At 34.3% G+C, this 72,089-nt stretch overlaps 3 protein-coding genes and 1 pseudogene across 8 annotated transcripts; 3 read left to right on the forward strand and 1 right to left on the reverse strand.

Annotated features, from left to right (window-relative positions):
• Window positions 1–11,084: 11,084 nt before the first annotated feature.
• Window positions 11,085–11,702, reverse strand: LOC120265097 (uncharacterized mitochondrial protein AtMg00810-like). Its single transcript, XM_039273010.1, has one exon. It carries the CDS (start codon window positions 11,700–11,702, stop codon window positions 11,085–11,087), a length of 618 nt encoding a protein of 205 aa, XP_039128944.1.
• Window positions 11,703–32,559: 20,857 nt separating this feature from the next.
• Window positions 32,560–34,068, forward strand: LOC120265607 (annotated as a pseudogene).
• A 2,132-nt stretch (window positions 34,069–36,200) lies between these two features.
• On the forward strand, window positions 36,201–40,062 carry LOC120265814 (probable beta-1,3-galactosyltransferase 12). Of its 5 annotated transcripts, none has more exons than XM_039273791.1 (5): window positions 36,201–36,662; window positions 37,045–37,163; window positions 38,873–38,931; window positions 39,042–39,091; window positions 39,557–39,650. In XM_039273791.1, exons 1-4 carry the CDS (start codon window positions 36,223–36,225, stop codon window positions 39,084–39,086), a joined length of 663 nt encoding a protein of 220 aa, XP_039129725.1. In that variant the 5' UTR covers window positions 36,201–36,222; the 3' UTR covers window positions 39,087–39,091; window positions 39,557–39,650. The 5 variants fall into 5 exon arrangements, 3 of the variants coding, with proteins under 3 accessions (XP_039129725.1, XP_039129724.1, XP_039129723.1); XR_005537755.1 differs by lacking the exon at window positions 39,042–39,091 and adding an exon at window positions 37,918–38,036 and having other exon boundaries at window positions 36,202–36,662; window positions 39,557–39,636; XR_005537756.1 differs by lacking the exon at window positions 39,557–39,650 and adding an exon at window positions 37,918–38,036 and having other exon boundaries at window positions 36,202–36,662; window positions 39,042–39,073.
• A 5,856-nt stretch (window positions 40,063–45,918) lies between these two features.
• Window positions 45,919–49,519, forward strand: LOC120264587 (probable aspartic proteinase GIP2). 2 transcript variants are annotated; one of them, XM_039272409.1, is made up of 2 exons: window positions 45,919–47,523; window positions 49,003–49,519. In XM_039272409.1, the coding sequence occupies exon 1, from the start codon at window positions 45,949–45,951 to the stop codon at window positions 47,047–47,049; it is 1,101 nt and encodes a 366-aa protein (XP_039128343.1). In that variant the 5' UTR covers window positions 45,919–45,948; the 3' UTR covers window positions 47,050–47,523; window positions 49,003–49,519. The 2 variants fall into 2 exon arrangements, with proteins under 2 accessions (XP_039128343.1, XP_039128342.1); XM_039272408.1 differs by having other exon boundaries at window positions 48,834–49,054.
• Window positions 49,520–72,089: the final 22,570 nt, after the last annotated feature.

Consider the following 72,089-nt stretch of genomic DNA (forward strand, 5'->3'; position numbering starts at 1 on the left):
TTATTATCGAAGGGTTGAGTGGTTAGCTTGTTGCTTAAGTTTGGATGACCTTAGTTTGGATGAGGTCATGGGAAGGATTTCTGGTAAGTTTGATTTCATTCAATTTGGTTGTCATAAAAAATATTGGGGAAAAGCTGGCCAACCCAGTGGATTAACACGTCGGTTGTCATCAAACATCCATAGTGAATAGTATATCTATGAACATGCCCGAAGATGATGTTATCTTTGATATATATATAGAGAGGGAGAGAGTATACTTCATCTAAGGTTTTCTTTTAAATTGTGCAATAATTAAAAAAAAAAACCAATCCCTTTTTTCCTAGAATATAAAATTAAAAATTAAGGTATATATTATCATTTGAATTTTTTGTGTTTATGAAGTAGGTAATTAGGTACCAAGGACAAAAGAAATAAAAATTAGAGCTAATCAGAGCAAAAAGAGCAACAAAGCACATTTTCAGAGAAGAGTATAGCCCAAGCACAGGCGTGTTTAGGGTGTGCAAATCACTGTCAAGGAGAAATTGAAGAACACAGCTACAACACGATTGTCTTGAGTAGAGCATGACCATGCCTAAAGAGCATGGGCATGCTCCTTGGTCGATGCTTGTTACTAGAGTGTCAAAAATCATGAAGATTACAATCTCAAGTACTGTCGACAATCAACACAGGTGTGCGCTATCATTTTACCTACAATATAAGGCCTGACAGCTTTAGTTTTGAAGGGGACTTCTGGTAAAAGATTTATTAGAGGCTAAGATTTGGAGTGAAGATCCAAGAAAGCTAATCTGGGACGAGTTGACACCACTCCTTCAACATTTAGGCACAAATTCGACAACAATATCAACTCTAATACGGGGAGGTTCCATCATCCACTAGAGAGAAGTATTGAGGAAGTTCTTCATGTGTTTTCATTCATGTCTCTAGTTTTAGATTTCATTACAGATTCTTATAATATGAGAGAGTAAATCTTTATTGGTGCCTTGGAACATTGAATATTGAGATGTTTTGTAGTTAATTTCCCTTTCTTAATCTTATTGCCTATTTGAGTTATTTTTTTTAGTCTTCCATATTGCTTCATGGGTGTGTTTGCTAATGCAAAATACCCAAATATATTTTTGATTTGCATGATTCGGATTGAAATCAATCATGTGTAGATAATATATAAAAGATAAAGGTAGAATGCACTCTTAAAGATATGGTGCATGGTGTCGAATCCCCCAAATTATGGTTGAACCTAATAGAGAGGTTCACTAAGCATTTTAATGCAATCATATGTCAATTGGTGTTGTCGTGAGTATTAGGGTTTAATCGCATTAAGAAATGGGTCAGATTAATTTAGAAGTGCCCACAGTCAAAGAATAGCAATGTTTAGCTAATATATCAAATTAATTCAAGGTAGTCTTTCGGGGATTTGTTCCCAAGGTATAGGAGTATTAATACACTTATTCGACGTGTATTAGAGTATTAATTCAGAAGATAATGTTAAACATGATAAAAATTGTATTTTTAGGTAACAGGCAGTACTTAAGTAGGAGAAAGAACCAAAAGAAGCAATTTGGAGGCATAATGATGAAGATAGAGTTCTCTCGACATCAACAACTGAAGAACAAATCAGACAAAATACATTACGGTCACCTTGCAGTCAAACTTATGGTCATAAGACTCTTCTCAAGAACTTTGTGCCATGCTTATGCCCGTAAGGAGGAGCATAAAGATCAAACAAAGAGACGTGCGGGCAGGAGTATGCCCATAAGTCAAACCGTAAGGGCCAGCCAGAGGAGCTTACAGGGAGTAATACATGCCCTTAAGGGAGTCACAACTGCAAAGCAGAGAAGATTACGGTCCAGCACTTATGACCATAAGCTGGACATTAACATCAAGATATAAAACCTTACAGCAAGACTTACGCCCGTAAGTTAGCCCGTAAGACACGTGACTCATCATCTCCAACTTATTAAGGTGTTGTTCTTACGCTCGTAAAGTGCCCGTAAGTGACTAGGTATAAAAAATTATGACAAGGGTTTTAGAGATATCTTGGGACAACCAAGCTTCGAGAAATGAGGAGGAAACTTCTCTAGTTTTTCTAGAGCAATCCATTGCAGAGAGGAGACTCACCCACCTTCAAGGAACACCATTGAAGCTAAGAGGGAGAATCCATCAGCAATCTTAAGGGGCAAGATTAGAAAATGGGTTTTTATGGTTTTGATTATGTTTATTGTCTCTTGTGAATTAGTTTATTGTTCTCCTTTGATAGAGAACTAATTTGTAGGTGTTTAAGCTTAGATGAACTCTGAGGTTTATGATTTGATTGGCTTTGGTTGTGGATCTTTAATTCTTTTACATTGATTATTAATTACAATCCTTCATTATTGAATTCAATTGTGTGCATCTATTTTCTTGATTCTATTGAGGCGAGAGCCCTAAATTCATTTTTGATGTACTTATGTGACGAGTAATGAGGCCCACTGATGAGAACATGACTAACAAACCTCTTTTCAAGTTCCAGTTCATTGGGTTACTTGTTTGCCAAATAAGCAATTCAAAGAGGCTGGGCTAATTAGAGAAGTTTTGGTCCAAGCAAATGTGGAGGCCCATTGAAGGTGATGACGGTGTGTCACATGGCGGAAAATCTATTATTCAAATTTCACTTTGTGAAGGAAATCTTCAAGGATGAGACATAAAAAGCACAAATCAAAATTATAAGTTACTTACCAGTTTAGCTTTACTAGAGAATCAACTTTAGCAAAAATAATTCTTATTTAATTTCTTATTTAGTTTGGCTTAATTGGGGATTGTAAGGCTTACATACCAAGAAATTAGTATTTTCCCCTATTTAGTTTGAATAATTTAGAAATTTTGGCATTAGTTTAGAGATTTTGTTATTTTCTAAAATTTATTGACTCCTCTATTTAAGAAGCCTTTTTGGCTAAAATAATCATATTACCATTTACAACAAAATTGAGGGATTCTTTTAGAATTATTTTTGGGCTCTTTGAAAACTTTTTGAGCTTATCATAGTTTCTGTGGAGCTCAACCATCAACTTATCGAACAACCTTCTACAACTATTCGTGGTGTCTTCACATACCAAGGTTCTTGCTTGATATAAACAACGGGTCGAGGTTCCTTCCTAAGCTAGCCCTAGCAAACAATCAGTGTCAATTATGTTATGGGTGTCGTTACGAGTTGGCGGGGTTCATATCACCCACTTAGAAGAGGAAAGCCGCGATTGAAAGGTTATGTATATGCCTAAAGATAACGTAGTTTGATGTCGAGAGTTCTTCTCCCATAATTCTTCCAAGTGATTTAACAAACAATTGCATTCATATTGCAATTGTAGATCAGTAGTTTCAGAGAGCAATCTAGATTCTATTCTGTATGGGATTAGGGGCAATTACTTCGAGAAGAGAATCATCTATACTTTGAATGCTTATTTAATTTTGTTAAGAGTTCATAGAGTGCATTAAGGTCATAGGATTATCTGTATCAACACCGTATGAGACCAGTTACTATTTACCTTGAGACAGAGAGTAGTATAATTTAGGAACTCTTTCAGTTCAATTTGGATTGCTTGAATAATGAAACCATTGTCCATGGCCTAAAAAACCCTAGAGGAAATCTATGCCTGGACACTCCCTTTTATGCTTGGTTAGCCGTATTTTCTTTCACGCTTCAGATTCTTGCTTTTAGTTTACTTCAACATCTCACTAATTGGATTAGGTTAATTTTTGAATTGGAACCAGTACTAGTAGTCTCTAGTTCCTTTATGGGCCGTTACCATGCTTCTTAGCACACTTTATTACTCGATCGTCATGTATACTTACTTTATGTAAGTGACCATGATTTGTCCTTATCAATCCTAGATTCCCCATTTTAGTCAATTTGATTCATTATTTTCTTAGTTTAGGGTTGTAGCAATCAACACTCGATTTTGTTGACTAGATAATAAAGGAGCAACTAATACTATGAGTGTTTGTCCTAGTTGGACTGACTACCCTATCTTAGGGTAAACTTTGCTATTTGTATGACCTATATACTTGCAACATAGTATGCATAATCAAGATGTTCACCACACTTAAATATGATGAACCTTGGATGAATTTTGCACTTTGATTTTAATTAATTCAATTTAATCTTTAAATTTATTGAGATTTAATTATGTGTTTTCTATCGCTCTTAAAATTAGTGCTACCAGTATGTTAATTCATGTTTGATTTCATGAATTAGAGATTGAAAGTTATTTCTATAAAGTGATCTAGAGTTGCATGCAATCACAGAGATAAAATGACATAAACTTCTGAATTAGAGTCAAATTTAATAGAGGAATGCAATAAATAGATTAATATAATTTTAAATGTTTTAATTAGAAAGATATTTAAATTAATCAATATAAGGTTAGTTGCTAATAATTTTGAGAAAATATTAGCATAATTTAAAAGTTCCCATGGTCCAATGACCTTTAGGCAAAATTGATGTGTCATGTCTTATCTACATGAGAAGTCTTAAAAGGATACGCTATCAGGGTCCAAAAATGAGGGCATTATTTAGTTCAATTCATTATTTTTTATTTTTTATTTTTGTGCAATCATATTTATAATCCCTAATTATAATTGGTTAGTTAAATAATAAAAATAGGTTTATACTAATAATCATAGTCCTAATGAAATTAACACTTAGGGCAACTTTAATGGATTTCTATGGGAGTTTATTGAGTGGATTGGAGGGTTTAATGCCCACCAAATGCTCAATGAGTGGGTCCCATCTTTTTTTATTTTTTAAATTTAAAAATGATGGGACCCACTCATTCAAATAATTATTTTTAAAATTTATTTTTTTTTATTTTTATTTTTATCATCACAAATTAATTATTTTTTCAAAATAATAGAATAATTTATTATTATTATTCATATATTTTAATTATTTATTTTGTAATATAATTTTTTAAAATATATTATTTACTTATTTTATCAATAATATTTAAGATTTATTAAATAATTATAGTATTAGAGGTAGTTTAATGGATTAATTGTGGGTCTCATTGTCACACCCCGACCCGTAGGCCCAACGTGCAACATACCGCCACAACAATCCAAGGGATGGCAACACGGCCTCAACCTTGGATCATCATAAGCTTAACTTGTTTCCTGTACACAATTTACTATAACAACGAGGGAAGTACAACAACACACAAGATCATACAAGAAGATGCAAAGACATGACATCAAAGCAAACACTGAGTATGGTTTCTCATACAACATTCTAGACAACACCAAATACAATGGTTTCTAAAGAAAATAGTTAAAGGCATACAAGACAACAAATGTGCTAATGGATCCTTGATGAGTGTACAATGTTCATGTATTTCATATCATTTTATATACTCATTCAGCATATATTAGAACCATATTGTGTAATTCGATTCTAAATCTAGTATGTTTTACATTGTCAGGCTTAAGGAAGTATTTCAAGATGAGAGAGAGCCAAAAGAAGCATTTCAGACTTTAAACAAAGGAGTTGGAGCTCTCTTGGTATCATTTGAATAAAGACAAGGCAAAATGGGCGGCTTATGGACAACTTACGAACAAATCTTATAGCTGTATGTAGGTTCCAAAGAACCTTGTGGACATGTTTATGCCTGTAAGGGAAAATTCAGAGCCAAATTAGAGTATCTTACGGGAAAGGCCTACACCCATAAAAATGCCCTTAAGGACCATCCAGAGGAGTTTAAGACCATAGCATACACCTGTAAGGGCAGTCGCAAGAAACAACACAGTGAAGTTTATGGTTCAACACTTATGGTAGTAAGCTAGACCATAACAAAAATAGAATACCTTATGAACATGACTTACAATCGTAAGTGGTCTGGGCTCGCGAGTATCTTCTCCAGCTCCCTTACAACCACATCCTTACACCTATAAGCAACCTGTATATAGTCGTGTATAAATAAAACTGATGAGGATGTTTAGGGTATTCAATTCTTTTCTTTTAGGCGATTCTTGTTGTTAACGTTAGGAAAGAAAGGAAACAAATCTCCAGCACTCAAGGGGACTTTTGAAGGGAGATTTGGATCCACATTCAAGGGGATTGGAGGTCGTAGCTGTCAAGTTCACCTTGGCGGCATGGGTGGAAGCTTTCCTAAGGCTTCTTCGGTGATCCTCCATTGGCGCGATTGAGAAGGAGGTTTGCATATTTTTCATGTCTCCTCCTATTATTTCTATCTTGAATGCTTGCCCTCCTTTAATAGACATGTAATTTGTAGATGTTTGGACATAGTTGAACTCTAAGGTTTATTTCATTAACATTGGTTGTTAGATCTTTGATGCTTTAGTTGTTTTCTTAATTACAATTATCTCTATTTGAGTCTAATTACATGTTTTAACCGAATGTTTGTACTATGGCCAGAGCCCTTAGTTTTCATATGTCTAATGTGCTTTGTGACGAGAAGAAATTCCCACCTAGCATAGACATGCCGCAATTCAAGAGAATAGTGAGTACATATCTAGTTAGGGTACTTTAGAGACTTCGTCTCTCGTAATCCTTCCAAGTGAGTTAATGATAATCTCCGTATTCTTTGCATTCATGTGGAGTGGATTTTAAGAGAAATCGCATCTCTACTCTGTATTTGAATTAGGGATAATCTCTCTCTATGAGGAGATTATCTACTTAAGAGATTGTTATTAGCTCACAGTACGGTTTCATAGAGTGTTAATATGATTGTGTGGATGTCTGTATCAGTTCTGTACCTATTCAATTACTCTTCACCTGAGAAGTTGGGGTTTAGTAATTTTGAAAACTTTTTGGTTCAAATAGGATTGCATACTTAAACAACCTTTGATCTATACTTCATAACCTTAGATGGATGCTATACTAGGACATCATTTCTTTTCTTGGTTTTTCTCTAGTTTCATTTCCTTATTTCTTGCTTTTGTTCTCTTGTTTTCATGCACACATTCTTTTGTCACTTAGGCTATTTTCCGAATTAGGTCTATGACTAGTATTCAGTTTCTTCCCTGTGGACCGACACACTGCTTTATACACACTATTAGGGGTGGACATGGGCTGGGCTGGGTTGAGTCTGGGCTGGGCCATGTTCATGCCAAATTATTTTGGTCCAAACCTGGCGCATTTGATTTTCATTAGGCCCAAGCCCAGCCTAGCCCGACCCAAAAAATAAATAAGTTTTTATAAAAAATATAAATAACTAAATAAAACCACTATTACAACCCCTCAAATTTTGTTAAACAATTAAATAAAAAAGATAAAATTAGATGAAAAGGAATGTACATATCCTACACATACAAATATTAAAAAACCAATAGTAAAGCCTAGAAAGTTACCAAGTATTTTCAAACATATATTTTTTATTATATATATATATATATATATTATTTATTTATTCAGGCCGGGCCGGGTCAGGTTGGGCTAAAATTCATCTAACCCAAGCCCAGCCCGAAATTCAGTCCGGCCTACATATTTGAGCCCAACCAGACTCTTTGGGCCAACTTTTTAAGCCCATATCTTATATTTTTTGGGCTAGGCTCAGGCCATCCCATGGGTCACCCGGGCCATGTACGTCCCTACACACTATTACTATGCGATCAACACATACACTTGTATCCCTATCAAGTTTTTGGCGCCGTTGCCGAGGAAGGATTAATGATATTAGGAACACTTGAATTTCCATCACTTTATAACAAACCAAGGTCATCAATGATCGCAAAGAGTAATATACACCAATGATGGTATTTTATAACGTAAGTTGGCCAAAGAAAGATTTCATCTCAAATAAGCATTATTTTCCCAACAAATCATAAAATTAATGTTATGTGAAAGACATGGATAGCATACTAGAATCATTTTTGTCCATTATTTAAAAAGCTGAGAATTTGCATAACACAAGTTTTAATAACTCTAACATGTAAAATGATTCATTAAAATGATAATCAAAAGCTCTGCAAGATACCACATTTCAGAGTTTCTGTGCATGAAAACATCAAAATTTTAGAAGTATGAAATCAACATCTCAACCATTAAGTGGTGGTCTAAAATCCTCTCTAAACACTAGATGTGACCCCGGCTAAGTTCACAGCTGTCAAGATCCTCATACCCTTGACATTGACCCATCGGGAATCCATGTGGTGAATCAGAGTTCCAAATGTATATACAATCAAGGTTCTACACGGCACCTAAACTTGACAATTAACTCGGGTCTTCACACCACCTCAATAAGCTAGTCATGAAAACCGCCCACTACAGCAAGGAAGGGTTCTGCTCGATCACCATCAAAACCAAAGTACTGTCTGAAGGCCCAATATATGTAAATCATCATAATGTGCCGAAATCTCAACAAGCTTTCAGAATTTTTCACATAAACAACCCCACTCCGAGAGTGAATAATTTGGACAAATCAACTCAAGTAAATACAAGCTTCATCATGAAACAATACTTTTTCTCAAAGACAAACATCATTTGCATTCAACCTTCGAATATACATTTCAAGAGCAAGGTTTCAAACACAAGTAATGCATACTTGCAAACATTTTAATAAACTCATTTAAGATCAAAGTGATGATTTCAAGAGTCATAAATAATGTTCAAGAAACTTTTAACAAGATAAGGTATAATTTAAAGTAAATGAAAACCAAATATAATAAATTCATACATGATATTATAGTCCATGAAATCAACAATCCCATTCACAAACTTAGTGAGTCACCCAACTCTGGTCTTAATCCTTCACCAGTCCTTTACCCTTGGCCGATGCCTCGCCTCTTAGAATAAACCAAGTTAATAATGGATCAAACCAAATAACACTCAACACAAGGATGAGGAAAACTCCTCAAGATGGAAATCATGCATCTAGAGTTTACTAAGCACCTCCTCTCAAGGATTTTACAAAGGTTCTACCTCTCTAAACACTCAAGGCCAAAGAGAATGGCAAAGAAACAGTAGATGGGTTCGGTGATACAGTAACCTTAGTTTGAGAGATGAAAAGATCTCTCTTAATCTTCACCAAAGTTGAAAGAATGCAACCTTTCAAGTTCTCTACATTCAACATCCATCTAATTCCTAAGATCCCTACCCTTCTCACCCCAAAGAACTCATCAACATAACGGGAGATAAGAAAGGCAAAGAAACTTACCTTTAAGCTTCTAAAGGAACAAGAGGAGAAGAAGATGATATGATCCTCACCTTGGCTTCCTCTTTATCTAGAGGCAAGAGATGGGGGTGTTTGGGGAGAAAAGAATGAGGAGAGGTGTGGAGGGGAGGGATCAAGAGGACAAGAAAGTGAAAGAAAAGCCTAGGCTCGGAGGTCCATGAAAGCATCCATGCGCCCTGCATGGTATGCTCATGCGGGCTCAAAACACCCGGATAGCAGCCATATGACTCCTCTTTGGGTCATAGCATGTTGAAACATTTTTGAAAACACCTACACATGAGATATACACAAGAGGATAGGTCAAAAACAAGGTAGAAAAGTAGGAAAAAGGTTAGAATATCACATCTATTTTATAGTATAACTATTATGAGAGATAGTTTAATGGATAAAAGTTTAATGAATTGATGAGATGGTATAGGCATCAAACATTAAGATAGTCTAAAGGATGCACACTGATTGGAATTGAACATCCAACCTATGTGACCTTACCTAGATATAACTTGTTTGGCTTGCAAACCCACACTCTATAATCGGATATCCATTATTACCATTGTATCTGGTGGAACTTGAACTTGGGGATCTTAAATTCCCACACCACACCTTTTACAGTGAGACCAATACTATTATACTATGAATTGGCCATCAACCATATTTTCTTTTGACATCCAGAAGTCATTATAAAGTTTCATACATCCATTTTAAATAAAATACCAAAATCATCAAAAGTTTTAAAATAAATATTCTAGTCATCATAAGTTCTATTAAGATGGATAGCAATTTCAATAGTAGAGGCTTCAAGCTTGAAGTTGTTTTTTTTTTTAATTTTGTAAAAAAAAATTAATTTAAAAAATTACGCATTCTACACATTTATTACCCAAATGTGTAGATGTGCACATGCACCTTTGCTTTTTAAATTGGTGGGTGCTTGAATGATTTTTTTTTTTTAAGAAAATACCACCCATCTTCATTCCCTACTTGTCAACCGATCAACTCCAAACACCATCCTACACTGCACTTTTTCACTCTAATCTTTGCATGCTGCTGCTTTTTTGGTGAACCAACAGTGCACTAGTGGTGACGACAGTAACGATCGCCGCTTTGATATCTGGAACTCAATCCAATCACCGAAAGCAGTGTAATACTAGAGTGGCTCGTATTTTCTAATTAATATTTGTAGGAACCAATCTTCAGTGTTCTTCTGATTATTATCAATGTGAGAGACAAAGTAATATTTTGTGCTATAAAAACTCATAGCATTTTCTGGTTTTCTTCTTCCTTTATATACATTAACTATTAGTAGTTACATGGCTAATAACATGCCCTACATTCGTGCTATGTCTTTCTTTGACCATGACCAACAGAACGTGGCTTTGACTAACTTATTCAAACCGACTTAGATGCACACAAACTCATGCACACACAAACTCATGCATGCACAAACTCATGCACACACAAACTCATGCATGCACACAAAACCCAAGCATAAAAAAATTAAAAAAACACATGAACTTAACTATAGTAATGTACCATGATTAAATCTAACAAATCATCCCGTTAATCATGGTGCCTTCACTTCACATTAATCACACCCAGCTTCTGTCGTATCTCAATGAACTTAATGTGCCCGAGCGCCTTCGTTAGGATGTCTGTAATTTGTCCATTAGTGCTGACATACGCCATAACTATCTTGTCGTTCTCGACACATTCACGAATGAAATGAAACCTTGTATCGATGTGTTTGCTTCGGTCATGATGTACTGGGTTCTTGAACAGTTTGATCGCTGACTTGTTGTCTACCAGCAGCTTGATCTTACTAGGTACCATACCCTTTAGATCTCCCAGCATTTGGCTGAGCCACACCCCTTGACATGTCGCCATCGCCGCTGCAATGTATTCGGCCTCACACAATGAAAGTGCAACTATCTTCTACTTCTGTGATGCCCATGTGATGAGGCTTGTACCAAGAAAAAATACCATTCCAGTGGTGCTCTTGCAGTCGTCTAAGTCACCAGCCAAGTCACTGTCACTAAACGCGACTAGCTCAGGCTCCGGCTTGGCGTGCTTCTTGTAACAACACCCAAAGTTGACCATGCCACTCACGTATCTCAGGATGTGTTTAATGGCCGCCATGTGCTGCATCGTAGGTGTTTCCATGTACCGACTAACAATACCTACGACATAGACGATATCCGGTTTGGTATTCACCAAGTATCGTATACTCCCGATTATGCTGCGATTCTTAGTAGCATCTACTATGGAGCTACAATCCTTTCTTCTTAGCTTCAATCTATTCTCCATCGGGGTTAAACATGGATTGCAACCAACCATGCTAGAAACCTCCAATATTTTTTGTGCATAGTTGCTTTGGCACACTGTGATCGTATCATCATTTTGCTTAACCTCGATTCCCAAGTAATAACTTAAGAGACGGAGATCACTCATGTCAAACAACTTCTGCATTTGATCCTTGAATTCAATGTTATCGTCGATGCGTGAACCATTGATGATCAGATCATCAGTGTATACCCCTATGGGCAGTAACATGTTACCCTTTGTTCTCTTGTACACTACGTGCTATAAGGGACTTCTCTCAAAACCGAGTGAGGTAAATGACATGTTGAGCTTGGAATTCCATGTGCGTGGTGCCTGCCGCAGACTATACAGGGCCTTTCACAGCCTGAGTACCATGTGTTCATGCTTGCTTTAAACATAACTGGGAGGTTGCTGCACGTACACCTCCTCAGCCAGCTCGACATTCAAAAAATTAGACTCAACGTCCATATGGTGAACTTGCCAACCACCATGAGCAGTTAGTGCAATCAGTAGCCGCACGGTATCCATACACGCCACCGATGCGAATACCTCATCAAAATCCACCCCCTGTCGTTGGGAATAGCCCTTCGCAACCAAACCAGCTTTGTGTTTGATGATGTTACTTGCAGGGTCCTTTTTCACCTTGAACACCCATTTGAGCCAGGTGGCTCTGTGTCTGGTAGGGAGGTTGACAAGCATCCAAGTATCATTGGCATGGATGGACTACATCTTGTTGTCCATGGCTCATTTCTAGCACTCCTCCCTCAGTGCTTGGTCAACACTAGCAGGTTCCTCAACTGCAAGAAGACAAAAAATACTGGGCTTGTTGTCATCTTCATACGTCACCGGCTGAGTTGTATTGTAGATATTGGACACCATCCGGTACCACAGTGATGCATCTTCTGAATCTCATGATTCACAGGGAGGTTGTGTCACATACTCGATGCCACATGATGTAACAATACCTGGTGCCGGAGTTGTTTGGGGGTCAACCTATTGTGCTCCTGTCAGCACTGTATCAGTTCTCGGAGTCTCATGGATATCGTTAATCAGAGCACTACCCACATCATCAGTGATGTATTCAATGATGAAGAAATCCTTGCCTCTGGGAACAGGGTCAGATGAGATCAACGCCAAGTCCTATTTCTTCTCCTCCTGAAACATAACATCTCGAGTTATGTGTAACTTCTTTGCCTCCAAGTCGTTGACACGATAAGCCTTGCATCCCTCTTCGTAGCCTAGGAACACCATCTGAGTTGATATGTTCGATAACTTTGTCACACCAGGACCGATCTTCTTTACGTACGCGACGCAGCCAAACACTCAGAAGTAATGCACATGTGGTTTTCTTCTGTACCATGCCTCGTAAGGTGTTTTACCATCGAGACTCCGTGTCGGCGCTCGGTTGAGAATGTGCACTGTGGTCTTCATCGCCTCGCCCCAGAATATAGCAGGCATACACATGCTCTTTAGTAAGCTTCGAGCCATTTCCACCACCGCCTGATTTTGTCTCTCAACAACCCCATTTTGCTGCTATGAGTATGATGTGGTGGGGTATCGTTTAATCCCCAGTTCATCGCAGTAATTGCGGAACTCGCCACCTCGGTCTGTGCGGAATGCCTTCAGTTTGACGCCCATTTCGTTCTCTACAATAGCCTTGATCCTTTTGAAATGCTTAAATGTCTCATTCTTGGACTTGAGCACCTCAATCCACATAAATCTACTGTGATCATCAATGATCAAGAGAAAGAAACATTTACCTCCTGGCGTTGCCGGTGTGATTAGGCCACACAGATCCCCGTGTACAAGCTCCAGTCCTCGCTCTACGCGATACGTCATAGCATGAGGGAATGGCTTGCGATGTTGCTTACCAAGCATATACACACTGCAAAGCTGCTCGACACGATCAATGATGGGAAGACCTTCTACCATTTGCTTGATACCCAGGTCATGCAATGCGCGAAAATTAAGATAACCATAGCATGCATACCAACGCCATGCCATGTCGTTCACTTTTGTTAACAAGCACATAGGTACAGTTAGGTTCAAGGACAAGGTGTACAGCCTGTTCTTTGAACGTATAACTCATGCAAGTAATTGCCGCTCGTGATCATAGATCAACATATCCCCATACTCGATGACGACCTTACATCCGCTCTCATCTAGCTAGCCCAAACTGACGATATTGTTATGGAGCCGAGGTATAAAATACACTTCAGGAAGCATCCTGTGTTCCTTATTTTGGCATCGAAACATAACAGCACCCTTTCCACAGATCTCCACAATCGAACCATCTCCGAATTTCACCGTGCCTTTCACCAAGTTATCTAGCGATGTGAATATTTCCTTTACTCCGATCATATGGTTGCTAGCACCCGTGTCAAAATACCATACGTTACTATTGTCATCCACCTGGAATACTTTTTCCTCATGAAGGAACACTGTTTATGGCACATCACAACCAACTAATTGAGCTCATGGTGCTCAGTGAACAACAGCCCCGGTGCATTATCCTGCACTTGCGTAAGATTTACCGCCTCCTTCCATTCACAACGTGGTTTGCGACACTCCTTCAAATAGTGCCCATAGATGTTGCAGTTGAAACACTTAACCTTTGTCATGTCATGATTGGCTGCTGTTATGCCCCGGCTACAACAGCGCTGCTTAGCACAGTGACAGCTGTCACCACCACTACCGCTCATTTTCTGGCCACCAGTAGAGCCCTCGCCGAGTTCTCTCCTTTTTTGATGTACGAACCGCTCCTCAGTGAAAAGTAGTTTACTATTCATGCCACCATGTCGCTGCCGAGCTCATAGCGCTCCTCAATGGCCTTAAGTTGTCCTATGAGTTCCTCCACCGTGAGTGTCTTGAGATCGACGAGTGTCTCGATGGAGATTGTGACCTGCGCTTATAGATTAACCCTCATCAGGAGGGCCTAGTCACTATAGTTTGTGCGTGTCAACATGGGATAAACCACTGTGCCACTCGTCTCCTTTACCACCTGCTGTACCACAACGTTACGGTTGTCGTTGTCGCTTCTGTTACTGCCATCACCTTGAAGAAGACCTTTCCCAGTGCTCCAACATCTCGGTAGAGTCAAACGTAACATTGGCTTGGATACCACTTGTAGGAACCAATCTTCAGTGTTCTTTTGGTTATTATCAATGTGAGAGACAGAGTAATATTTTTGTGCTGTAAAAACTCACAGCATTTTCTGGTTTTCTTCTTCCTTTATATATATTAACTATCAGTAGTTACATGGCTAATAACGTGCCCTACATTCGTGCCATGTCTTGCTTTGACCATGACCAATAGAACGTGGCTTTGATTAACTCATTCAAACTGACTTAGATGCACAGAAACTCATGCATGCACACAAACCCATATAGAAAAAAACATGAACTTAACTAAAGTAATGTACCATGATTAAATCTATCAATATTTTCAATATTAAACTCGCCTTTTTGGTGTCGAATCACTGGCTTCTCATCCACATCAAGATTGTCGGCATGTCAACATCATCAACCCATTTGGGAGGAGGATGGCGGCGACATGGTGATAATACCGGTGATAGTGGTGACAATTCGAGTCCATTGCGTTCATTCCCACCACCACTATTTTTCATCTTTTGCTGTGATGGTTCGTCTCAAGATGAGGCCTCACCATCATGACGGCAGACTAATCGTCCAAACACCTTCCCCGCTGCACTCCTCTTCTCTTTCGTCCATGCGTCTTTCCCTTAACCACCTTTTCCAATTCCTTGTGTCCTTAATTTATAAAAAAGTCTATTTACGAGACCCACAAATTCAAAAGCAAGGATGCATGCGTATTTATGTGCATCTGCCCATTTTCCCTCCATTGCTTTTTACTTGTCATGTTTTTTTATTTATTTATTTTTATTTGTTACATTATAAATTTTGTATAGCATTAATAAATTTTTTTCTAAATCTATTTTTAAATTTAATATATTTATATAATTTTCAATAGATCATAATCAACTAAACATTAAATCATATAATCCATTTAATAGAGTTTCAAATACAAGTAATTTTGGAAAAGTAATGAAATTTTAAATAAAATATAAATAGCTAACTAATTGCAATTAATTTTTTTTAATTGATGTAAATTAGATAAATGTCACAAGTAAAAAGAAACGGAAAGAATAAATGCAAAGTATTTTTAAAATTAATTTTTTTTTAAAAAAAAAAGGCATTTCAATATATATATATATATATGCATAAGATCCATCTTAGATGGGACAACCCATACATTCAAATTTAAGCCAATCAAAATCTTTCTTTAATTAAATAAAAATCTGACAAACAATAACCAATAGACACAACATCAACTCTTTTGAAAAGTACAAGTCTCAAATAATATTCAATAATTTTAATTTAATTTAGATTAAATTTATAAAACATTAACAAAACTCGAAAGAAATTTAAACAAAAACACCCAGAAATATTGAAATCTAACTTTATAACCCCTTACCCTGATATGGTAGAAATTATGTTGAACGAATCTAAAAATCCAAATAGTGCACTATGGCCCACATTAATAGTGTTCAAGTATATCCTATTTAGATATAGCTACAAGAGAAGAGAATTGATAGCAACCTTTTTTAAAAAAAAAAACAAAACAAAACCACGAATGTCGGAGTCGTTTAGTTGAAAATTTTTTGCAAATTTTAGACATTCATATAAAAATATTTGTAAAATTACCTTTTACTCCCTAAACAAGTACAATTTTTACCCTTTTGATTCTTTTATTATTTTTTGGGCCTTGAAGGCCCTTTATTTTTTATTTTTGAAATTTAGAAATCCTAGTCCTCCGTCTGAGAGACGTTTGATTTTCTATTCTTTTTTATTAATTTTTTTATTTTTAAATATTATTAAAAAATAATAAAAATCTATGTTTTTTTTTTGTCAAGATGAGCGGTTGTGGCTACGCAGCTAAGAAAGGTAGGGCCGCACACAAGTCTTGGCGGAGCAAGTATGGGTAGGGCCCATGTACACATGAGAGTCTGCAATCACTCGCATAGAACCATTACTCACACTCCTAAATATGTGCCCTCACTCATGATACGAACTCTCACCACTTGTGAAGGGTTCTAATGGAGATTCAGTTACTAATAGACCACTTGATCATTAGCAAAAATAAATAAATAAATAAATAAAGGTTCATTATGGATTACATATAATTTTTGACAAGGGTTGGGACCAGGAGTTTGAGGCGTAGATGCAGATCCATGAAAGTGGATACCAATTCGGTTTTCTTTTAGCACATTTTTTAATTATTGTTTGTAATTTTTTAATAATATTTAAAAATTAAAAATACCTCTTAATAGAAATTCCATTAAATGGAGGACTAGAATTTCTGAATTTCAAAAAATAAAAGAATGCAAAGGGCCCACAAAATTAGTAGAGGGATCAAAAGGGTTGAAACTGTACTTATTCAAGGACTTAAAGAGTAATTTTAGCAAAAATATGTAATATGCCTTTGTTTTGGAAACACTAATTTAGCAATGCCTTCAAGAATATAATAATTCCACCATTTTGAATGTCCAAAAACCATAATTTAAGCAATTGTCATGCCCCAAACCTGGCTCGCCATACCCAGTGTGCTGACAAACGGGAGCACACCCATAGTGCATAGCACAATAGGCATGCTAGGCTTCATAACCTATTACAAAATAGAACATATAATCAAACGATACAATTGTTAAGATTATGCCCTCAAATGCTAATGAAGATACTTGTATTAGGGCATTTAATTTATGTTATACATTCTTATTCTTATTATTATTGACATTTATTTTAATGTTCATATAAATCTTGTGATAGCATTATAATTAGTTTGGAATATCATAGTCCATGTGTATATATTATGTTAAACCTTCTACTTTTTGTGCAATAAAGAGGAGAGCATTAGAAAGGTTTCATACTTATACACTTAAATAATTCGCAAATCGGAGAATCTTTAATTGGGCGTTAAAGATTCATAAGGATTTGTATGACATATACTTTGATGAAGAGTGCTAGTTGAACACTATGGAATAGTGGGATCATATGTCATAAATTCGTCACTGGGATTGATACATTCGAATATGACTCGCAACAATCCAATCACATGGGTTTTACTCTTTGACAGGTAATGATTGGGATTGTTGGTTATGATCATATGAGTGGACCTTAGACCTGAGGTATCATGATTACAATGTACATGTAACGTTTAGTCTGTTACTAGAGTCGTTCAGCTCATTTTACCTTTTAGTAAGGCCGACCTCGAAGTGCAACTATGTCGAGCAAGTAGTAGTTGTGAGTGATCACCAGGAAGGAATTCGTTCTCTTAGAAGTAAACGAGTTAGTATCGTATGTGATTATAAGTATGTGAGATTAGAGACCTTTGCTAAGGCAGTCAACACGAAATGTAGTTTGGTAATCTCACCCTACTATAGTAGTTATTTGCACATGATCGAGTTCAGTGAGTTTGACAATTACCATGGCTCTCACTCGGTTGTGATATAAGAACGAAAGGTTCATACACGTATAGTAACCATAATCGGAAAGATTTGTAATGATCTACTCATTCGTGTTCAATTGGGTTATGACATGAGACCATGGGGTTGGCTAGGTATCACCCACGTCCTTTGGTATCCTCCAATTGCCAATCGGAATGAACTTAGGAAGTCACGCTTAAAAGGATAAACAATCAGTCTCATTTTTTAGTACAGGGGTAAAATTGTCAATTTATAATTTTACTTCATAAGATAAGTGAAATTTTAAATTGATATAGGGTTATGTCTTAAGTTTAAATTTTGATTTAAATTTGATAGAGTCGAATAGATAATCAAAATTATAAGGACTCAATAACAAAAGTGATTTTAGTCACATTAGGACTCATATTTCTAATAGAACTTCTATGATAATGTTTATCATATTATGAAGGTTCATATTTTGAATAGAACTTCATAATTAAATAATATTTATCATATTATAAAGGTTCATATTTCTAATAGGACTCATAATTTAATAATGTTTATCATATTTTATGAAGTATTTATAAATATGACTCATCTCTTACCCTAGAATCGATCAATTAATTATCTAGTGAGAAAAATACCCAAGTTCTCTTCCTCTCTAACCCTAGCCACTATTTGGAGAAGAAGAGGACATTGTTTCTCTATTTCGGTGTGTGATCTAGAGTGGTGGGACTTTCGTTCAGGCTAAGAGATCTACGACAATCCGAGGGACAAATTCGGCACATCAAAAGAAAATCATTTAGAGGTAATTTCCTAGGCCTTTTAATTAAATTACAGTGTTTATTAAAGCAATTAGAATATATCGCAAATTTATTGTTGCTTCCGCATGCCTTTGATGATGTTATTTAATTTTGCGATATTACCTAACAATAAATCTCAAAAGTCAAGTTTCAAAATATACAAAACTTCCAGAATACAGATCTTAGAGTTTACAAAAATAGACAAAGATTTGATCTCAACTAGACCAGGGATAGGTCTACTACTTGCTTACTCCTAGTAAGCTATTATACTCCTGATCTGAAAAAAAAATTGAGGATCAGATTATGAGCTTGACAGCCCAATAAGTAACATACGAAAAACGTGTGGGTCATAAAAAAGTCTAAAAACTTCAGAATAAAAATCAGTAATATGATATAGAAGAACAATTTCCAAAATACACTTTAGAAAAAAAAAAGAAAAACATCCAACAGAGCATGATTTTCCGATGAAATACAATATATGTCTCCCAATAACTTTGGTCAAAACAAAAATATCAGAGTTCATTTGTTTACCCTCGATGACCCGAGCAATAATATCATAGTTCATTTATTTACCTTTGGTGACCCGAGCTAGAATCTCAAAGGGCCGTTATTCTTCACCAATGGACCGGTGCGAAACTATAGTCTTTTAACAGAATTATCTATCAACACTGTCAGTGTTTAACCATTAGTGACAGGGGTAGTGCATAGTTTATTGGAGACTAAACATTTTTATGACAAAATAATGTCATTATTTGAAAACTAAACAAATATCATAATTTTAGACAGAATAAGATTTGTAGAACAAGATTTACAGAATAATTTGTCGAGCAAACATGCAAACATACGCATGATCCCATTTCTTTATAGTAAAAATAATCCAGATATAGTCAAAACAATTTACAAACAAGTAGTTCAAAGATTAAATAATATGAACAAAATGTGGGAATTAATATTTCAGGGAAACAAAAGTAATTAAAAAATTTAATAAATATATAATAACAAAAACTGAATCAAGGCCTAACAAATGTTTTAACATTATATAAGCAAACTTTAAAAGAATTTAAATAAATTCAAAATTATTGATAATTAGAAATTTTATATATATATATATATATATATACATATACATTTATATGCAATGTTACTTACCTGATAAACTTTCAAAACAACCCAAATTCTAAGGCAAATCAAGTTCCCCTATATGCCCTAAAATTTGGAAGTAACTTATTAGTTTCACCAACAATATGAATTTTACAATAATCATGGGTTTGTAAGAAAGATTTTAGAAGTGTACAAAAACAAAAGATCAATCTATCACTTTACTCTACCAAATATGGATATTGCAAGGGTACAATTGCAATTATCCACTCTAAGGAAATATGAACAATTCCAATGACCATTGAGTACTAAATCAATCATAACTTTACATATACTTTCCCAAATGACAAATTTCAAGATTCTGAGAAATGTAGACACGTAAGAATATAACATATCTGAAATTCATATTATTTAGAGTACTCAAATTATAACATGCAATTTAATCTCCAACTATTTCTTCCGACTTACAATTCAGACATACCCCATTCAAACAGACATAACTTTCATCCTACAATCCCAAAATCAGTAATATTTTACCAAAAATTATACAACCTAAAAGGAAACAAGTTTCCTATTTTTCACCTTACCCAATTCAATCTCCATGACCATTAAAAATACCCTTCAATCTTCATGTTCAGCACATAAATTCCATCCGAGACAGTTATACTAGTTGAGTTTACCTCAAGAACCAAACATGTATAAAATCTAAAATTTCTCAAGTAATTAGGTAATATAAAAATATACAACTTTCATATAATTCTCTATATCTAGTTCGGACTCTAGAATCATGAGAGCAATTAAAAAACGCTCCAAGGCCTGTACAAAAATCTTATCTGAGACACTTGTATTTAGAGTCTATATCTTATAGGATACACATGAAAAAATTTTGAAATTTGGCAGTAAGATAAACAAGATCACTATCTACAATTTCTGTATTTTGATATCCTCCAGAATATATGTCTAGCACTCCCAAATTAATTGGGGATCCTTGCTATACTACCAAAAAACTTCTTAGTCTAATGATTATCCTCAAACAAGAAGCTAACCTTACCCATCCAGCACTAACATCCAACATTAACATATCAAGATCTATTAAACAATCAGGGGAGGAGCGATAGGAGGGGGGAAGCAAGGGGGGAGGCTGCCCCCTGTCACCAGCGGGGTCTGTTGACCCCGCCTGCTCGTTTCCTCCTGACGAGCTCCCTCGTCCCCCTTTCTTCCCGACACCCTTACCCGCCCCCCTTTCCGCCTCTCCCCCTCCCCCTCTAGCCTTCTCTTTCGGCTCTGCCCGTTCGGAAGTTTTCTTTTTATGTATTTTTTTATTTTTTTATTTCTTTATCTTTATATTTTTATTATATTATATTTTTAAAATTTATTTTTAGTTAAATGATTTGATTTTTTTTCTCATTTATTAGATGTTTTTGTTAATTTTTTTCTAAAATTTTCAAAATTTGTAAAAATATGTATGATTGATTAATGTCCATTGGTTTAGGGATTTGAGAAATATTAGAGCTTTGATTTAGTAATAAATATTTTTTTAAAAAATATAATTAATTTAAATAGGAGTTTAAAAGAAAGTTATTATTTTTCAAAAATATTTAAATATCAGTTTATTTTGTAATTAATAAGATTTTCAATGTAAGTACTTTATAAAATTACATTTTTAAAAAATTATTTAAATGAATTCGGATAAATTATTAAATCACATATGTCATAAATAAGAATTTTTTTATTTAAAATATTATCTATATTTTTATAATTATAAATCAAAACAACATCAACTCAAGGATAAGGTCAATGAAGTAATTACTTTAGGCCCTTTATTTTTTTAAATCCTTATCTTTAGGTTTTTTTTAATAATAATTTTAAAAACTCAAATTTTAAAAGACCATTAATAATTATCATAATACAAAATATTTTTAATTTAATATTTAATCAATGTAATTTAATCTTAGTTATTTTTAAATTTTTAAAAATAATCTTTGTAAGATATTAAATATTTTTATTTTTAATGCTTAATCAGTCATATCTTCTCTAACTAACTTTTCAAAATTCTATTATAATCGGCATTTTCATGCATTTTTCCAAAATTAATATAATATTTATTTTTAATTATAAATAAGAGCTTTTTGTAGTTTTTTATATTTTTATAATTTTTTGTTAGGTTTTTCACATTGTTGAGTTTTATTCACAAATTTTAAACAAACATCTCAAATAGATATTTATTAAAATAAAATCTAAATAAATTTAATTTTTATTAAATAAATTAGAGAGTTTATTCTAAACTTCCAGTATAGACCTCTAGTAAGCCGCCCCGAGTCAAAATTATAAAGTAATCAAATTTTGATAAAAAATACTTATTTTGATATATTAATTAATTTTAATTGTTTCTCTTTAATTTTGCTTATTGTTATAAAGAAAATTAAATGTATTTTATTATTTAAAATTTTTGTTAATTAATTATTTTAAAACTTGTAGTCTCCCCCTTCCCTCTCAGTTTGATTTCTGGCTCCGCCCCTGTAAAGAATAATAACAATTCGACAATTTTGCCAAAAATCCAAGGAAGATGATGCTTACCTCAACAATAACAATGAACCAACCATGGATGACAAGACCTTTCTCCCATCTCGCCGCCATCACCACCCCGCAAATAGGTGAGAAGAAGGCGAAGATGTGTCTAGCGTTTCAAAACTGAAAACAAAATCAATGACTAGGATTAAAAATAATATCAACAGCTAGGATTTAATTAAGGGGTGGGGCTCACTGTAATTCTCACTCAATACCAATGCAATATTACACTCCTATCTGGTTGAAAAGTATGCATATATTTTTTATTCCAAAAATCCTTTTTTAACTATCTACTGAACGATTATTTTTCTTGTATGATATATCTTTTTTGAACTATCTTTTTGGGAAAAGTTTTTTTAACTATCTACTGAACTATATTTTTTATTATATGATATTATATGGATTGGCTTATTTTTCAAATGTAGATTTGGATATTAAATCAACTCAATTTTTATTGCGTGAATGGCTATTATACGAACTTCATATCATTTTCTTATCAACTGCTTATTTTCTTGATTATCATGCTATTTATTATTAGGGTGCTGTAAATTAGCAATACTTGTTACTGTTTGTTTTATTTAGTAGACTTGTAAGTTACACTATATATCCACATCGATTAAAGTTTGTTTAAAAACTTGAAACCATTTCAATATAAATTCTATTTATATATTTCCCTATTTTAATTAAATCTATAATTTGATATATTTTGATTTTACAGATGCATTTCATGATTGTATAAAAATAATTAAAGAATTTTTTCAAGTGTGTTCACTGTTTTTAAATGGAAAAGGTCTATTTTTTCATGTATTAAATATACCATTAACATAAAATGGTGTTGGGGAATCTAAACTTACTCTTGTGTAGAATATGTGTACACCAAAAATACCAAAATAAAATACGTGTCAATATAAACCAAATATAATATTCTAATATTCCTTAGAATACCTCTGCATTTTTCTAATATAATTGTCTTTTGATCAAAACAACTTTCCAATCAGATTTTATTAAGAAAAAAATTGAAAAGTAAAAATTCGGAAAAAAAAAGCCAGGAGCTCTCAACCATTGCCATGGAAGGATCTCTCGACCATTGAGACTAGTCGACCCCCTAAAGGCTCCATTTGGGTGCATATCGGGTGACAAATGAAGGAATGGTGGCTTCTTTGTTTTCTTTAAAATCTTTAATTATCATCAAAGGCCTCTTTATTCTTGCTACAAACTTTAATCATTAAAAAGTTTGTCTAATAATCCACTTGAGATAAACAAGTGCTATCTCACTCATTCCAATTTATAGCTTACACAGTACACTTCCCAGGCACTATGTATTGTATATTCATTTCCACGAAACACACTAGGTTGGGGACAGGCACCCATTCTACAAAAGGCTGGTCCTCCCATAAAATACAAGCAGAAGGAACATGGATGCACTGTCTATTAAAAACTTTTCCCAAATACACATGCATGGTCTCTTCAAAAAATAATCAAAATAGATGTGGGGAAGATTATAATGAAATTTCAATATGAATAGAACCAACTAGAGTGGAGATTTTTTTTAATTTAAATCAAAGAAGATTTTTCAAAATAACTGCCATGGCTTAAAATATAAACGAAAGTTTTTTAAAAAATTATAAAAATATTAAAATTATAAAAATATATTAAAAAGTTAAAAAATAAAAAAATATTTAAAATTATAAAACTTGAAATCCTTAACAAACTTCCCAGCCAAGTTTCTAGAACCTAATCCCGATTTTCTCCAATTATGTGGTGCCAATGGGATAAGGGTTAGAGAAGATATGCTGGGAAATTGGTTTAGGGTTTGGAGTTTGAGGTTTGGGTTGTTTTATACATGGATCTGAAATGATGTGGCAACATGTGGCATGGTACATGGTAGTCCTTTGATTTTTTAAAATAATTTTTAATAATTTTTAAATTTTTTAATAAATTTTAATAAATTTTTAAATATTTTATAGTTTTAATAATTTTACAATTTTTAATAATTTTATAATATTTTGTTATTTTTTTATTAATATTTTAAACCATATCAATAGAATGTAATGGAGAAGCCAATGGCGGTTTGGTGATGAGGGACTTGTGAAAATAAAATAAAAGGACGAAATTGGTAACTTTTATAATAAAGGGATTAAAATGGCGAAATGGCTATAATAAAGATACTATCTTGAGGACATTACATTGATTTGGTTCTGGTTTGATTTTTATTAATTTAAAATGGCTGATTGTTTGTAATAAATAATTTTTATATTGAAATTAAAAACAAGTGATAACCAAAGGCAAAAAAATATATTACAATATTTGGTTGAGTATTAAACTCCGGGTTAACAAATAGTTACACCAAAAAAAGAGAAATCTCAATGTTAATTTACTCAGGAAGAATATAAGGAGAGAAATCTCAATCCTAAAGTACCTATATCTAGGCGGACTTGCATTCCCCTTCAATCGTGGAATGTCTATACACAGTGGATCTCTCACTTCATCACTCGCATACATCAAACATGAAATTGTCGTTCCTCGCTACGATAGAGTTCAAGACAAGTTAAACACACGATTGAATTCAACAACATGATATTGCAATAGAAATATCAATACAAGATTGAAAGTCTGCAACCAATGTCATCAACAAGTAAACCCTAGGTTCTACCTACGCCCAAACCCCGTGAAGTTTAGTTCTCCATTAATGGAGAACAATCATACAATCCAATCAAGATGAGGAAAGTAAATGTAAATATTAAAACTCCTTCTAAACTTCCTCGCCTCAGATTGGCGATGGATCTTTAACAAATCTTCCACAAATGCCACTAAGAACTCACCTCAACGGCTCTAATGAGGCCCTAGATCATTGATGAAGCTCTCCAACTCATTTAATTGCCAGAGAAAGACATGGGGTTCTTTCTTCACTCCTTCACTTGCTTAGCCGCTAGAAAGTCCCCCAAAACCCTCAATAAAATCTTCTATACCTAACCCCTTACAGATGACTTACGGGTGTAAGAACAAGACTGCAAAGAGCTAGAGATGATGAGCCGAGTCCCGTACAAGTATATTATGGTTGTAATTAAGCTTTACTTGTAAGGTCTTCTATCTTAGCTTTATAGTCCATCTTATGGCTATAAATGTTGGACTGTAAGCTTCTCTGAACTGTGCTTGTGATCTCCTTTACCTGCGTATGTCCTTCTTGTAAACTCCCTTGGATGAACCTTATGTTTCGTCTTACGGGGGTAAGTCTCGCCCTTGAGGCCTTTTGTTTCGTAGTTATGCTCCTATGTACAGGCATAAGTATGCCCGTAAGGTTATCTGGATTAGGCTTAAGGCCGTAAAGGGACTGTAATATGTTTTGTTTGGCTTGTTCTCTTGTTCTTGATGTGGAGAGAGCTCTTTCTTCCTTGTTTTGCTTCGAAATTGCTTTTTTTTTTTCCCTCCCTTCGGCTCATTATGAATTGATCATGACCCGGAATCAATTTTTACACCATATTAAGAATCGTCATCCAAATGAATACTTCAATCCATGCCAATTAATCATAGACAAATTATATAAAAATATTGTCAATTATGCATTTATCAAGAAACTATATATTTGGTAGGTCTACAATGGTGAAGGCTTCATGTCACTTCCAAGTATCAACTAAGGTAAGCTTTGCTTGGTTAAGGGGTAGAACCTTGCTAAGAAACTTACCATATAAGGACGATTTGAAGTCAGAAGGTCTATTTCCAACGATCATCATCAACATAGACAAGGGTCCTTCGTGATTGTTTTCAATTTCTCAAAATGTTTTTTGGTGGAACAAAGGAGTTGATTCAAATTGCAAATCAGCACTGTGTTCCGACAATCTTAGCCCAAGACAGGCCCACTATTTGCGCTGCCCTAAGAGCGGGCCTAGGGGCTCCTTGCCACCATTCCATTCCCACCTCCGCAAGATCAAGTGGGGGAGTGATCAAATTTGTCTCAAAATTCTTAGAGAAAAGAGAAATCTTGTCCAGAACGACTGTTTTTGAGCTACCTTAACAAATTCTCTAATAAATTATATTCAAGCTTTAGGAAGGCACTTTCCATAGGTAACCCATCACCGAAAAGTTCAATACTGATTGAGAAGCATTTTATTTCCCTCCCTATTTTAAAAAAGACAAAGATTCAATTTATGATTTATCCATAATCATAAAAAAAAAACACTCTTAATTGTCCATATTTATAATTATCAAAATACTCTTGAATGTGCGAACATATTTGGAGCCTAATCCACATGTCCGCCAGGTGAGACAACCAATTTTCGATGATGCGTATGTCCGAGATACATGGCTCAACCACTTTGTCAAATAATAATAATAATTAACTGTTATAAAACTATATAATATAGCAAGACAAACAATGTTATAAAACTATATAATATAGCAAGACAAATATAGAGCAAAGATAAAGTAGTGGAAGTTCTCTTTCTCGTTCTTATTATTTTCATTCTTTTGGTACACACATATATATAAGGTTTAAATTAGAAATTGAACAAACCTTTGGCAAATGAAACACCAAGAGTTAAGAGGAGTTGAGAGAAACATGATAGACATTTATTTTTTAATATTTTATAACACTCCCCCTTGAATGTCTGTTATATAGGAATTGCCTCGTTAAAATCTTACTAGAAAAAAAACCTAGTGGGAAAAAATCCTAGTGAAGCAAAAAGAGTACAACTTTCCTGATATACGCTTCATCTACTACCTCATTAAAACCTTGTCAGGAAAACCCAGTAGGACAAAACCATGAAGAAGGAAAAAGAGTACAGCGCGTATATGACTCCCCTTGAAGAGAACATTAATTATTGAAGATCCTTGAGGCGACGCATCCCAATCTTGTGAACAAACTTTTCAAAAGTTGATGTGGGTAATGCCTTAGCGAATAAACCTGCAGGATTTTCACTGGATTGTATTTTCTGAATATAGATATCACAATTTTTCTCAAGATCATGTGTGAAAAATAACTTCGGTGATATATATTTTGTTTTGTTACCTTTGATGTATCCTCCTTTCAATTGAGCTATACAAGCTGCATTATCTTCATATAATATTGTTGGATGGTCCCTTCCGGGACAACAAACTATAATTTTTCTTGAATATGGTGTGTCATTGATCTTAACTAAACACATTCACGACTTTGCTTCATGAATTGCAAGTATTTCGCATGATTTGAAGAAGTAGCAATTTATAGTTTGTTTCATAGAACACCATGATATGGTCGCTCCCCATGTGTAAACACATAATCGCTTTATGATCGGAGTTTTTATGTAGGTCAGATAAATACCCCGCATCTGCATATCCAACTAATTGTCTTTTTGATTCATATGTATAAAATAATCCCATATCGATTGTTCCTCGAAAATAATGTAGTATATTTTTAATAGCATTCCAATGTCTCCGTGTTGGTGCAGAACTGTATCTTGATAATAAATTTATAGCAAAAAGCTATATCTCGCCAAGTACAATTAGCAAGATACATCAAGGCACCAATTGTACTCAAGATATGGTACTTCAAAGTATCAAGTAATTCTTTATTATCTTCTTGAGGCTCTAAAAGGGGTCTTTATGAATATCAAGGGATCGAACAACCATAGGGCTTGTTAATGGATATGCTTTTATCCAGATTAAATCATTGTAAAAACCCTTTCTCAGATATGTGAATTGGTGGATAAAAACACCACTCTAAGTGCTTGAAAATGCACCCGAGACAAAATTTTTGTTCTCCCAAGATCTTTTTATTTCAAATTCTTTCTTTAAATAATTAACGGTATTTGGAAGCTCTTCAGAAGTTCCAATTATATTTAAATCATCAACATATACCCCAATTATCATGTATCCCTTTTCGGATTTCTTGATGAACACACATGGGCAAATAGGGTCATTCTTATGCCTTTTTTTTAAGAAATATTCACTAAGTCGATGATACCACATAAGCCCAAATTGTTTCAAAACATACAAAGATCTTTGTAATTTAATTGAATACATGTCCTGGGAATTCGAATTGTATGCTTCAAGGATCTTAGCTCCTTCTGGGACTTTCATATATATTATTATCTAGATGGCCATATAACTATGTAGTAACAACATCTATTAATTGCATATGTAATTTTTCATGTACTACAAGACTAATTAGATAATGAAACGTGATTGTATCTATTACAGGGGAGTACGTTTCTTCATAGTCAATACAAGGTCTTTGCGAAAACCCTTGTGCAATGAGCCTTGCTTTATATCTAACAATTTTATTTTTCTCATTTTGTTTTCGCACAAATACCCATTTGTAACCAACTGGTTTAACATCTGTAGGTGTTTTAGTTATGGATCCAAAATTCCTCGTTTTGTGAGACAGTTTAATTCTGCATGTATTGCATTTTTTCTTTCTGGCCAATCATTTCTTTTTCGGCATTCCTCAATAGATTTAGGCTCATAATCCTTATCTTTCAAAAGATCAATTGCGATATTATATACAAAGATATTGTCAATAATTGTTTCATTTCTGTCCCATTTTTTCCCATTTAAGACATAATTTATGGAAATTTCCTGATTTTCCTAAGGATTTTGAACTTCTTCTGGAAGTTTCCTATTATTTATTTCAATGTTTATTTTATCTGCATTTTCTTTATGATCTTTTGTTCCCTTTTCTTTCGAGGATTTTTATCTTTTGAACCAGCTGGTCTTCCACGCTTCAGGCGTAATTTAGATTCATTTGTTATAAGAGGTTCTTCTGGGACATTAATTCTAATAGGGCCATTTTCTGCGAAGCACATGTGATTTTTGTTATTCTTTTTGATCGTAGAACGCATCGTGTAGTTGATTTGCAACTCGCTGTAAATGACTATTCTGTGAACTTCCAGCTCACATTGTTTTGTGAAAGGATCAAAAATTATTTAAACTCGAAAGCATTCCATGTAATTTCTTTTTCAACATTTTCATCTTTCCATTTTTCGCCCCTAATGTTGGAAAAACTGCCTCATCAAAATGACTGCACAACAAATCTAGTCGTGAAAAACATCCCCGCCAACGGCTTAAGATATTTAATAATAGAAGGAGATTCATATCCAATATATATTCGTTATCTCGTTTGAGGTCCCATTTTAGTTCTTTGTGGTGGAGCAATTGGGACGTATACTCCACACCCAAAAATTCTCAAATGAGTTATATTTGGTTCTTGCCCAGAAACCAATTGAAGGTGTGAGAATTTTTGATAACTTGTTGGCCTTATGCGCACAAGTGATGCGGCATGTAAAATTGCATGTCCCCAAGCATAGATCGAAAGCTTTGTTTTCATTAATAACGACCTAGCAATCAACTGGAGCCGCTTAATTAATGATTCTGCCAAGCCATTTTGTGTATGAACATGAGCAACAAGATGTTCAACATTTATTTCAATGGACATGCAATAGTCATCAAATGCTTAAGATGTAAATTCACCAGCATTATCAAGCCATATTGTTTTAATTGCATGATCAGTGAAATGTGCTTGTAATCAAATAATTTGAGCCAACAACCTAAGAAACGCCAGGTTTCTAGTTGATAATAGGCAAACATGTGACCATCTCGTTGATGCGTCAATTAAAACCATAAAATATTTAAATGGACCACATTGTGGATGAATTGGTCCACATATATCACCATGAATTCTCTCTAAAAACATAGGAAATTCAGTTCCAATTTTATTTGTGGATGGCCTGATAATAAATTTGCCTTGAGAGCATGCTGGACATGAAAATTCATTTGATTGAAGAATCTTCAAGTTCTTAATGGATGTCCATATGAGTTTTTAAGTACTTTCGCATCATTATTGATCCACGATGGCCTAACCGATCATGCCATAAAATAAATTCATTTGAGTTAGTCAACTTCTGGTTTTACGTATAGCATTTTGCCTCAATTGTCTCGAATATATGTATAATAAAGGCCGATGAGAATGCGCCGCCCAATACATGGTTATTACTCGAGTAACAATAAAGAATGTGTAAATATTCAAGATTTCCCATATTTGACGTCTCTATGTGATACCCATTGAGACGTATATATTTAAAACTTAATAAGTTTCGGTGGGACATTGGAGAATATAATGCATTAGTTATAATAAATTTTGTTTCTCTAGGAAACAATATATTTGCTCTTCCGGAGCCTTCAATCAAATTTATACTACCCGATATTGTATTGACATTGGTTTTACCCATTATTAAATGGGAAAAATATTTTTTTTCTTTTAAATATTGAGTGCGTTGTTGCACTATCAACAAGGCATACATTCTCATCTTTGATGTCAAATCTAACAATGGATTTGGTAGTATCCATATATTCTTCACAAAATAAATAAAAGTAAATAAGTATTATAATGGGTAAGAACAAGATCAAACATGCATAGATTAATTAAAACAAAATGCATAGGGGGAAAAAATACAATTATGGTGTCAATTCAGTTGCCACCATTAAACTGAGAATCTTCAAGAAGATCAAGAACATCTAAATGTGACTGACATACCCACAAGAGAGTTATTGTTGAAGTCATCATTTTTGGTATATAAAATTTGCTTTCGACATTTTTTTCTCTTTTATTGATGCTTGATAGAGATTGACAAGGTGCCTTTGGTGTACTGACTGTGCACGCCACTGCCTCTTAGTACACCACATCGATACCATATATTTTTCCGATTTGTTACTTGATCCTTTTTTTACCTTTTAAATTATTTTTTTCTTCATAATTTGTCCACTTTTTGGTGGTAAGATGCATCTTTATTATCATCATGATTTTTTTCTCGATATTTATTCCAACCACGGCCTCTTCCACGGCCACAACCACCGGCCATAGGTTCGACCACATCCTCTTTTGGAGTTTTCGTATGTCATCGCATTCACTTCATGGAATGGAGCAGAGCCAGTAGGACGAGATTCATGATTTTTCATTAGTAGTTCATTGTTTTGTTTAGCCATAAGCAAACATGAAATCAAATCAGAATATTTTGTGAACCCTTTCTCTCTATATTGCTGCTGCAGGAGCATATTCGAGGCATGAAAAGTAGAGAATGTTTTCTCTAGCATATCAGAATCAACAATCCTCTCTCCGCATAATTTCAATCGAGAACTGATTCGAAATATGGTTGAATTATATTCACTTACTATTTTGAAATCTGGTAATCGTAAATGCATCTAATCATAACGAGCTTTCGGTAAAATTATCATCTTCTGGTGGTTATACCTTTCCTCCAAATTTTTCCACAATTCAAGTGGATCTTTTACAATTAAATATTCAATTTTTAAATCCTCGTGCAAATGATGTCGGAGGAAAATCATTGCATTTGCGCGGTTTTGTAAGGATTCTTGATAACCATCCTTGATAGTTTCTCCAAGTCCATTAGCATTCAAATGTATTTCAGCATTAAGCACCCATGGCAAATAATTTTTTCCCGAAATGTCAAGGGCAACAAAATCAAGTTTTGCAAGATTTGACATGACAAAAAAATGTTTGTGTACTTACGTGAAAAGGATTTGCCGAGAAATTGGATTTGTCAGAGCTTAGTTAAAGCTTCGTGCTGATAACGTGTTATAAAACTATATAATATAGCAAGACAAACAATGTTATAAAACTATATAATATAGCAAAACAAATATAGAGCAAAGATAAAGTAGTAGAAGTTCTCTTTCTCATTCTTATTATTTTCATTCTTTTGGTACACATATATATATAAGGTTTAAATTAGAAACTGAATAAACCTTTGGTTAATGAAACGCCAAGAGTCAAGAGGAGTTGGAGAGAAACATAATCGACATTTATTTTTTAATGTTTCATAAAATTAACCAAATTTAAGCAAACTTAATTCAATCAGATGATGGTCTTGCTTTGCATTTTTTTGCATGCTTGTTCACCATGTAATATTTACCGATTAAAGGACAATTTAATAATCCCAATTGTTCAACTTATCCAATTCATTGCACAACACACGTTCCAAATATTTTATACAGTTTCAACTCTCATGTCCACTTTTGAGTCAAGGTCAACAACATACAACCATTCCACAGAAGTGTGGTTCCCCACAAACAGCTGGCAAATGAATAGTTATATTATCCACTTTAAACATGCATACAAAATCACATGCTTGAATCCCTGATGCCAATAAAATTCAGCCCAAGACCCTCACAACATCGTCACGTCAACATCTTCAACTCAATGGCTTCTCAGCACTACCATGAACTCGTGTTCCTCTCCACTCTACTCTTCCTCTCCATCTCCCTCTCCACTCAAAGCCATGAAACCCTAGTTTTTCCTGTAAGAAAAGATCCCACCACCCTCCAATACATCACCGGCATTTACCAAAGAACACCTCTAGTCCCCGTCAGGCTCCTCGTCGACATCGGAAACGGCTTCATATGGGTAATCTGTGAAGATAACTACGTCTCATCGTCTTACCGTCCGGCGAGGTGCAACTCCACCCAATGTGTCCTCGCCGGGCCCACCACCTGCAACACCTGCGATGGCACTCCCCGCCCCAACTGCAATAACAACACTTGTGGTCTCTATGTGCAGAACCCCATCAGCCACGTAATCCTCGAAGGCGACGATCTCATCGATGATGTCGTTCTCTTTAGGTCCATTCACGGCAACTTTGCCACAGTTCCTCACTTCCTTTTCTCCTGTGGAGCAAATATCTTGCGAGATGGTTTGGCTAGTGGTGTTGATGGTGTTGCTGGCTTTGGCCGGACCAAGATCGCCATCCCTACTCAGTTGTCATCAGTTTTCAACATTCATCCACAGTTCGCACTGTGTCTTTCTTCATCTCCATCCTCAAATGGTTTCATATTTGTTGGTAATGGAGGCAATTACAAGCTCGCCCCTGGTATTGATGTTTCAAGCTTTCTCATGAGAACACCACTTATTACTAATCCGGTGAGCACTATAGCATTCTCCTTCCCAGGAGAAGCTTCGTCTGAGTATTTCATTGGCGTTAGTTCCATAAAGATCAACGGCAAAAGCAGTGAAGATAAACACAACTTTGCTGGACATAGATGACAAAGGAGTTGGCGGAACAAAGATAAGCACAGTGACGCCGTTCACCACTATGGAGACAAGCATCTACAAGGCAGTCACCATGGCATTCAAGAAAGAAGCTAAAGCTAAGAAGATGAAGAGTGTAGCACCAGTGGAACCATTCAAGACTTGCTTTAGCTCTGAGAGCATGAAGAGCACTAAGGTTGGCGTGCCAATTATTGACCTGGTTTTGGGCAGTGAGGATGTTTATTGGAGGGTGTTCGGAGCTAACTCAATGGTGGAGGTGAAGGAGAAAGGAGTGGTGTGCTTGGGTTTGGTTGATGGAGGATTGAGCCCTCGTACTTCGATTGTGATTGGTGGGCATCAACTGGAGAATAACTTCTTGAGTTTGATTTGGCTACTTCCGTTCTTCGGTTTAGTTCTTCTCTGCTGTTTCGACAAACAACTTGTGCAAACTTTTATTTTGGTTCCAAGCCTTTGATTTAGGAGTATGAGGTGTGATGATGATGGTCACGGGTGATCATTGCTTGTGTTATCATGTCAATGGTTTGTTTTAAATTCTAAATAAGGGTTCCTTGAAAGCTCTGGATTTGTGTTAGTTGGGTTTACTGGGAAGTGCCTGAAGAGGTATTCAATTCAATAAATGTGTAGATCTCCTTTGATAGAAGTTACTTTTAATGATGCATGATTTTTTTAATTTCAACCCATGCTGATCTCAATGTTCTTTCATTTTCAGTGATTCAAAAGGGATTTTCATTTATATCAGTGAAACCTTTTTTATTCAAGATGAGTATCGCTGAATGTTACATAGAACTTCAGCGAGATTTCGTTATTGTCATCCACGTCATTTCTCTTGTCCATTTATTTTTTTTTTTTAATGTTTGTTTTTGCCATCATTGTTGCCGCCAAAGTTGTCAAACTCGGCCTGAGCATTGACCCAGTTAAGCCAGGGGTCAATAGGTTCGACCGAGTTAAACCAGAGTCAATAATAAAATATAAAAAAATATTATAATAATTAATAACGAGCAAATATAATATTAAAATAACAATTATAATATAAAAAACTACTAAATTTTGATATTTAAATTGATAACTGACTTTATATATACTAGTATTTCTTAATTATGTCATTTATTTTTACCCTTTTTAAATATTTACAAATTTAATATATTAATATATAATTATTGAACTTCTCTCAGTGTTATTTATTTATTTATTGGTTGATTTTGTTAGAATAGATAAAAATTTAATTCACTAATCCTTATTCTTTTATATGGATATACATTTTATCAATAAATTATATAACTTACCTGATCTCAATTGAGTTTCATTTTTTTTTAAATTTTCTTATATTTTTTATTTAGTTAGAATATTTTATTTTTATATTTTATAATAAAATTATACTCATTTATTATTTTATTTTCTTCAATAAAATAAATTTTTATAAAGTATTTACCATAACATATTAATGGGTTTTATTTTTAAATGTTAATTTTTGTTGTTATGTTTATGATATATATATTGTAATTGCCCTTGAAAGATAGATTATAAATTGAAAATTTATATTAATAAATATAAATGATTTTGTGGTTTTTAATGAGAAAATAATAATAAAGTATTAAATATTGTTAAAAAAATCCTCACATTAGTGTCCCCCGCTGATCGGACCAAATCAACCTGGGTTTCCGTTGAACCGCTGAGGTCACCGGGTTAACACCGGCTTTTTCCATGCCCCTATTCAATGGAGTATCTCGAACCGACCCTACATGGGCTTGCCTCACTCACAAGAAAAGTTACTAATTTAAAAAGACGTAATATTAGAAACTGAATTTATTCTGTTTGAACTCTGCAACAGATTAGCAACTGAATAACAATCGTTTTAAATATGATTTTAATAATAACGACTTACAAACGGACATTTAAAAATATGATTTATTAAAATTTTAAAAAATATCCGTTTCTAATCCGTTTCTATTAGAAAGGGACTAGAAACGGATTTAAAAATTAATATATTATTTAAATAATATTAAATATTAAAAAAATATCCGTTTTTAATCCATTTCTAATAAAAAGGGACTACAAACGGATTTAAAAGTTAATATATTATTTAAATATCATTAAATATTAAAAAATATCCGTTTCTAATCCGTTTCTATTAGAAAGGGACTAGAAACGGATTTAAAAATTAATATATTATTTAAATAATATTAAATATTAAAAAAATATCCGTTTCGAATCCGTTTCTAATAAAAATGACTAAAAACGGATTTAAAAAGTTAATATATTATTTAAATATCATTAAATATTAAAAAAATATTCGCTTTAATCCGTTTCTATTAGAAAGGACTGAAATGGATTTAAAAATTAATATATTATTCAAATATCATTTCTAATTAAAAGAGACTGGATTTAAAAATTAATATATTATTACTTGCTATTAACGTCATGTTATCATCTCAAATAATTAATACTTATTCAATCCAGTTCACATGAGAAATTATTTATATCGAAGTATTGAAATATTTGAAATGATTATAATTAGTTTAGGCTAAAATTTATCATATTTGATAAACTTTAGTTTTTCTTTCATAGAGTCTTATAAAATCATGTGCAAAATTATATATAAATAAATAAATTTAAAAAACTGTTTGATTTGATTAATAAGGTTAAATAAAAATCAATTTTAATCTTATGTCAAATAAAAATCTCTTCTCATTAATTAATGAAGAATAATAAGGTTGGAATGAACTCAGGTCATCTCAGAATGACTCCTATCGAACGGTCTTGTTTCCTCCGATGAAATCCCAGCAAATCTCGTCCATTGATTTTGCCGTGTGGTGGAAAATACAAGTAAAGCTTGCTTCTCTTCTTCATTTTGCCGCTCTTCAATCGATCCCTCGAAGTATCCCCGCCGCCGTGCCGCCGCCGCCGCGCATCTCCCTCTCCTTGCTTATCTCCGGCGTGTTCTTCTTTGTCGGTGCCATCGGGATCGTCTTCGCCATTGTCGTGCTCCTTCGGCCCCCGCGGACTGTGCAGGTTTCGGTGTTCCGGTGTGGGAGAGCTGAGGACACGCTTAGGAGCTTCCGGTCGAGATCTAGCGTTGGTGGCGGTGCTGGGTTGGAGGATCGGCCGAAGCTGCTGGGCTTCGTCGGGGTGCAGACGGGGTTTGGATCCGCTGATCGTCGGGCTGCGCTTCGGAGCACTTGGTTCCCTTCCGATCCGGAGGCTCTAGCTCGGTACTTATTCTTCTTATTCTTCTTCTTCAATGCTTTGATTTTGATTTTTCGAGTTAGGCTCTAGCTCTAGTATCTTTGAGGAGTTCGATCATTGAGGGAATTTTAGGGTTCTCATTCCTAGTGCTTGATTTCTCTATTGAAGAGCTGAGAATCCTAGTTCCCACCCTGCCTTTTTCCTCTCAAGTTGTTTGATGGATTGAAAACCTAATTAGATACCAGTTTCTCTGAGCTTAAATAGCTAGAGTTGATGTGATTAGTACTATTGTAGAATTCTTGGTTGCTGGTTTGTTTCTTATTTTAGTATATTTTCTATTCGTGGATATATTGAAATTTGGGTATTGGTAATGCTCTTCTGATGATTATTTGTTTTTCCTTTTGATAGAACTAAGGCTGATCCTGTTATTCTGGCTGAGTATGTGGTGGCATTGCTGAGGAATGACAAGCCCAAAAAGGAACTGCAGAAGCTGTGCGCGGATAGCTTGGTTGAGTTTCTGGGGCCGAGTATGTTCATTCTTGCCTCTTGTATTATAGGCTTCTTAGGTCTTTTACTGTTTTACATCTAATGCTTGTGCTATTTGTACATGCTCCTTTTCTCCTTATATTCGTAATTGGGGTGCTCAGTTAATTGCTTCTTTTGTCTAAAGATTGTTGTGTGATGAAATTGGAACCAATGAAGATCTCACTGTCGTTATCTAAAACCAATTATCTTTAGTTGTTGCGTAATATGTAGAATTGATTGCTTGGCCGAGTATGTGTCTTCTTGCCTTGTGCATTATATTCATCTTTATGACTTATATTGTTTTAAAGGCATGCTTGTTGATCAATATCATAGAGAATTTTGTGGTTTACTGAAAATTCTGAATCATTATGGTTTTCCAAAAGCAAATAACTTTGAAATCTTATGCTTGTGCTACTTGTACGTTTTCCTTTTCTCATATTCGGCATGTTCAGTCAATAGCTTCTTCTGTATATGGACTGTCTTGTGATAAAATTAGAATCGACGTAGATCTTGCAATTATTGTCTTAAACCAATGATCTTTACTTGTTGTTTTGACTATTTTGCATAGATAGCTTGGTTGGATTTTTAGGTCCAAGCATGTCCATTCTTGCCCAAATGCATTATCAACCTTATATATACTTTTATTTATGGCATGTAATTAGTGATAGCTCGGAGGCATTGATCTCCACCTGGAGAGCTGATGTTTTACATACAACTCAGAATATGCTAACCAAGATTTTTTTTTTCCACTTCCAGATTCGTATGTATTGTGCATGAAAATAAAAAAAGAAAGAGAATCATTCATGGAAAAGTGACATATATGTTTTACACTGGTTTCACTGGTTGGAGGTGCAGAGGATGCAACTATATCACTGGTTGGAATTTTTTATTTTTCACAAAATACTTGGGATGAGTTATGATAATCTCTGAAATATATTTTTCCATGACATCATGCATAGTGCCTCTCTAAGCTATGAAGTAAGAATTGTCACAATTATTTTTAACCCTCTCAAAGAACTTTTAAGGCAAATTATCCATCATGTTGTTGTCAAAAGCAAGCACACTTTCATGTGGGAATTTCCAGCCATGGTGAGTGCAATATAAATAAATTATCCGTCCTTCAACTTATATATGCAAATTATATAAGGTTCTAACCTACCGTGGAATGAACCAACGAGAACCAAAATAATGCTGAAGGAAAAGAATAGATGCCTGCAATCCCATGAAGACTCCCAAAAATATACACCAGCTTTGATTGACCTCAATACGCATGAAGTTACTCGGGCATCCAAATATGTAGAGTGGAATTGCAAGTCTTGTGAGGGTCATGCCTAATATATAATGAGGATGCAATGGTTTTCTTGTATCCCGAATGACATTGGTGATAATTTGGGGTATCCAGAAAGAGTACATCAGGAATAAGATGGGGCACAAAAAGTTGTGCAATTCATACATGATAAGAATTCCTTCTAGAAGAATGCCATCTGCAAAGTTCAAGTCTCAGTTAAATATATCAGTTAATAACAATAAATCTTAAATCTTCTACGTAGAGAACAAAGGTTGTCAGCTGGTTCTTCATTGCTGTTTTATTTTTCCATCTTCTTTTCATTATAATATTTGATGAGGCAAAGTAGTCTTACACTGATCTGAATCATGCAATGAAACTATCTTGCTCAATCTTAATCAACTTTTCTTACTGAAACCTGTTCAGGTTGTCCGAGAAAATCTTCAAGATGCACATGGAAGAGAGGCATTTCTCCACTAGCTGCTGTAAGTTAATTAATTCCCAAGCACTGAATACCAAATTAAGTCTCAAGTTCACACTATCATCAAACTCTTCTATTGCAAAATGAAATGCAATAATGAGATGTCATAAATAGGTACGCTTGTTACCCAGCATCAGTTATCAGTTCTTGGAGATATGATAGATGTAAGTTGGATATGAATTTTTTCAAAGCCATGCACAAGTCCAACAGTGTTAGATAAACATAATCCTAAGCCATCTTAATTTTCTTCCTATCTATATCTATCACTTTCTTTTTGAAGAGACTACAGAACTACCTCTGTCTACATGAGTTTAGACTATTGCACCTATCTTATGCTATTAAGATATATATATATATATATATTTATGTATATATGAGTATGTTTGATGATAGATAATTAAGGGACGAAAGTAGCTTGTCTTAAAAGTCAATGTTGATATCATTATAGAATCATCCATGATTGTTTGCTTGAACCCAAATTTCAAGGTTGCAAAAAGTTTTTTCACACCTACAAAAAGACCACATCACTTTTGTTATATTAATTTTTTGTTCCAATTGTATATCTTCACTAGCATCATCCATTAAAACATTTTCATTCATATATGAGTTTCTCATTTATGCATGGACAGGGTTTGCAATTGAATCTATTGACCAAAAGAATGGAAGTCCACCACCAAAGTGATTTCCAAGTGATCCAACCCACACACAACATGCAATCTTCTCATGCCAAAGTTGTGATATAGATGTGCATAGATAACCTGGCCTACTACTACAGGTGCTGAACACTCAGGTACTTTAAAAAAATATATATACTATTAATAATTATTATTATTAAATTAATAAAGAAAAAAAAATGTTTTTATATACTATATAGGCCTACAAAGTGGATGAGTGGTGTCTGGCCATGCAAATAAAATTCCTCACAAACTTTATGGCATTGGATTTTTGTGTGGATGCTCATGAAAAGAAGGCAAAGGGCAACACCAGCAAGATGTTTGTGCCTTTTGGTAAAGGCCTTTGTTGACCCACAAAGTATGTTTTGGAAAAGCAGGAGAAAAAGAGTGATGGGAGTGTGGCCCTTATCTAGGGCACATTGTTTATTTATATGTAAACTCTTTTTTTTAAAATTTTTTTAATAATCTTTTATATTATTATTATTATTATTATTATTATTATTATTATTATTATTATTATTATTATTATTATATTATATAAGATTTATATAATATTTAAAATAAATTTGTTTGCTTATATTTGTAATATTTATTGAATTTGTAAATCCCTTAACATGTTGGTAAAAATAAATATTGATGTTGTTTGTGAGGATAAATAAATTGTAACGTTAATTTTATCCTCACAAAACCTAGAGATTATTTGTGCATAAGTATTATGTCATCTACATCATTCAAATATTATTGCTTCGTTAGTACTTAAATTGGTAATTGTTAGTGAATTTGAAAAATCATTATCACGATTGTATTTGTCGTATACTTATTATTTTGTGTTAAACATATATACTTAAATATTTCTTTTTGTATGAATTGATGAGTTTATCTTATTTGTTGGTGTTCTAGGTTAAAAATTTATGTAGCAGGTTTTTTAAAAAAATTAGGGATATAATTTTTATTTTATTTTGTTGACTTAAATGTTAGAAACGGATTAGAAACGGTCTTATTTGTTTGAATATTGTTTTTTAATTTTAAAAAAACTTTAGGAACGGATTAGGAACAAAAATAAAATAGAAAATATTCTGTTTGGAATACGTTTCTATTTTTGTAACTTTCGAATCGGATAGCAACACATCTTATTCCGCTTTTAATTTTTTTCAAAAATTAGAAATATAATGCTTTTCGTTTCCAACTGCTTTCTAAATTTAGAAAATGGAATATTTTTTCCGCTTTATTTAAATTAGAAACAAGGGTATTCGAACAGAAATTCGTTTTCAATTCGCTGCTAATTCACTTTAGCGAACGGATTAGAAACTGAAAAACATCTGTTTCTAAACGAGAATTTTTGTAGTGCTCCCGGGTTTTTCTCGGTTCAACCGGTCCGGGCTTCGGTCCCGAGTCCCCGACTACCTTGGTTGCGGCCAAATAAGTGTTATGATGTTATGCATTGTTAATAATATATGTTAGTGAGACCTATTGGGATATGTGTGCTTTTGTTCGTGTGGTTGTTATTTCTTGTAACCTTATAAATATTATTTTTTGAATTGTGTGATGTGAAGAGATGGGTTAATTGAATTCCAATTTCCAACCCTTTGTTTTTCTCTTCTTAACAGTGATTTTGCAGTAGCTTTGATCTAGGCCTTGTAGCCGAACAGCAGCTACTCATCCAAGCTCCAAAACAGCATGGACTAGCAATTACTAGCAAATCAGAGATAAAACATAGTTTAGGAATTGAGTTTTGTAATATGGTTATACTCCAATCTAAAATCTTTATATAGCAAACATGTTAAAATAAAATGCTCATAAATATAAATGAAATATGGTTTTCTAACATTTGGATAATCGCTTTCTATAGAATTATATTAAAAAAATTTCGAAAAATCAAAGTTCAGAAAAACAATGGCACTATTGGCTTCTTTAATATTAAAGAAATAATCTAACAATCCTCTTGAGATAAACAAATACTAGGCTCATTAATTCCAATTCATTGCTCAGTACACTTTCCAAGCACTTTATATTGTTTTACTAATTTCCACGTTACACACAAGGTTGGGAGCATGTGCCCATTCTACGAAAGGCTGGCGCTTTGCATAAAATACAATCACATGAATGCTTTATCTATTAAAAAAAACTTAACAAAAACACATGATCATGCTCTAATAAAAAGATAATAATAATTGATAATGGAAAATATCACGGTGAAATTTCCATACAAATAGAACCAAGTAGATCAGAGAATTTTTAATCCAAGTCAAATAAGGTTATTCATAAAAAACAGGACCAAACTTTCCAAGCACTTTATATTGTTTTACTAATTTCAATATGACAGATTTTTTGAAGTTTCAAATTTAAAACAAATGATATACATAATAAAAAAATTTCTTACATTTAAAACAAAACTAGAAAAGATAAATAGCAATATTTGGTTGTGTAATACCGTGGTTATCATGGGGGAGTTCATTTTGAAAGAAGAGAGAAGTGGAGGGAAGTAGTTTGATTTCCCCACACTTCTAGTGTTTTTTGTCCAGAAATAGAGAAGTGTGAATTGGGCGGGGATTCACCGGAGGACATATTCTGAGGCCCTGCCTAGATTTTCTACACCCATCCTTGACCTAGGCCTGAAATTGAATACGAGGAATTTTTTTCCCTGTCCCCGTCCCCGTCCTCATCCCCTTCCATGCGGGGATTTTTTTTTTGTTTGGGGATTCCCGACCCCGATTAATAAATTAAATTATTATTATTTAATATGAAATTTATATTATATTATAAATTTTCCATAACTCAATGAAAATTCAACAACTCTACTTGGCGAAAAAAAAACACCCTAAAAAGCAAAAGCAAAATCATGTTAGACAAGTCAAATAATATATAAAAAAATAAAACATTCAATAGTTCAAAGGAATCAATGAAAACACAAAAATCAACTGGAAATGCAAATCTCTTCAATGAACATTCATCAGCAAATTAAAATCTAATAAATTCAAGACTTCTTATCTAAAACAGGATAAGCATTCATCTGATATATCATTGTAAACATGGCATTCATCAACCTGTAATTAAATTATGTCATCAAAAAGCAATAATCAATCAAACAGTTTTCTGCTGAATCAATATCAGTAATAAAATACATTGTGGCTTTCCTGCCTAATCACAGCCACCAGAGTTAAAAATTTAGGATTTTTTTAATAATGGAATTCTAACCCTGATGCCGGGGTTAGAATTCTAGGTTTTTTTTAATAATAATAATTGTTATAATAATAATAATAATAATAATAATTTTATTTATTTAAATTAAATATTTACTATTTCGGGGGCTCGGGTGGGTGGGAGGATAATCCCCATCGACGCCTCACCCTCGACGAGGAATTTTTTTCTCGGGCCCAGGCCCCCGCCTCGACCCGAAAAATTTCTCGACCCCGACCGACGGGCGGGAATTGGGTTCACCATCGAGGCCGGGTCCCATTGACATCCCCTACCCCCCGACTTCCCTCACTTCCCTCCACTTCCCCGAAATGAACGCCCTTGAAGCGTCAATCAAAACCTACCCCCTATCAACTTTTTTATATTTAATTATTTAAATTGTCTATGCATATGTTTAAAGTAGTTGTATAATCTTCTCTGAGTGAGATTCACAAAAATTTTAAATTTTTTGTAAAAACATCTCCTATTGTATTTAAATCGTTGTTTGTTTAAGATGTGATATTAGTAATTAGAAATCTTGAATTCCATTTATTTGTTTGCATTACATGCATGTTTCATTATATATTTCAAAGTAATTATAACTATCAAAAAAAATATTTTTATTTTGAGAGATAAAGTATATCAACAGTTTGTGTATTGTTTGGTGTATAGTTATTAAAACCAATTTAAACATCAAAGTCTTTCAAGCTCTAGCTCTCAGGTTAAATGATTCAATTATCTAGTCATTTAGGTAAGTGCTAGGTTAATAAATTTTTTAAATATTATTTTAAAAATTATAAATTATTTCTTAGTCCACAAATTGTTAATTATGTAATGTTAATTATAAATTAACAACAAAAAAATTAACAAAGAAAAGCCTTAATGGTAGTTATTAGAAAAACTAAGCAGTATTTTTTATAATATTTTTAGTTTACAAAAATTACATCTTGTTTGTTTTTAACATAAAATATAATAATATGAAGGAATGAAAAATTTATTCAAGAAAATAAAATTCGACAAGTCATAGAAACCACAACAATTCATCAGTTTTGGCCAGTTTAAGATAGGTCAAGGTTGGTTACATAGGGTTGATTACATAAGTTGTCTAATCATAGGTCTAGAGTGGTTTAGGTTCTGGGTCACCGGTCGCCCAGTCTTTGTTTAATAAATATATGGAGTTATTTAATCATAGACTCTAGAATTTGTGGGTCATATACTTTCATTAATGACGAATATTTATTATTTTTTGGTTTTGTGGAAATTAAATAAGGTTATAAATGAAAATTTAAATGTGTTAAAATAATGTAGAAAAATTGCTGAGAACGAAATATGAAAAATCAAATGTTAGAAGTTGTTGGAGTTTCAAAAATTGAATGACTTTCCAAACATGGTGTATTAGAAAAATTTTAATGAAGAGGAACAATATAATTAATTTAGGGGTGCTTTATTGATTGCATGATTTAATGCTCAAAATAGTAATAATGGTTGTTTTAATTCTTTCAATGTGTTTAAAAAAAAAAATCTTTCAATGTGTTGTTGAAAAGTTAGGAAATATATTATTGTGTAATTACATTTATTTTTTCTTTTTATTTCTCTTCTAAATATTATTTTTATTTTAATGTTTTTTTAGGTTGTTCTTGTGTTGGGCATTATTTCATTGCAGTTTCTCTTACATATTCAATGTATGATATTATAATTTGTTAATTATATGTCATCTATATGCAATATTGCGAGAATTCTGTCTGCATATTATTGTTTAGTTTGTAACTACTTTAATACTATTTCAAGTGTATTGGGTTTTCATTTATTATCTATTGGTCAAGTTGTTAATTGAGAAAATTTATGGCTAATAAGAGAAAAGTTTGAAAACAAATTGTGCTATAAGTAAAAATATATACCCAAAATTATTACAATTGTGAAAAACCAACACAAAGCAAGGGAATTTACCTAGTATATAAAATTAATTATAAACATTTATAATATTAATAATCAACCATATATAAATAGAAGACTAAATTTTGTAATACTAAAATATTTGTTTTTAATTTAAGTACATAAGAGTGTGAGAATGTTTTTTTTAATATTGTATTAGAAGGGAAATTTTTATTTAATTAATACAAGTCAAAATCAAATGTTTTTATATGTAAATTTTATTTTCTAAATAGTAATAATTTTTTATTAATACTAATAGGTTTTTAAGATTAATATAACAGGGAGTTTTACGCAACAGTATAAGCATTGCATCATTGGCCAGATGCATGACTTTATGCTAATAAATTTATGTCATATTATTGAAAAAATTTATGCCATATTCTCCGCAAGAACCATGCATGGAATGGAATTATGCTTCCATGCATTATATAGTTTTAGTTGTGTGCAACTACATATTGGGTTGTATTAAGATAATTAAAAATATTATTATGGAATTTTTGTAATATGCAAAAAGTTGGGAAAAATTAAATATCAGTATAAATGGGCAGATTTATTGAAAACTAGTTTGAAAAAAGTATAATAATATGTACGGTTGAGAACCGTTGCTTAACGCAGTAGTTTTTTAATTTTACAATGTTTTTCTTATTTTGATAGTAAATAGGTAGAGATACGGATTCGAAATCACTGGCATCATGATACTGTAGAGTAATATTCGCTTTGTATGCTGATTCTCTTTTATTTAACGATTAAAAGACAATTAATTAACAATCCCCACTTGATATAAACAAAGACACAGTTCCACTTGTTCCAATTCATTGCATAACCCATGTTCCACATATTTCACACATTTTCAACTCTCATTTCCACTCTCCAGCCAAGGTCAAGAATATACAACTATTCTGCAATGTGATTCTGCAACAACAGCTAGCAAATGAATAAATTATACTATCCATTTTAATATATGAATAAATAAAAAAATCACATGCATGAATTCATGAAGCCAATAAAATCCAGCCCAACATCCTCACAACATCATCAACTCAATGGCTTCTCAACACTACCATGAACTACTCCTCTCCACTCTACTCTTTCTCTTCATCTCCCTCTCTACACAAAACCATGAAACCTTAGTTTTTCCCTGTCAGAAAAAGATCCCACCACCCTCCAATACATCACCAGCATTTACCAAAGAACACCTCTCGTCCCCCGTTAAGCTCCTCGTCGATATCGGAAGCGGTTTCATGTGGGTAAACTGTGACGATCACTACATCTCATCATCTTACCGTCCAGCGCAGTGCAACTCAATAGAGTGTTCCGTCGCCGAGTCCCTTACCTGCAACACCTGCAATGACGCTCCCGGTCCCAACTGCAATAACAACACTTGTGGTCTCTTCCCGGAGAACTCCATCATCAACCTCAGCACCACTGGCGATGTCATCGATGATGTCGCTCTCTTTAGGTCAATTGACGGGAACTTTGCCAAAGTTCCTCACTTTCTTTTCTCCTGTGGGTCAAATAACTTGCTAGAAGGTTTGGCCAGTGGTGTTCAAGGTGTTGCTGGCTTTGGCAGTACCCAGATGGCCGTCCCAGTTCAGTTGTCATCAGTTTTCAACATTCATCCACAGTTCGCACTGTGTCTTTCTTCAACTCGATCCTCAAATGGTTTCATCTTTGTTGGTAATGGAGGCAATTACAAGCTAGCCCCTGGTATTGATGTTTCTAGCTCTCTCATGAAAACACTACTTATTCCTAACCCAGTGAGCACTCGAGTCTCCTTCAAAGGTGAAAGTTCGTCTGAGTATTTCATTGGCGTTAGCTCAGTAAAGATAGACGGCAAAGCAGTGAAGATAAACACAAAACTGCTGGAAATAGATCATGAAGGAGTTGGGGGAACAAAGCTAAGCACGGTGACACCATTCACTAGCATGGAGACAAGCATTTACAAGGCAGTCACCAGGGCATTCATCAAGGCAGCTGAAGCTAAGAAGATGAAGAGTGTGGCACCAGTGAAACCATTCAAGACTTGTTTTAGCTCTGAGAGTATAAAGAGCACCAGGATTGGGCCTGACGTGCCAATTATTGACCTGGTTTTGGGCAGTGAGGATGTTTATTGGAGGGTGTTCGGAGCTAACTCAATGGTGGAGGTGAAGGAGAAAGGAGTGGTTTGCTTGGGTTTGGTTGATGGAGGATTGAACCCTCGTACTTCGATTGTGATTGGTGGGCATCAACTGGAGAATAACTTCTTGGAGTTTGATTTGGCTACTTCGGTTCTTCGGTTTAGCTCTTCTCTGCTGTTTCGACAAACCACTTGTGCAAACTTTTATTTTGGTTCCAAGCCTTAGATTTGGAAGTATGCTGCGTGATGATGTTGTTCACGGGTGATCATTGCTTGTGTCATTATGTCAGCGGTTTATTTTAAATTTTAAATAAGGGTTCCTTGAAAGATTTGCATTGTGTTGGTTGGGTTTACTTGTGTGATGTTTGACCATGTTTTGACTCAAGTCTCCTCAGTTTAAGGCTGTCTTAGACTAATTAATTTGCTTTAAGTCTTAAGTAGAATCTTTCTGAGTTAATCATTGACTGCATTTTGGCATGCCTTCGTAAAATTCCGGATCATGTCGGCCTGGTGGAACTTCATTTGAGCTGCAATAATTGAAGGCCAAATTCCTCTATAAAGCTCTCTTCTTCTCCTTCAAAACAACTCAACCTTTGGAGTTTTTGGTGTCAAAAGAAAGCCGAAATTCAGTTTTTCTCTTGAAGCTCTTTTTGACGGAAGAAGGAAACTCTTCACCGGCATCTCACCGACAAGCTTAGAGGTAGGTCACCCTTGCTATTGTAGATCGTTGCGGGCCTTGGTGTCAAAATTACAACCATGTTGAAATGGTATTCTGGTTCTGATGTTTTGTTCTGTTTTTATTAATTACTTGCAAGCAGTCCATGAATGTTGACATGTATTCTGGTTCTGAGTTCTGAAGTATAACTACTTTGCTCTCGATTTTACTCTCATGTCCATGCATGGAAATCACATCTTGGTTTATTTTATTCTCCTTGTAAGCATGCAGTCTTAGTTTAATTCATTATATTTATGTATATATAAATGTTCTTATGCATCAGGTTTTGTAATTAAGCATGCAGTCTTAGTTTAATTCTTATATTTATATATGCATGTGTCATCTGAAGCCTTGGGTTAGCCACGAGACTCATTTGAGTGGGAGTGAATCTTTTTTTTTCTCTTCCTTCTCGATCCGATTCTTCTTCCTCTTATTATCATTATTTTCCCTTCTTACTTGTTGACTTGATGAACCTTGTTTTTGTTAATAGGATGTGTTTAAAAAAACCGTGCTTAATTTGATGTTTAATTATCATGTTGCTTTTTGCCTTTCAATAGAGTTGTGTGAATTGTTTTGAAAGCCATATCTTTTAAAAATCCCTGCATTAGTGTATTTTGTGAATATATGTATACATATAAGTATGCATAAGATCTTAAATTTTGTTCATCATTTTGGTATTTATGAAAAGTTTTTTCTGGTTTCATGTTGAAAAAGATGGTCTTAAAATGCTTGTTCTCTTTCTGTATTATTTGGTGATATTAAGTTAATGTTGTGGTTTAAGTGAGTGGATGTTTAGAAAATTATAATATTACCTTATTTTTCTGATTCATCCTTTTAAAAATTTTTAAATGTTTTTGATATTTGTAAGTTCTGATTTTTTCTTTTTTTAGTCTTGTGTATTAGAGTTGTTCATTGTTTAGATTAACCCTCTTCAAGGCATGGGTTTTAGTTGTAAGTTAAGGCCTAGTCCAGAGTTTGTAATCTAAGTATAGCTTTTTTTTATTATTATTATTGGGTAGATCCTCTAGCGAGCCTTAATTCATGGCATTTGGTGAACCCAACTCAATAGCTCGGAACCTGGTAGGCTCTCGCACCTGTATAATTCTGTCTGTATTCTGTATTTTCTGCGGTTTTTAGTACATCTCTATCCCTGGTAAATTACCCAGCTAGGAGGAATAAGTCCTACCATGTGCACATGTTTTCTGTAGTAGCACTACCGGACATGAGTATCTTTTCTGATTGCAATCGAAGATTTGGTTGCGGTTGTTGATATTCTGTTTGTTCCTATTTCACAGTCGAAGATCTAGACTCAAGCTGTTGATTCTGTTTATTAGTAAGGGAGATATACACTTCTGCAATTATTTTATGAGGTCATGTTACTATAGTTTGTTGTATGTGTGAGAGCTTTGAATTCCATTTGTGTTCCTGATTCTGTTTGTTAAATGTGGCACTGTATCTTTGTAGGGTTGCTGAAGCCCGTACATGAATTATCTCTATGTATTATTATTGGTTTGTATTTTTGTATTTTTTTTTTGTTTTATTCTTGTCTGTTGGTGATATTTCTGACTAGATCCGAGATCCGAGGCCTTGCATTGAGTGTAGCCCAGTCATGTTGGATGCTGTTAGTCTGTCAATGGGCCTAACTTTGGGGTTGGTGCTTGAAGAAGTATTCAATTCAATAAATGTGCAGATCTCCTTTGATAGACATTACTTTAATGATGAATGATATTTAATTTCAACCCATGCGGATCTTAATGTTCTCTCATTTTCAGCGATTCAAAAGGGATTTTCATTTATACTAGTGAAACCTTTTTTATTCAAGATGAGTTACAAGGCTAAACATTCCATATAGCTTTAGCGAATAACCTTCCTCTAGAATTCTCTTATGTTATCCACGTAATTTCTATTATATTTTTTCACTATTTATTTTTTTTTAATTACTTTTTTTGGCATCACTATTGTGGCCAAATAAGTGTTATGATGTTATGCATTCTTATTGCAATGAGACCTATTGAGATATGTGTGCTTTTGATCGTATAGTTGTTATCACTTGTAATGTTATAAACATTATTTTTAAAAATGTGTGATGTGAAGAGGTGTGTTAATTGAATGGGGAGAACTTGCATGAAGTGCTTTGTATGCATTTCATGTTGTGCACAATTACACATTAACACATGTCCAATGTTTAGCTCCACTTCTCTTCTCCTTTTCTCCGGTTAACTCAAGCCCTCCGCTAACCTTCATTTATTCCAAGGAAGCAAAAGAAAAAAAAAACTATATTATATTCTTCTTCTTCTTCTCCAAACCACTCTAACTCCAAGCTTGAGGAATGGTAAAACTCGAACCAATCTGTGGTTTCCAATCCAATTAGCCCTGAACGGGTTTTTTTTTTTCTATTAGAGAATGGGTTAGGAGACGGAGTGGGGCGGGGAATTTTTGTGAGGGGTGCAGGGCGGGCAGTTTTGGTTTTATCTTGCCCCACCCCCGCCCGCCCCTCACCCCCTACGATAAGCATTTATTTATATTTATATGCCCTTATATATATACATGTAATTTTAGGTTTTCTTAATTTGCCAATTATAATATCCACTCAATTATGATTATTGTATGTTTTGATTATACTTTTGTATTTTAATTGTTTAACTTAAAAAAATTCAATAAAATATTATAATTTTAATTTATTGATAAATATTATATATTATAGGGGATTGACAATTTTGGTTTTTTGTAATTTCTTCCCAATTTTATTTGATTGTTTGTACCTTTACATTCATAATTATACAATGGAAAAAATAATAATAATAATGGTGGGTGGGGCATAAAGAAAAAAAGCGTGGTAGTGGTTGTGGTATTTACAATACCACTATTTGAGCAGTGAGCGGGCAAGGGGGTGGGGGTGGGGGTGGGCAAGGGGGGCATTGATGGTTCAAGTTGGACGGTGGTGGTAGAGGTCTGCCTCGTCCCGCCCCGCCCGATGCCATCCTAAAGAGAGTTGAAGCCCTCCGTTAGAATTATTTATCCCATGATTTTTCAAATAGATATTTTTACAATATCATTTTATTATCTTTGCCACAGTTTAGGAGTTTACAAATTGCAATGCCATTTTATGCTTTGTTATTATGTCATGCATCATCAAACATGTGAAACTCTGCTTTATATATATATATATATATATAAATATTTCCATTTTGTTTTTCTCTGCTGATGCATCATCAAACATGGAAACATAAAAAGTTAGCTTTCTAATATAATATAGTTTTTGCTTCCTTGGAATAAGTGAAGGTTAATGGAGGGCTTGAGTTAACTGGAGAAAAGGAAAAGGGAAGTGGGACTACACATGGGACATGTGTCAATGTGTAATTGGGCACTTCATGTAAGTTCTCCACTAATTGAATTCCAACCCTTTGTTTTTTTATCTTCATAACAGTGATTTTTACAATAGCTTTCATCCAAGCTTCTTCGCAGCATGCACTAGCAATTACCAGTAAATCAGAGTCTGATTTTTGTCAACAGCTTACCACAACCCTAGTGCACTCTGAAACGCTTTTATTTGTTGCTGTAAATCACGCATGGACTACTTTATTGTATGGATTTTATGGTGATTTTATTGTTCTATATGTCTACTTGAGCATGGGAAACTGTTGTTTGTTGTATTTGGTTTAACAAAATGGTATCTAAATCCCAACTCGTTAGCCTTGTTTCGGCAACCTTGTTCTTCAACATTGCCGGCCATTTATCCAATAACATTTATCCAATAACATCTCTACAAGCTACTCAAAATTTCAGATTTGACCCAAATTGCATTAGATCTGGGCCCAATTCCACAAATTCCAAGTAGTATGGTGGTATAAAGACACCTAGTGAGAGTTGACTATCAAATGAAGAAGGAGAGTTTTAGTGAATGTGAGTGTTCCATCATCGGCAATAGGATCTAGGAGATTTTTAACTAGAGGCTTGCTTGTATAAGGAATAGAAAAGAAAGTTTTGAATATTTAGAAGGTCAAGGAGTACTTTGCTGCTTGAAACCATGAGCAACATGTTTCCCTTTCACATTCCAAAGCTCACAAAGGATAATTATGAAAATTGGTGTAGTATAATGAGAGCCTTGCTTGGATCAAAGCATGTGTGGGACATTGTAGAAAATGGCTATGAGCAGTCGAAGAATGAGGAAGCATTGACAAGGATCCGTTTCAGAAGGTAAGAAAGAAGGACCAATAAGCACTTGTTCTTATTCATATATGCTTGGATAAGAGCATGTTTGAAAAGGTTACTATAGCTACAAGTGTACATGCTAATTGTGTAATAAAGTGCTTAAAAGCGGGGTATCGATATATGGTGAAGATTGAGAATACTAGTACTAGTCCTAATACTAAAAACTAGCCTAAACAAAGGTTGTAATGTGTATAAGCAAACTAAGAAACAAGAGAAAAGAAAACAAGAATAGGGAAATAAAATTGGTCAAGAAACAAGGAGGAAAAGGGATACCGGGCATAGTATCCTTTTAGGGTTTGTTAAGTTCATAACAAAGGTTGTAAAAGTATATAATCCTATTTGAACCAAGAGAAATCCTAAAATATAGTAAACCCCTCTTGTAAGGATGATTAGTAACTGCTTCAATACAGTGCTGATACAGACACCTCACAATCGCATTGCACTCTACGAAATCTCAATGTGAACCAACAAATATCTGAAATAGATAATCCTTCTTGTGAAGAGATTATCCATAATCCCATACAGAATAGAAATGTCATTTCTCTTAAAATCTATCCCCTACGATTACAAAGAGCATGGAAATCACTTGTTATTCACGAGGAAGGATTAAGGGAGAGAACTCTCAACTCTAAAGTACCCCCATTAGTAGAGCTTACTCACAATCTCCTCCAATCACGGCATGTCTATGCTATGTGGGTATTTTTACTTGTCACAAAGCACATCATACATGAGAACTATTGCTTTCACCATGTTAGCAATCAAGCTATTCAAAACATGCAATTGGATCTAATTAAGGAATAATTAAAGCAACAAGATCAACAAGTCAATATAGAATAAAAACCTAGAGTTTAACTATACCCGAACATCTATAAAATTAGCTCTCAACTAATGGAAGTAAGCATCCAAACAACAAGATACAATGAGAATCAAAGAGATATGAAAACCCCCTTCTCAATGGTGCCGAGATGATTACCAAAGAACGCCTAAGGACCTTACAGAACGCCACCAAGCTAATCTTGGCGAGTTGCAATCCTTCTTCTCCAAGATAGGTGGGTTGATTCTCCCTCCTAATTCATTTCAAAACACTAGAAATCCACCCCTTTTCTTCCCTCAAGCATTGCCTTTGAATAGGACAAATGATACCCCTAGAAACCCTCTTGAAATAGTTATACCTACCCGGTTGAGTCTTACGGATGTAAAAAATGTAGCCTTATGGAGTAGGGATGATGAGTCATGAACCTTACGGGATCACTTACGCCTGTAAGTCCCATCCATGAGGTATTCTATCATGTGTTATGGCCCATCTTATCGTCGTAAGTGATGGACCGTAACCTCTTATGGATTGCCCTATGACCATCCTTACTGGAGCATGTTGTGCTTGTAAACTCCTTTGGGCCGATCTGACTTACTAGCTCAAGTTCTACCCGTAAGGTCCTCCAGGTTATCTTCATGCTCCTCCTTACGAGCATAGCGTGGACAGCTTTTATGTGTGATGTCAAATATGTGCAAGTGTCAACATGCGAATATGCAATTAGTATTATAATTGGTCCGTTAATACGCAAGTACTACTGGTCATCAAGTAATAACTTATGGATGAGCATGAGAGTCGTATTTCCACAGGGAACAAAAGAGGCTCCTATTATTTTTCACTTAATCAATAGCCTAAAGCGTTTACGTTCTTTCTTTTAATCTACTTCTACAATATAATTCACAATGCAATTGGAGAATCGTTAAGCACAATTGGATAGAGTCGCGAGATTGTATGATAGTTATCTTGATTATTACTTATGATAGCCGTTTAGTGCGACAATCGTGTTCTAGAATTTTTACCATGGGAATTGAAGACCTACTAGTCCCAAATCTCTTGGCAACTAGGTCTAAATCACAAGGAACTTAAAATCAAATCTCTTCCACCCCAGCCTCCTATGTTTGTCTTAAGTGCTTTTTGGAATTCCACGAGAAAAGGATAAATCAAAGCCTATGGCTAAAGGGGCAATCAATGCCCTAATCCAAAGATCTAGCAATACTTTAACCTCTTAGAGCATGTATAGATCCAACATAGCATGGATTTCCTAATGTGGGGGCATATATTCCTCATCCACATTAACAAACATATCATTCAAGGACACATGCAATAATTCACAAAAACTAAAAAGATTATTGGATTAAATAATCAAGCTTCATAAACAATAATCGAGGGACCTAGACATACAATTCCCTCCAATTAAGTTATTATGGATTATAAAATAGACAATTAAAGAAAAAGAAAACCATAAGACCAAGAATAAATAGTCATTCAATAAAATTCCTAAACTAACTCCCTTCAATGGGTCCGCTAAGGTTGAGGATGAGAGGATCCCAAGTTTGTCGAGATGATGTGTGTCACTTGTGCCTTCCTCTAATGATGATCGTTTGGTTAACTTTGAGAAACCTCGCCGAAATCTCTTAGAATATGGAAGATGTTACACCTTGAACCACGGGCCCCACATGCAACATACCGCCATGACAACCCAAGGGAGGCCGAACACTTGCCTCAGCCGCAGATCACCGTAAGGCTAACCTGTTCCTTGTACAAAACTACTATGACAAGTAGGAATAACTTAACAATAAACTAAATGAACAATTCTCTTCACAAGACTAACTTGACAAACTAAAGATAAGAGACATAATGCTCACACTTCATAATACAAAATTTTAATACAAAACAAACGTTGAGTATGGTTCTCATGCAACACTTAGACCACAACTAATACAAGGGTTCTTAAGATACAGAAATGAATACACAAAAGTTAACAAGAAGTTTACATTAATGGATTCTACATGCTACAAAACAAGAACTGGGAATCTATACAAATGACTCAAGTAACTACACTAAAACTAACTCTTGCCTTGCACTCCACATCCGCGTTGTTTTGCTAAACCAACACCTGGGAAAGGAAAGAAGGGTGGGTGAGCAACCACAGTTACTTAGTGAGGGGACGTTAGCACAACTCCACCAGAACTATACCAAAATAATTAACACACCCCTTGCGTATGTGTACCACAAGTACACGCAGGTCGTCGAAGTAATAAAATAACCGGTGAGTGGGTGAGTCGAATCCCACGAGGAATAGTTGCTCGGAAACACAAAGTATTGGTATTTAGCTAGAGTAAAAACCAATTTGATGTTGATTCAAGAAATTAATGCAAAGGAAAGTAAAAGAGAAAAGAGAACAAGAAAAAGGAATAAAGAGAGGTAATTGACACACCATTTGCGTGTGTGTACCACAAGTACACGGGTTGTCAAAGTAATAAAGTACCCCGGTGAGTGGGTAGTCGTATCCGTAGGGAATAGTTGTTAAGAATCAAGTAGTAATTCTATTTAACTATAGAGTGAACCAATTTGTGATTTGAGTGAACAATATCAATGCAAATAAAAATAAAGAAAAGAGAAAAAGAAAAGTAATAGGGATAAGGATCTTCCACCTAGTAGGTCCTTACTATCTACTCATCGCATGCTAATAAAAGGGATGAAAGTGATACCATTTGATGGTGAGGATGAGCAATACGACCTTCCTGGACGCAAGTTCACCGATCGTCAAGTAATAAACTTCTCCCGCGCATGAGCATGAGAGAGCCAGATACTATGGCCCCAAAAAGTATTAGTACTTTCTCTTTCTATTATTATTTAGTCTACCAATCAAAGAGAATGATGTCTTAATTGAAACTAAAAATAAACTAACAAAAATTGCACCAAAAGCGACTCAATGGAGGTAAAGAATCTATGAATGAAGTAGGGCCTCGAGCAAGGATCCCTAGTACTACCAATGTATGGATGATATGAAGCTAACATAGCTATTGCCAAGTTTAGACCACGAGATTCTAATGTCGACTAGCCCAAAAACCTTGATGAAATAACCCCTAATCCCATTCGGTTTCATTTCTCAAACACCCCTATGATTGTATTGGGTGCAAGGAATCTCTAAATCTATAATAAAACCCTAATGCAAAGGTCATCAACACTGGAACCTCCGATTGTGTAAATACAATAAAATCTCATTAATCTAAGTATGATTGAGTATATGCAAATATCTTGTTCTACACATACAATTGAAAACTAACCTATGGAATCCATCCATTGTAGATTAAGCATGAAGTATCATAGATTAAAAACAAAGAACAAGCCAACATGCATTGGTAAGAAAATTAATCATCCGTACAAAGTTTTCCTCCCAAGGTTCACCAATGCCTGGTAGCCTTGGGAATTTAGTTCTACATAAATGGGAGGGAATCACAAAATCAAGACAAAACAAGTAAAAATTCATAGTGAAACTCCCTATCCATCGAGAATTGATGAAGGTGGAGAATCTTCTCAAATCCCAATGATACCACATTTCTAGAATCCCCAAAACGCGATAGTGATAAGTGCTATGTGCGATATGAATGCGAAGCGTTTCATTCCTTATGTTGAGCATTACTTTTTCTCGGGTTTTTATATTAATATGTGTGTTTTTATGTTACTTTTATGCAGGTAGGGCTGTGAGGCTGAGTATGAAGGAAAGAAGCCAATGTGGATCATAATGCACCGATTTTTGGAGGAAATCTTTGCTAAGGTTCAAATCGAAGACATAAATTAGGTGTGAGATGCTAGAGTGTGTGCCAATCCCTCCTCGTATTCAGTGGGTACATCCATTTGGAGGGGCACAAAGGTAGTCACACTCGAGCATTCCGACTTATGCACATAAAACAAGAGCTCCACCAACTTACCTATCATTGAAGAAGCAAGTGATCCACGGCGTGAACGCGTGTGCCCGTTTGCGTTACCCCGATGAAAGCATGGATTTGGGAAGCTATTCAGCCCAGATACTGTAGCAGAGCACTATAGCAACAATGTGGTAAAAATCATCATGTGACATTGTTCACGAGCCCGGCGAGAAAAGCGAGGAAACGAGGAATCCACACGGGCGTGTGAAAATTATCCACGCCCGTGTGGAAAATTCCGAGGGCTTGTGGATATTATGCGCGCCGTGGAGTCGCCTCGATTCGACCCTATTTAAAAGCCCGATTCAACCCCGATTTTTCTATTCTTTTCTCCATCTTTTTCCCCAACTTGCAGGCGCCTGCTAGGGTTTTGAGGGTATTGGCCAAGGGTTTTGGAGAGGTTCTCACGGCTCCGACATCGTCATTCCTTAGGAAGAAGGTTGGTAGGGAGCTTCGTCGAGGCGTATCCTATACCCGGATGAGGGGAATCCTTGGGACGACGAGTAGAGGACTTTCTACAAGACCATCGACACGACCATCGAGGGGGTTTTTCTATGGATTCATTGCTTTTACATTCTATTTCTTTGATTGTATTTAGCTCCATGGAGAGCTAAACCCCTAGTGGGTACTTGGGTATTTGTGAACCCTAGGATGTATTCATTTCATTGAATCTCTTTATTATGCTTTCAATTAATTGATGTTTATTGTAAGTTCCAACCTTGAATGCTTGATTGTATAAATGTACAAAAGAACACAAATACACACGAATGAGCCATAAAATCTGAAAAAAGTGATGCTCAATGTAAGAAAAGTGTACTTTGTATTACTTATACACAAGCACTTATCAGTTTTCAAAGAAAAATAGATTCCACCTCACACTTGTACTCCTTTCTTGTATGTTAACCTCCAGGAGGTTATCAAATATACATTGGTAATGCACACAATATAACTACTCAAGAATGGCTTTCACTCATCAAAGATGATAGCTCTTTCCACCATCTTACAATTCTAATTTTCCCCGTAGGGCAATCAAAAAGAATCCGACTTCCCAATTTTATTCATAACATTTTTTTTATGGAAATATAAGAGACAACTCATGGTCAACTTAGCAAAAGCCTACCCTATGTAAACAAGAACACAAAGGTTAGGGTTTTGTGCTCAATTGGTGTGATTTTCCAACTGAAGATGCAACTAACAATAAAGATTAAAATAAAGATTTACAATAGTGGTGTCATAGACTAAAGTGTCCCAACTTAATATCATAGATCATCATTGTTCAACACTTAGCATCAACCATAAATGCATCCACAAATAAAACCCTTCCTTACACTTGAATTGTACATTGTCCCCAATGTACATAATACATGCATAAATAATTTAAAAAAAAAAAGGGCACTATAAATGCAAGGGAGAGATTGGGGGCTTTCTTAAACATGAAGAACTATGTTGCCACTCTTGAGTTGAGGGTTCCAAGTGTCCAAAATGCCATCCATACAACACATAGCCTAAGAAGTAAGAGAGAGAGAGAGATATGTGAAGCTCAAGAAATAGAAAATAAAATAAAAGGCAAAATGCAAAATAAAATAAGTGCATAAAAACTATTTAGCAAAGGGCTCCCCTTACTAGCATGATGCAAATAAAAAGTCTAAAATAATAAAAAATAAAAAAACAAATACAAAAATAGACATGCTAGTGCTGCTCTAAAATCCTGACTCTCGGGCAAATTAGAGAAGTTAGAGCCACCGGGCAGGAGCTTGATGTCCATCCCCACATGGCGAGAAATACATGAGGAAAAAGGTAGTGAGGGCGAAAGCTAGACACCAAGGTGAGCGGCGATCCCGTAGACACTCCTTATCATCCAACCCTGAAAAGTAGGAGAATTAGATGCTAGTGCTAAACAGCTGGTGGTAGTACAAGTTGGCTACTGCGAGGACTTGAGGCTGCGTTAAAAGGACTTGAGATGGCATATCTTTGCTGAAAATCATTGTTGCTCACAATATCCCTATTTTTCGGAGAGTGTCCACAGCGATCAAGGTGACTTTTCCCAACCATCTCCATCCCACGGGTCCCTCTCCTTTAAGGCTACTTGAATGTGGCTAGCTAGTGATGCGCATGATTTCCTTGAAATATTGTACTATAGAAAAAATAAATAAATAAAGGATGCAAAAAAGCAGTGAAAGGATGCCCAAGCTTCTCAAAAGTACGGGGTGTTTTTGGGTATCACGGTCGTGCTAGGGGCAACATATTCAGTGCTTACTCATGAAAAATAGCTATAACTGAGAAAAAGCATGGGCAACTAGATTTCAATAGTTTCTTCATTTTAAACATGAAAAATTTTGATTTCTAGCCCTAGGTTTGATGTATATTCACCCTAAAGGAATTCTAACCATGCGAGCATGCTTGTGAAAGAATGTGAAAACACATAAGAAAAGATCAAGGAAGAAGATGAACAATCTCTTCTCTTGAGGAAAGCACAGGCGTGCTTTGTTTTGAGAGTATGGGCGTGCTACTCTTAGGTTTACTCCATCTAAATTCAAAACATAATACAGGGAAAAACACTGGTGTGCTTCCAAAATTCCTGTTCTTTCTCCTTAAATTTGTCAATTGCACGGCTAGAGCACAGACCTAGCATGTCCTTGAGGTCTTAGCTATACCTTGTTTAAGCCCTGTCCATGCATGTTACTTGCTACTATAATAAAAATGTGACAATTAAGCTCTGTATAGACAACATCTCACTGACAAATCACCAAGGGAGCATCACAAATACCAGTATAAACATAAAATCTCATGAGAACCCACAATGAAAAACACAAAACTAAACTAAAATCTTGGGTTGTCCCCAAAAAGATTTTGTTTTCATCACTAACTTGACTTACCTATTCGTATATTATGAAGGCTCAAATAGATGAAGCCTCTTACCCACCATGTTGGAAGCATCATGTCCAATCATGTACCTATTTAGAAATGCAATAAAATCAAAATCACCTAAGTCAAATGGAGAGGCATGGAGTGAACCTAATTTAGGGAAAATTGGTTGTAGCTTCTTCTTAGACTCCACTTTTTACCATCATTTCTTAGAGGGAGTGGTGCATTGCTTTGCACATGTTCTTCCTTCAACTGAATTTTCCTCTACTATTCCCCCACTAAGATGTAATCTAAGTTTCTCTTTATAAGTGAGTCCCTTGGTTGACATCAATTAATGCTTATAAGGTTGCTAAGGATGATCACCCAAGAATTAAAGGTACCTCCACCTTATCATGAAGGTTTGGAATCACTAAGTCCACTGAAAGGATGAACTTATCCATTTCACTATCATGTCCTCAATGACACCTGATAAGTGTCTAAATGTAGATGTTTTCATGTATATATTGTATTCACTTTTCATGTATTTTGTGAGGTTTGATGCCCGTTTTGCGCTTAATCATCTACTATTTGCTTTGGAGGGCATAAGGAAGCCATGGAGAACAAGAAGATATCATTTGGGTGAAAAGAGAAGAAAACAGAAATTTCATACTACCCCCATACTACCCAGTATGGGGGCCGTATGCGCTATAGTAGCGGAATGATTTGTAGTGTCTGCCCAGATTTCCATACTACCCAGTATATAGGGCCGTATGGAGGCCATATCCACCCCGTATGGAACGCGAATCTAGGGTTTTTGAGTGCTATACGACCCCCATATGACCCGTATGCCTCGGGGGGTATAAATACCAACTTTTAGGGCAGAACAAGGACTTTTGGCTAGACTTTTGGGCTGGACTTTTTCTTGGCCGATTTTGGTGAGACCACTTGATAGATTTTGGGTGGCCTTGGAAAGGAGAAGAAGGGCAATGAAGCTAGAAGATCATTCAAGCCCAAGGTCCAAGACTCTCAAGGCAAGAAGGCAACATCATTCAAGGGGAGATCTACCATGATTTGAAGGAAGGAGACCCGCGGCTAGAGGAAGCGTCATTTGGCACTCCTTTGGTGGGGAAAGCATCATTCAGCATATTCTTCACCTCCTCCTCTACCATTTCATCTAGGGAGTGACATTTATGCTTTTGTTTCATGTTTTGCTTGTTTGTATTACTTGTTGTGGGATGATGACACACTAGACCCCTAAGGCCACCGGATGTTGGTGAACCTTTGGGGTTTTTATCATGTATGTTGGATGATAACTTGTTAATTCCATGCTTGGGTAGTTTTGAGATTTAATCCATTGTTTTCATGCTAAGTGCTACACTTAGGAGAAATCCGTAGCTCTTTTATGAATGATGCATGTAGATGTAACTTGCTCGCATGTATTAGGTCATGAATGGATTAAAAAGGGATGCTTGTATCATCACGCCGAGAAATCGGGTGTTTGGTAGCCCTCCATGTAGGTTTAATCCGAAGAAGAGTAGCTTTAATCCTAAGTGAGATTTCCTCGTACTCAATGCAATCGTAGGAATGTGGATTTGGAAGAAATTCCTATTTATGTTCGTATGGGATTAGGGTTCAATCGCCGAGAAATTGGGGTTGTTCTAATCTTGGAATCTCATGGTCCATTTTACCCTTGCATCTTTAGATCATCATCCATGTTGCATGATAACCCCTCAAGGGGATCCTCATCCATAGGCCTTTGCATCTCATTGATTTTCTTGCTTGCTTATTGCTTGTTCTCTCTAATTTGGTCATAATCTCGTTTTAGCTTTAATTACATTTAGTAGAGTAAAAGTCCATCACTTGAGATCTTAGGCTAGATAATAGCTCTAGAAGGAGTAATAGGAGATCCTTAGCCCCGTGGAATACGATCCTTGTGTCTTCACACGAGGTATTACTTGGCGATCCCGTACATTTGTAGGGAAGCAATCAACACCTCTTTGGTGGCAGACAAACCTGTCATCCAATTGGAGAGTCATTGTAGTCAACTTCGGTTCTCCAAATCCAAGTTTTTGGAAGATTTTTTAGGGCCTGAGATTAATGCTTGCCACCAAATCAGCCAAGGCCATTTTATCAACTACTCCCCCAATGGTACAAGGGACTACAAAGCTCCCTGGATCTTTTTCTTTCATTGGAATTTAGTTGGTGAGGACAACTGAACATTCTTCACTAAGGGTTACCATTGACACATCTTCCAACTTCTTCTTGTTAGTGAGCAACTCCTTCAAAAATTTGGCGTAACACCGCATCTGAGCTAACACATCCACAAAAGAGGCATTAATGTGAAGAGTCTTGAACATGTCCATAAATTTCTCAAATTGTTCATCTTGTTGATCTTTCCTCACTTTGGCTGGGTAAGGAAGACTTGGTTGATTCTTCGACAACTTTGGTCTTTCAACTTCCTTATCATTGGCCAATTTCTCTACTTCCTCATCTTTGGAGAGCTCACTCTTCTTTACCAAAATGGCTTGATCTTCATCTTTCTCCACTTTAGTAGAAGCAAATTCCTTTCCACTAATAAGAGTAATTTCCTTGAGGAATTCTCTTGTATTGGCCTCCATATTATTCAGGAGACTCCCTTATGGTCACTAGGCTAACAACTTGGAAATTTGGGCTACTTGGTGCTCCAAATTTTAAAATGAAGCTTATTGGTTCCTTATAATCTCTTCATGCTTAGTGAGGCATAAGTCATTCCATTGGATGTAGGTAGAAATCAAGCTCTCCATACTTGATTCCCTTCTCTCTTGACTTGGTTATCCAAACCTCAGTGATTGGCTTGGGCATGGCTAACCTTTGACCCTTATCCATGAGCTTGTCCTGAAGTACTTATTGAAAAATTGGGGTGATTCCTCCTTTCAGTGTTATAACTATTGCTATATAGGTTGTTTTAGAATAGGTTGGTGTTGTTAACGAAGTCTAATTGCTCAATAGGCCAAGCACTTGAATCAGAGACATAGCACATTGAATTTACTAGTACCCCACATGTCCCACAACTCATCCTTAGTGCTTATTTTTGGGGAAGATGCATCCCATCAAGTACCTTAGTGATGGCTTTAACTTGGGTGGCCAAAGTAGTTAATACATCAATTTAATAGATTCCGGCCACTTTACTTGGCTTATTCTCAAAACTCCATTGATAACCATTCATTGTCATTTCCTCAATCAAGATTTGCATTGTGTTGTTTGCTACACAATGAAAGACTGATGACCATATCCACCATTTGCTTTGTGATGACATTGAAACCATTGTATAAAATCTTAATTTGCATCCACTCAATGATTCTATGTTAGGGGCATTTCCTCAAGAGCTCCTTGTACCTCTCCTGTGTATCATAGAGAGTTTTGGACTCCATTTCCTTGTAAGAAGACAAATCACTCTGTAATATATTGATCTTCACTAGAGGAAAATAACGAGTAAGGAACTTCTCAGCTAGTTATGACCATATGATCAACCCTTGGAGAGAGGAACTTAGCCATTGTTTGTCCCTTCCTCGCACCAAATAGGGAATAGTCAAAGGTGACTTGCATCCTCAGACACTCCATTCACCTTAAATGTGTCACAAAATTTTAAAAGTTTGTCAAATATGCATATAGATCCTTATCTAGAAATCCATTGAACTGGCATATCTGTTGAACCATTTGAATGAAATTCAGTTTCAACTCAAAGTTTTCACAACAATCGGTGGTCAAATAATGTTAGAGGTGGCGCCTGCATGTTTGTCCTTGCATAGTCTGAAATGCTTTGTTGAGGTGCTACCATTGGCTTAGTTTGCTCAATCTCAACACTAACTTCCATTGATCATGTTTCCCTTAAAATTGCAGTTCTTAATCTTTGGTGAAAAGTGCGCTCAATATCAAAATCAGCCTCAACAAGTCGAGAAAATTTTCCTCAAGTCATACAAATGCACCTACACAAGACAAAAACAAAATCAATCCATTATTACGAAAATTCCATGAAACAAAAAATAATTATGAAGGCTATGAAAAAGATAAAGAAAAAAATAAAGAAACAATATGGCCAGACTAACAAAATCCTAACGTTCTTAGAATATCGGTCCCCGATATGGCACCAAAAATTGATACCATCCTTGTGTATACCCACAAGTGCATGGGTCATAGGAAGTAGTAAAAGTGTGCTCTAAAGGTCAGGTAGTCAAATCCATAGGGACCGGTACTCCTAGTAATAACTTCTGCTATGTTATCAGCTAATTGGAATAAAGGTTGATGTCTATTCTAATCAATGATTGGGAACTAAAATAAAGGATGAGTTGGTGAATTCAGGAAGATATCATTGGGATAGACAGTGCCTCGGATACCAATTCCCTTAAGGTTTCTTTGCGATTGAAACCCTAGATTGACTCTATGTTGAGAGTCTTGTGAACGTGGAGTTTCCTAATATAGTATAGGCCCCTAGTTTGGCCGGCTAACACTAATCCCATACGACCATAATCATCACCATATGATTGCATTAGAGATCCGTAAAACCCACTATTAGGTGCTACCCTAATCTAGAAGGTTTGACACTGTACTCGCTATTTGTAAGCGAGTACTTAAACCCTAACATTTATGATCGATTTCTCAATCGTAATCATACCATTCAAATATGCAACTGAGTAATTACACTAACAATCACAAGCGTTGATGAACATAGAAGATTCACAAGCAAGCAACAAATCAATATATGAAAATAAAGAAGTTAATTACGAAAACAATCCTCAAAATTCATGGTCTGAGGCACTAGTGTTTAGCCTCTCATAGTATAGCAAATCTTAGTACAATCCAAAATGAGAGGAAAGAATGCTATCGTAGTGGAAAACTCCCTCAAACTTCTTGAACAAGGAATGGTGATGAAGTTTCCCCCAAATTGCAATCTATAAGGCTTTGAATTCCGCTTAAGCACAACATGAATCAACACTTCTTCATTCCCAATTGGAACTCTCAAATTTCTAAATCAAGTCCCAACTTTTGAGAAATCTTAGTTTACTTCGAGTCGCTTGTGTAGGATGTTTATATTCTATTAAAGAGAAGGGTTTAAGTCTCAGTTTGTGTAGAATGCTAATATAGGTATGTTGAAAGACTAATTCCACACTTATACACGTCCCTAATGTAGCTCATTTATATTTTATCAAAAAATAAAAAGTGAGGAGGATTTTTGTGATTTCAACATATAAACTGATGGTTAAGTAGATTAGGCTCCATTACCTTCAAGATTTGTTCTCCCTCCATGATAGTTTATCATCCAAGTTAGGATTGAGCAACTCAAATTATGCTACAATAAAACCAAAGTATTTATATTTCCTCTGTTTCAATTAATGTATAAATTGATATATTTGGCTTTTTATGCATACATTTCATGATTGTATAAGAAACTAATCCCTTTCAAGTATGTCCACTCTTTTACATGATACAAAGCCCTAATCTTTTCATATATTAAATATATTATTAACATAAAAACATAGTTTAGGAATTGAGTTTTGTAATATGGTTATCCTCCAATCCAGAATCTTTATATATCAAACATGTTAAAATAAAATGCTCATAAATATAAATGAAATATGGTTTTCTAACATTTGGTCAATCGGTTTCCATAGAATTATATTAAAAAAAAAATTTGAAAAGGAAAAGTTCAGGAAAATAAAACAAAAGGACTGGCACTATTGGCTTCTTTAATCTCTTTGCGAACTTTAATTATCATCAAAGACTTTTATTTTCTTTGCAAACTTTAATCATTAAAGAAATAATCTAACAACCCACTTGAGATAAACAAATACTAGGCTCATTTATTCCAAATTTCCAATTCATTGCTCAGTACACTTTCCAAGCACTTTATATTGTTTTACTAATTTACACGTTACACACAAGGTTGGGAACATGTGGCCATTCTACAAAAGGCTGGCGCTTTGCCTAAAATACATTCACATGAATGCTTTGTCTATTAAAAAAAAATTAACTAAAAAACATGTGCATGCTCTAATAAAAAAATAATCAAAATTGAGAATGGAAATATTACGATGAAATTTCAATATGAATAGAACCAAATAGATCAGAGATTTTTTGTTTTCAATTTAAGTCCAACAAGATAATTCACAAAAACAGAACCAAACTTTTCATCCACTTTATGTTGTTTAACTAATTTTAATATGACAGAAATTTTGTAGTAAAAATAATATTCAAATTAAAAACAAATGATTTACATAATAATAAAAAAATTTACATTTAGAAAAAGAAACTAAAAACTATATTGCAATATTTGGTTGTGCATTATAGTGCTTATTATGGCTTATGCTGAAGCTCCAACCAAAACTTTATATCCTATCAACTTTTTTAATATTTAATTATTTAAATTGTCTATACATATATTTAAAGTAGCTGTATAATATTCATTGAGAGATTCACATAAGATCTTTTTAAATTTTGTTAAGAATTTCTCCTATTGAATTTTTTAAGTAATTGTTTTTGTATTAGATGACGATATAAGCAATGAGAAATGCTTAATTCTATTTATTTGTTTTCATTAAATGTTCCATTACATATTTCAAACCAACTATAACTATTAAAAAATTTATTTTTATTTTGTGAGATAAAGTATATTAACAGTTTGTGTGTTATTTGGAGTATAGTTATTAAAACTATTTTAAATATCAAATCTTACAAAGTTCTAGCCCTCTGTTAAATGGTTCAATCATCAGGTCATTTAGGTAAATCTTAGGTTAATAAAATTTTTGTATTCATTTTTGGGGAAAGTGGTGTGACTTTCCCCACTTGTGTTCATTTGTTCTGAACTGGAGAAGTGTCACTTCCGCCACTTCCATCTTAAGTGGATTTTGAACTAAAACCACTTAAGCATTTTTTTAATAAAGTAAGTGTGTGTGTGTTGGGGGTAAGTGAGCAAATCTATAAAAACTAAGCTTCCCTTACTTCCAAAAGTCTTTTTCGAGCCCATAGATCTTCACCCAACACTTGAATTCTCAATTCTATTCTTACTTTTCAGACAAATGAAACACACAAGTGTAGAAAGTGATATCACTTCTCCCACTTCTCTACATCAGATCACTTCTCTTGAAATGAACGCCCCTCAGGGGTCGTTTCGTTCGTGGTAATGATATATAACCACATAATAAGATTACAATGGTAATGAAATCGGGAATGGTATATGCCCAGGAATGTTGTGGTAATTTATGATAACCATGTTTGGTTGGAAACTCATATTACATAGTAATCAACTTTGTAATGTTCTAAATTTTCCAAAATACCCTTGTATCTACCTATTTTGTGCAAGTTTAAATTTAAAGTAAAATAAAATTTTGAATAAAAAAATTAAATTTTTGAAGTTCAACATATTCCTAAAATAATGTTATTCAAATTTAATTTTTTTATCCAACGAATAAAGTATGAAAATTATTATTTTTAAATAAAGGGCATATTTGTCCAAAAAATATTTCATATTACCGCTCACTTGGTAATCAACATAGCCACATATTTTGGTTGTAATGGGATTACCAAGTTTTTTGGTAATCTTCCAAGGTTGGTAATCACAGATTACCATCAATATTACCACCATCACCAATCCAAATGTGGTAATCAGAAAAGATTAGCATGTAACAGGCGGTAATGTTTTCGTATTTTATACATTTTATTCTTCGTAAGTTTATAGTTTTACAAATACATAACTGTGAATTCATTTACAGATGAATTGAGCAAAGAGGATGCTTTTGGATGATCCTAACTAGAAGAAATGGTTCAAGTTTGATCATGTGTGGCACATTGTGAGGAACTTCGAGAAGTTTAAAGATAATGTTATAACATCTAAACAAATTACTTGAAAACATGCATTTGACTATGTATCATCAGAATATGAAAATCCCACGCCAGAATCTTAAGCACCAGAATCTCTTGGACTTTCTCAATTTTCTCTTAACTTAGATGATGGTGTCGGTGGCTCACCTTCTGAACACTCAATCGGACAAGAAAGCCAAATTAAAGAAAGAACTGGATGACGAAGTGGCATCTTCTCCTAGTCATCTAAAAGATGATAACTCTAAGATTATGGAGATGTTAGAGAAGACTAATGCAGATCGACAAATATTCATAGAAATGCAGAGTAAAAATCTTGCTTTTCAACAAATGAGATATGAGGAGAAAATTTTGATGCTATATTTGAATTATATCATCGATCCAAAATATTTGTGCTTATATACAAGCACATCAACAAGAAATTTTTCTGAGAAAGAGGTCATTTTTCAACAACCACCCCCTTTTTGGATCTAATATTTTTTAATGACATAATTGGCAATTTTTGGTGGTAGTGGCAATAACATAGCAGAGACTATTAGCTCCATCTACTTCAAACTTCATATTTCTATTTTTGGGTGTTGTGGTTTTTATTCTTTTTGGTATCGATGATAATGTATGTTTTTAGGATTATTTTTCTATGTTTTTATTTTATCACTCATGTAATTTTTGTTAATTTTAATGAATTTATATTTCATAAATTATTTTTTTAATTTTATATTTCTTATTAATTGAAAAATATAAACTTAAATTATAAGTTATTAATATAATTAAAATATAAAATTATAAATATAAATTTAAAAAAAAAACAGAATAAAAAAACAGAAATATAAAATAAAATAGTGTTGCTACAATGGCTCGCAATATCTTGCTAGCCACTGTAGCAAAAATTAGATTTTGCACAGGGTATTGCGTCGGGTTGGCCTACCCTTTCGCCAAATCTAATTTTTCTTCGAAAATGGCACAGGAATGGAGATGTTCTTAGCATTAAGTGATGCACCTGGGCATGATGCAATGCTCATAGTGTTGCATCAAACTGGCGGTAAATTATATTAATCTTAAAAACCTGTTAATATTAATAAAAAATTATCACTATTTAGAAAATAAAATTTACATATAAAAACATTTGATTTTGACTTGTATTAATAAATAAAAATTTTGTTTACTAGAATAAAAATTTCCCTTCTAATCCAATATTTGAAAAATCATTCTCGCATTTTTTTATTTAAATATACATAAACTTTTTATGTGTTTGGTTTTTCTCGAGGGTTGTAGACTTGATGTTTGAAAGTTTAAAAATTGTTTTTTGGAGGATGATCTACCCTATTGAGTAATGTAACTAATGCTAATTAAAATAAATATTTTAGTATTACAAAAAGTTAGTCTTCTTATTATATATGGTTACTTATTAATATTATAAATATTTACAATTAATTTTTATATATACTAGGTAAATTCCCAAGGTTTTTTTATAAGTTTTTCATAATTGTAATAGTTTTTGGGCTATGTATTTTTTTATTTGTAGCACAAATTTTTTAATAAAACTTTTTCTCATATTATTAACCCTAAAATTTCACAATTAGCAACTTAATAAACCAATGCTAAATAACAGTAAATGAAAACCCAATATAGTTGAAATAGTAATAAAATAATTAAAAACTAAAAATAATATGGAATACGTAATAAGAGAAACTACAAAGAAACAATGCCCAACAAAAGAACAACATAAAAAAATATAATAAAAATAATATTTAGAAAAGAAATAAAAATGATAAATATAATTACGCAATAATATATTTCATCACTTTTTTAACAATACATTGAAAGAATCGAAACAACCATAATTCCTATTTTGAGTATTAAATGACATGGTCAACAAAGCAGCCCTAAATTATATTGTTCCTCTTCATTAAAATTTTGCTAATACACCATGTTTAGAAAGTCGTTCAATTTTTTAAATTCCATTGCCTTCTATCATTTCATTGTCCATATTTTTGTCTCTTCGAATTTTCTACATTATTTGAAAACCTTTAAACTTTCATTGATAACCTTTATTTTATTTTCAATAAATCTAAAATAATCAATGTTCACTAATAAAAGTATATGACATATAAAGTCTAGAGTCTATGAATAATTAATTCTCTCTCTATATATATTTATTAAACGTGGAACTGTAGTCCCAGTGATTGAGTAAGGATTCTATGCAACAATGATAGCAACTTAGCTTGTGTTCCCTTCCAATAAAAATTTGCGAGATATTATAGCCATGTCAGCCTATCTAATTCGCCACTTACTCCAGCGATTAATTTTTTTTTTTTAAAAAACTTTTATTACCTTATCATCTCATTTGAAATTAAATTTTAATTTCTAAATCTAAGACGATCGGATGCCCCTTCGCTAGTGTGCTCTTCACCTTGTCGAACATCGGAGACCGATCTCCAAACACCGAATCTTGATCGCCTCATGCCCACTTTCCCATTTCATGCCACATTCTCTCTTTTCAAACTATTTCTTTCCAAATGTTTTTTTTTTAATTTTTTCATTCCATGAAATTTTCTTTTCCCGCTCCAAAGTGATATTACGCCTCTTAAGCTTAATTTTTCTCCTCTCGAGACTTCTTAGTCTAGCCTCTTTTCCATCACTTCTCCTCTTAGAATCTCCCTAGCTTTTTCCCACTCAAATCACGTTAATCTAATTATTAAGCTTTATGAATTTTTTACGTAATTCTTTTTCTTTTTTTAATTTTTGTCATTACATTGATACTTCAAGTTAATTTTAAATGTTTGCAGGCATCCTTCCCACTCATTGTAGCTAACATCAATGGAGTCCAAACAAACAAACCCAATAAAATCGCATCTTTATGCATAACAAACTTGAAAAAAAAAATATAGAGAATAAAAAAATCCAATTTTTATGTAGAAATTAGACTAGTTTATGGATATTCTTTAAGTTAGAATTTCCATATTAGTCTAAAACATGGTAAACCCAATAAAATACTAGTTTATGGATATTCTATTGTTTGCATCCGACATTGTAAAGACCTAGCAGAACGTTCAACCCAAGATTTATCTCTTATCAAATTCTATTTTCCTCCATTCGAGCCCATAATTGCTCTAAAGACTGGTTTGTACAAATAATGGGGTCTTCAGTCATTTCCATGTAAATTTCACAGAGATGGACATCTTCATAAGGAGAGTACCCCGAACTAAGAGATCGTTTAGACATTTTTCTTGGGTTACAATGAAAGAGAGATTTTTTTATAATAATGGTTGAAATTAGAGATAACATGAAGTTGTTTATATAGACAACACAATAATTGAATAATGTTCTAGAAGATAAGCAATTTGAATAATGTGACACTTCCCAATGGCAAAAGATAAGCAAATTGAATAATGTGTCAACTTATCTTCTTACCAACTATTGGATGGATTTCATTTACATCAACACGTACTATTGGATTTGAATTCATCCTATTAAACCCTATCTTATCATACTTTCCAATGCCAAAAGATAAGCAATTTGAATAATGTGACACTTCCCAATGCCAAAAGATAAACAAATTGAATAATGTGTCACCTTATCTTCTTACCAACTATTAGATAGATTTCATTTAGATTAACACCATTGGATTTGAATTCATCCTATCAAACCTTATCTTATCAAACCGTTTATTATAAATTGACCATTTTATTATTCTTTCCATTCATAGAGCTCATAAACATATACTCAAAATAAATTGCAGCATTGGAGGAGCTTCGAATACTGAAAATAACATATTGTCGCCATCATCTTTAGATGATGTTGACAATATGTTGCAGATGTATGATCTCTTTTTAGTAGAAAATGATGCAATACATCGTGTTATTCAAAATAATAGCATAATATTAGAGTTAACCCTTAGTCATCTGAACAACCATCGCTCCCATGGTAGCTTTATTTCAAGCCATGTTGTTATCAATCGTAATCGAGAAATAGCATATCACAATTTGTGGAATGATTATTTTTCAGAGAATCCACGATATAATGCTAAAATGGTTCGCCAAAGATATCAAATGCCACCAAGTTGGTTATTTCGCATTGTTGAGTCAGTTAAGGACCATAATAGTTGCTTCCAACAACACTGTGATGGTCTTGGTCGAGTTGGGTTATCTACTTTACAAAAATTATTCTTTGCTTTTTGAATGTTGGCATATGGTTTTACCCTGCTGATTCTACAAAAGAATATATCAAAATTGGTGAATCAACTGCAATTGAAAGTTTCAAAAGATTTTGTCGAGCCATAGTAGAGATTTTCGCTGAGCAATATCTTAGATCACCTAATGCTAATGATATTGCAGCATATATGTTTTGGAGACTTCTAATTTGCTCTCCAACATAGCACAAGGTATTGCTCCTCCATCTCATTACGTCATTTAAGAAAATGAGTACCGTATGGGATATTATTTAGCTAATAACATATATCCAAAATGATCTACTATTGTACAAATTATTCATCAATCACGAACTCCGAAGAAAAATATTTTGTAATGAGATAAGAAGTATGGCGAAAAGACGTTGAGAGAGCATTTGGTGTTCTACAATCTCGTTTTGCAACTATGGGAGGACCAACACTGTTTTGGAGGAAAAATGTCTTACATGACATAATGATTGCATGCATTGTAATGCACAACATGATAGTCGAGGATCAACGAGATCTCAATGCACCAATCGTGGATGTAAGAGAAGTAGTGACCCTAGTAGTTGAATTGGTACAAAATGAAGATGCTTGATTTGAACAATTTCTTGGTCGTTACAGGGTAATTAAGAACAAAGACACTCATATTGCACTTCACAATGCATTGATTGAACATTTATGGTTACGCTATGAAAATAACGAAGATAATTAAAAACTTGTGTGTTTCTTTAGT

The sequence above is a fragment of the Dioscorea cayenensis genome, chromosome 7 (genome assembly GCF_009730915.1).
Source record: "Dioscorea cayenensis subsp. rotundata cultivar TDr96_F1 chromosome 7, TDr96_F1_v2_PseudoChromosome.rev07_lg8_w22 25.fasta, whole genome shotgun sequence".
Lineage (NCBI taxonomy): Eukaryota > Viridiplantae > Streptophyta > Magnoliopsida > Dioscoreales > Dioscoreaceae > Dioscorea > Dioscorea cayenensis.

Excerpts from the sequence above, each read along its gene's own strand:
- LOC120264587 (XM_039272409.1), top strand. The coding sequence starts at position 45,949 with ATGTGGGTAAACTGTGACGATCACTACATCTCATCATCTTACCGTCCA.
- LOC120265814 (XM_039273790.1), top strand. The coding sequence starts at position 36,223 with ATGAAATCCCAGCAAATCTCGTCCATTGATTTTGCCGTGTGGTGGAAA. Across the intron at positions 37,164-38,872 it reads GGTTGAGTTTCTGGGGCCGA|GTTGTCCGAGAAAATCTTCA; the intron begins GTATGTTCATTC and ends AAACCTGTTCAG. Across the intron at positions 38,932-39,556 it reads GCATTTCTCCACTAGCTGCT|GGTTTGCAATTGAATCTATT; the intron begins GTAAGTTAATTA and ends ATGCATGGACAG.
- LOC120265097 (XM_039273010.1), bottom strand. The coding sequence starts at position 11,702 with ATGTTACTGCCCATAGGGGTATACACTGATGATCTGATCATCAATGGT.